The sequence below is a fragment of the Salvelinus namaycush genome, chromosome 10 (genome assembly GCF_016432855.1).
Source record: "Salvelinus namaycush isolate Seneca chromosome 10, SaNama_1.0, whole genome shotgun sequence".
Taxonomy (NCBI): Eukaryota; Metazoa; Chordata; class Actinopteri; order Salmoniformes; family Salmonidae; genus Salvelinus; species Salvelinus namaycush.
The window spans coordinates 10,683,571-10,755,659 of NC_052316.1; the positions used below are offsets into that span (position 1 = coordinate 10,683,571).

The 72,089-nt window shown below is 42.0% G+C and overlaps 3 protein-coding genes across 4 annotated transcripts in view; 1 reads left to right on the plus strand and 2 right to left on the minus strand.

The window, feature by feature from the left end:
* The first annotated feature begins 5,997 nt into the window (after positions 1 to 5,997).
* LOC120054659 (diphthine methyl ester synthase-like) lies at positions 5,998 to 14,376 on the plus strand. Its single transcript, XM_039002184.1, has 7 exons — positions 5,998 to 6,428; positions 6,896 to 7,020; positions 9,045 to 9,153; positions 10,562 to 10,682; positions 12,387 to 12,426; positions 13,635 to 13,738; positions 13,821 to 14,376. The coding sequence occupies exons 1-7, from the start codon at positions 6,294 to 6,296 to the stop codon at positions 14,054 to 14,056; spliced, it is 870 nt and encodes a 289-aa protein (XP_038858112.1). The 5' UTR covers positions 5,998 to 6,293; the 3' UTR covers positions 14,057 to 14,376.
* Positions 14,377 to 15,303: 927 nt separating this feature from the next.
* On the minus strand, positions 15,304 to 47,553 carry LOC120054660 (zinc transporter 7-like). 2 transcript variants are annotated; one of them, XM_039002186.1, is made up of 11 exons: positions 47,390 to 47,553; positions 46,707 to 46,808; positions 46,061 to 46,174; positions 42,142 to 42,229; positions 41,810 to 41,942; positions 37,867 to 38,055; positions 37,068 to 37,115; positions 32,657 to 32,792; positions 18,172 to 18,262; positions 17,908 to 18,057; positions 15,304 to 16,467 (listed from the first exon to the last, which is right to left on the minus strand). In XM_039002186.1, the coding sequence occupies exons 1-11, from the start codon at positions 47,467 to 47,469 to the stop codon at positions 16,420 to 16,422; spliced, it is 1,179 nt and encodes a 392-aa protein (XP_038858114.1). In that variant the 5' UTR covers positions 47,470 to 47,553; the 3' UTR covers positions 15,304 to 16,419. The 2 variants fall into 2 exon arrangements, with proteins under 2 accessions (XP_038858114.1, XP_038858115.1); XM_039002187.1 differs by lacking the exon at positions 46,707 to 46,808.
* Positions 47,554 to 65,097: 17,544 nt separating this feature from the next.
* The window catches only part of LOC120054661 (vascular cell adhesion protein 1-like), a 7,319-nt gene continuing 327 nt past the window's right edge, over positions 65,098 to 72,089 (minus strand). Inside the window, 10 exon segments of the mRNA XM_039002188.1 lie at positions 65,098 to 65,209; positions 65,506 to 65,662; positions 65,665 to 65,766; positions 66,370 to 66,645; positions 67,026 to 67,337; positions 68,298 to 68,567; positions 69,589 to 69,864; positions 70,100 to 70,360; positions 70,963 to 71,253; positions 71,600 to 71,875. Coding sequence (XP_038858116.1) covers positions 65,547 to 65,662; positions 65,665 to 65,766; positions 66,370 to 66,645; positions 67,026 to 67,337; positions 68,298 to 68,567; positions 69,589 to 69,864; positions 70,100 to 70,360; positions 70,963 to 71,253; positions 71,600 to 71,875 — 2,180 coding nt within the window. The 3' untranslated portion in view covers positions 65,098 to 65,209; positions 65,506 to 65,546.

The window sequence follows — 72,089 nt, forward strand, 5'->3', positions numbered from 1 at the left end:
GGAGGTTAGTTAACACAGTGTCCAAAGAAGGGCCAGATGTATTCAGAATGGTGTCGTCTGCGTAGAGGTGGATCAGAGAATCACCAGCAGCAAGAGCGACATCATTGATGTATACAGAGAAAAGAGTCGGCCCGAGAATTTAACCCTGTGGCACCCCAATAGAGACTGCCAGAGGTCCGGACAACAGGCCCTCCGATTTAACACACTGAACTGTATCTGAGAAGTAGTTGGTGAACCAGGCGAGGCAGTCATTTGAGAAACCAAGGCTGTTGAGTCTGCCGATAAGAATGTGGTGATTGACAGTCAAAAGCCTTGGCCAGGTCGATGAATACGGCAGCATCGTATTGTCTTTTATCGATGGTGGCTATGATATCGTTTAGGACCTTGAGCGTGGCTGAGGTGCACCCATGACCAGCTCGGAAACCATATTGCATAGCGGAGAAGGTACAGTGGGATTCTAAATGGTCGGTGATTTGTTTGTTAACTTGGCTTTCGAAGACTTTAGAAAGGCAGGGTAGTATAGATATAGGTCTGTAACAGTTTGGGTCTAGAGTGTCACCCCCTTTGAAGAGGGGGATGACCGCGGCAGCTTTCCAATCTTTAGGGATCTCAGACGATACGAAAGAGAGGTTGAACAGGCTAGTAATAGGGGTTACAACAATTGCAGCGGATAATTTTAGAAAGAGAAGGTCCAGATTGTCTAGCCCAGCTGATTTGTAGGGGTCCAGATTTTGCAGCTCTTTCAGAACATCAGCTATCTGAATTTGGGTGAAGGAGAAATGGGGGAGGCTTGGGAAAGTTGCTGTGGGGGGTGCAGAGCTGTTGACCGGAGTAGGGGTAGCCAGGTGGAAAGCATGGCCAGCCGTAGAAAAATGCTTACTGAAATTCTTGATTATCGTAGATTTATCGGTGGTGACAGTGTTTCCTAGCCTCAGTGCAGTGGGCAGCTGGGAGAAGGTGCTCTTATTCTCCATAGACTTTACAGTGTCCCAGATCTTCTGGGAGTTTGTGCTACAGGATGCAAATTTCTGCTTGAAAAAGCTAGCCTTTGCTTTCCTAACTGCCAGTGTATATTGGTTCCTAACTTCCCTGAAAAGTTGCATATCGCGGGGGCTATTCGATGCTAATGCAGTACGCCACAGGATGTTTTTGTGCTGCTCAAGGGCAGTCAGGTCTAGAGTGAACCAAAGGCTATATCTGTTCTTAGTTCAATTCTTTTTGAATGGGGCATGCTTATTTCAGATGGTGAGGAAAGCACTTTTAAATAATAACCAGGCATCCTCTACTGACGAAATTAGGTCAATATCCTTCCAGGATACCCCGGCCAGGTCGATTAGAAAGGTCTGCTCGCTGAAGTGTTTTAGGGAGCGTTTGACAGTGATGAGGGCTGGTCGTTTGACTGCGGACCCATTACGGACGCTGGCAATGAGGCAATGATCGCTGAGATCCTAGTTGAAGAGAGCAGAGGTGTATTTAAAGGGCAGGTTGGTCAGGATGATATCTATGAGGGTGCCCATGTTTACAGATTTAGGGTTGTTGCTGGTAGGTTCCTTGATAATTTGTGTGAGATTGAGGGCATCTAGCTTAGATTGTAGGACGGCCTTGGTGTTAAGCATATCCCAGTTTAGGTCACCTAACAGTACAAACTCTGAAGATAAATGGGGGGTAATTAATTCACATATGGTGGCTAGGGAACAGCTGGGGACTGAGGGGGGTCTATAAGAAGCGGCAACAGTGAGAGACTTATTTCTGGAAAAGTGGATTTTTAAAAGTAGAAGCGCCAACTGTTTGGGCACAGACCTGGATAGCATGACAGAAATCTGCAGGCTATCTCTGCAGTAGATTGCAACTCCACCCCCTTTGGTAGTTCTATCTTGGTGGAAAATGTTGTAGTTGGGGATGGAAATCCAGAATTTTTGGTGGCCTTCCTAAGCCAGGATTCAGACACGGCTAAGACATCAGGGTTGGCGGAGTGTGCTAAAGCAGTGAATAAAACAAACTTAGGGAGGAGGCTTCCCTAAGTTAACATGCATTACATGCATGTTAACATGCATGAAACCAAGGCTTTTACAGTTACAGAAGTCAACAAATGATAGCGCCTGGGGAATAGGAGTGGAACTAGGGGCTACAGGGCCTGGGTTAACCTCTACATCACCAGAATAACCGAGGAGGAGTTGGATAAGGGTACGGCTAAAGGCTATAAGAACTGATCGTCTAGTGCGTTGGGGACAGAGAAGGAAAGGAGCAGATTTCTGGGCGTGGTAGAATATATTCAAGGCATAATGTACAGACAAGGGTATGGTAGGATGTGAGTACAGTCGAGGTAAACCTAGGCGTTGAATGACGATGAGAGAGGTTTCGTCTCTGGAGGGACAAGTTAAGCCAGGTGAGGTCTCCGCATGTGTGTGGGGTGGGACAAAAGAGCTATCTAAGGCATTTTGAGTGGGACTGAAGGCTCTACAGTGAAATAAAACAGTAAAAACTAGCCAAGACAGCAGTGGACAAGGCATATTGACATTAGAGAGAGGCATAAAGCAATCACAGGTGTTGATCAGGAGAGCTAAGACAACAATGGGTAAATGGCGATGAATGGGCAGAGCGGGTCAGTTAGGAACATACAGGACCTGAGTTCGAGGCTGGGGCCGACAGGTAAACAAAATGAGGTACCGTGTTATTGAAACAGTCCAGGGGGCATCAGCTGTGGAGCTGAGTGATTATAGGATCAAAAGAGCAGCAGAGGTGAGTCAGGGTGCTGTTCGGTAGTCACTACTACGCTAGGCGAGCAGGTGACACAGCGTTCAGAAAAGCTATCGGGCCGGGGCTAGTAACTGGTTCTTCGGAGACATATGTTACCAAATTGGTAACAGAATTTCCAATAAAACGGGCAACAGAATTTCTGCAATTAAATTGGCTACAATGGGAATTCCCAGTAGTCACAAACCACAGTTGGGTCACCTGCTACTGTCCTTCCTCCCTTCCACTGGCATAATTTTATGTTCAGCTCATAACTATTTTCTTTCTTTTTCTGTCGTCTCTCTCCAATTAATGTCACCTCTCCCCGCTCTTTCCATTTACTGAAACAAGCATCCTCACCCACTGAGCAACGACCGACACCGGAAGTCCATGGACGTTGAAAAGAAGTAGAAATTTTGTCCGTCCGCCCTGGCCTTGAATTGAATGCCCACAGGCGTGGTTTTTCGGTCCGTTTCGAACAAGCCTTGTTTCATTGTCCACAGACGTCTGGACCGGCATTAATTTGGCACAAACAAAGACGTTCATGATTGGTTCAGATTTGGTCCGGTCCGAAGTTCTGTTCAGTACAGAACAGTACAGTACAGAGAAGTAGAGCATGGTTCAGTACACAGTAGAGCACACTAGACTCGAGTACACTAATGTACTGGAGTGAACTCTACTGCACTGTACTGAGCTCTACTGTGCTGTACTTTGATGTGTAAACCTGTGAAACATAAACATCTATGATTGGTTCAGATTTAGTCCAGTCTTGGTTGCGGAGCTCATTAAATAATAGCCAGTGTGTAGAAAAATACCCAAAATACCTTTCTGTATGCATTTAGGATACATCACCATGAAAAGAATGACATTCACATCCATAATTATGCAATTCCGTTACCACAACTATGTTACCAGTGTAAATCCTCTTCACTTACTGTAGTTCAATAACCATAAGAGATTTTTTTCTAACTCAAGGCTTCATGTCATAGCTGACACCCACATTTTTTTCTGCAGACATCTTTGAATCTTAATCTCTTAATTAGGAGCAGATATTTAACAAAGTTCTTGGAAAATGTGGTCACATAAAAAACTGGAGGAAGATTTTCCCGAAATTGCAAACTTTGCATTTGCACAGTTCTTCCAGTAAATGTGTTTGTGTGTAAAATTTTCAGTGAATTTCTTTCAAAAGTAGTGCATAAATCAATGGTTTTTGTTTGGCATACATATTAATTCCGCTACTGTGGAATTGCCCTTTATTTAAAGGGAATAAAAGATTGTCAACCATGTTTCAATTAGTAACTTATCAAACCTCATGAAGAAACAGAACATTTGATACGCTATTCAAATAATAACCTTTTGCCAAGTGGTTCAGTGGTGGAGAGTGGACAAGATGGTTAATATGTCTTAGACTTATGTGTTCCAATTCCTTCAACTCTCACTTCAATTGGTGTTGAAGACCACCTTGGTCTTGAAAGATGTACCTTTGGATACGTGTCCTCAGCAAAACAATGCCTGATGATAATTTCCTTTAGGCGGGTGCTCATTTGATTTCCAACACAGAACTCTTCCCCAGACAGTTCTGCTAATACCTTCTATTTGTTTTTGCACACCATGGCAGGCTATCAGCTCTAGACGATCTTTCCAGTCCGTTGTACAGTATGTCTGCGCTCTGTTGCACTTCCTCTTTTACCCACAGCTCCCTCGACAGGTAGGAAGCCATTAGCAATCTCAACAGATTTCATATCTGTCTTGAAATTATTATAAAAGTAGCCTTAATTACCTCTAGCTCCTCTTGGTATCAGTGATATCACACTCTGATCTTGTGTGAGAGAACTTCTGTTTATTTGAATTTTCATCACTTTCATGGATTATGTGTTAGCTGAAACTCTGACAAATGAGTACAAGACTCCGGGTTTCATAGGTGAGAGGAAAAGGCATGTCTTATTTTGTTTTTTCTGTTGGTGGTGGTGGGAGGGAAGAGGAGGAAACACACACACACACACACACACACACACACACACACACACTGCTTCCCCATCTCAGCACAATGGCAGTGCCTCCCTCACTCTGTCCATTCGAAGCAGTTCTTTGAAAGAGCTGTAGAGACAAGCAGAGGCCCACAAAGCCCCTCACTGTTGGCCTCTACCCTCAAACCCTAACTAGAAATCAAGGTTCCCATTGCCCAAGTTCTACATTTGGTGACAAAATGCTGCATATTTCTGAACATTATATTGATATAATGAAACCTGGTCAGATAATGTCAAATACATTATTGAAGGGAAGGAAGTTGCATAACAGATGCTTTACAGGTCTTCTCCACATTCTCTGGGCCACTTTGTGAACACTGTACACTGATGAGGTAATAAACTGCACTCAAAACCAGGCCTTCACATTAATACATTTTGGTGCTAAAACACCTACATTCCTTCCCATTAACATGCAAGTGCTTGGGTATTGCCCAAACCAGCTCCATAAAAAGTGCTGCTCCCTGTGGATTGTTTTACAATACATGTAATGAATCAGCTAGAATCAAAACTCTAAACGCATTCCAGTCAGATTAGAGAAACTGTGGGGTCGAGTTCCGGGGCAATGCCTGTAACCTTGACAACAGTATCCATTCACTAAACAGGACAATCAGCGCAAAACACAACCCCATGATCTCCTCTGCCTAAATAAATACTGATAGGGAGTCTAGTAAATGCTTAGAAAGAGTGACATTAGAAAGTGAAAATGTGTTTTGGTGAACTGTGATGGCATGCCCTCTGCATTCTGAGTATGCTCTTCATGCTTAATTTATTTTAAATGTGTCTTTATTTAACCAGGCAAGTCAATTAGGAACAAATTCTTATTTTACAATGAGGCCTACCACGGCCAAACCCACCCCTAACCCGGACGACGCTGGGCCTATTGTGCGCCGCCCTACGGGACTCCCGATCACGAACGGTTGTGATACAGCCAGGGTCTGCAGTGACGCCTCGAGCACTGAGAGGCAGTGCCTTAGAACGCTGCGCCACTCGGGAACATGCACTTAACTATGCCATCACATTATGATTTTATACCTTTTTAACTTTTACTTTGTAAAAACGTTAAAGTCACAAGGAAATTGAAAAAAAGTCCACGTTTATAAGTAATCCGAAAGTAGCCTACCTGATGCTCCACCGACGAATGCTCTCCCACTGTTCTAATACCGGGCTGGAACGGACCCACATTGCAGGAAGACATGCAACTGTGTCGTAAAATCAAGAGTATTTTGCGTCAAGACGTATGTGAAATCGTATAGTGTTTAAACGTGCGTTTAGTGACAAGTGGATTCAAGTTCCATACTGTAGTTGCGGCTTGTATTCACGAGGGAATCCGATAATAAATGCAAGCGTATTCTGAGTACCAGCTTAGATATGTTATGTCATAACTAACGGAACATTTTAAAACGGCAGCGGTCTGTTTTCTGCTAGGTTTAGCAATTAGCTAGCCTTAGCCTGCTATTAAGACAGTTGTGATGACGTGTGGTGTTAGCCACCAATATAGCTAACTCATAAAAAGTGTGATATTTCTACGTTGCGATGCTGTACTTTATTGGGCTTGGGTTGGGAGATGCAAAGGACATCACCGTAAAGGGGTTAGAAATTGTAAAGCAATGCAGTCGTGTCTACTTGGAAGCCTACACGTCCATATTGACAGTTGGGAAAGATGCATTGGTAGGTTGAATATTATGTAGCACTATGGCATGCATGTGGTGAAATTGTGCATGTCTGTGCTACAACAATCACTCCCATTTCGAAGTCGCCACTGATGCAGTCCAGAGCATGTGATAACTGCATCAGGGTACAATACCTCTTGAAGTGCATGTTGTCTTTGCTTCTAGTTAAAGATATTATACAGACTATTCCATGACATTAAAGTTGCATTAGTTGAAATGACCAATGGCTGGAAATCGTATAGACTGTGTGGCGTTGACACTTCCTACTCATGGTGTTTTCTTAAAATTGAGTAAAAGTCACAAGTTCTCAAGTTTATACACAGTGCACGTTCATTAAACAGAGCTCAAGCTGGCAGGATGGAGATCAAGGTTTTATCGTTGCCATCAGATAAAGTCCATCCACCGTTTTTAAAGCAAATTCAAAAGGCAGTATGTGTCGTGAATAAGTGTGATCTATGACCTTAGGAGGAGTACTATGGGCGGGAGCTGATACTGGCCGACAGAGACATGGTGGAACAGGAGGCTGATGAGATCCTGAAAGGGGCTGACATCAGTGATGTGGCATTTCTTGTGGTGGGAGATCCATTTGGGTAATTGATTACTGTACTTGTTTTTCATGCTTGAAAAGTCGCTCATTATGTTATGAGTATTACTGGCAGGCTAGTTTCAAAAGATGTTGCAGTGAACAATAGAAGTGCAGTCCCTGGCCGTAGATAAACTTGCTAACCACTGCTCCAATAGGATTGAAGAACTTCTGGGAGACCGTAAGGCGCCTAGGAATGTTACACTAGCCCCTCCGTCTCCCAGGCAGTAGGCAATACAAAAATGCGTCGTTCATGACGCATCATAACAATGTCATAATCGACATCGTAAAGTGTCCTAACGCATGACACAACGGGACCTTTATTTTATAAATGCTTATGATAACTGGAATGAGCTATATATTTATTTGCATTATGACAGGTGTGTGTGTGATTTCTCAGACAAGCTAAGGAGAGATCTCCATCTGTTAATTTCATGATTACCTCCACTGACGGGGACGAACACACACACACGTCATATCACTTCCCCTGTTTCCACTGCTCTAATGAAGTTACTCTAATGTATGTACAGTGTGATATAACGAGTGAGGTGTTATATCACACATACTGTACACGCACGCGCACCTTAGTAAAGTATGTCATGAAAATGAAAGTACCAACACGTTTTGAGGGAGTGTATACAATAACATGATTACAAGCGGGATTGACAATAACGTCATTACAAACCGGTTGAAATCTGGTTGATAAAACATCATTACAAACAGGTTGATATCTGGTTGAAATGACAGCGTTGCATCCAGTTTTTCTCTGGGGGAGGCACACATCAAGTAGGAAGGAGTAAATCAGTAAGACATAGCCCTATCTGATAAGGGAGTACCATTGTAAGCAACGCTCATCAACACCACTCACTCCTTCCTTTCGCTATTTGAGTTGTAAACAAAAGGATAGGCTACATTTTTTTGGGACATTTACAAAACATGGTTTTAATAAATCAATAACTAAAGAGAACCCTGAATCTTCAGTGGAGAATGTTGCTTTGGTGATCACACTGTTTTTCTTTGCCATTTGAAAGCCTGCTGGAAGTTTATGCTTGTCATCATTTAAACAACATCCCTCGCTGCAAAAATATTTAAAATCTCATGACCTTGGTATGCTTCAGTCCGCAATGACTATCATCTGCAGTTTCCATTTGCTTTCCATACAAATGGAAACGGAACTAATTGAAATTGCTACAAAAATACTATCTCACAAAATCATTTGGTATGACATCGATGCTCAATGGAGCACCACACAATTAATAAAAGTGTTTTTGCAGCTATTTGCTCTCTGAGCCAGTGGGGAAACGTTCTGGGGAGGGAGTAGTTGAACCAAAATGCTAGGGGGAACACTGCAACATCTCTGGAAAGAGCCACTGATTCATCTCTGGAAAGAGCCACTGATTCATTGTACAGCACTCCCATTTGCTAGAGCTACTTTAATGGTGCTCAACGTCATGGGGGCGGCAGGTAGCCGAGTAGTTAGAGCGTTGGACTAGTAACCCGAAGGGTTGCAAGATCAAATCCCCAAGCTGACAAGGTAAAAAAAACTGCCCCTGAACAAGGCAGTTAACCCACTGTTCCTAGGCCGTCATTGCAAATAAGAATTTGTTCTTAACTGACTTGCCTCGTTAAATAAAGTTTATTTTTATGGTGAAGACCAGCAGAATGTTTGGCTCAGCTCTTTTTCCATCCAAAACCACTGACCAGGAGGAGGGGAGGTTCAGTCAAATTCTCCACTCTCCATCACGGTCACGGTTTGCTCCAAGAAATGTTGGGATTTAATAAAGTTAATGACATCTAAAACCAAGGATTCGGTTTGGGGCCAAGTGTGGCCTTTGAAATAAATAAATCAGGCAGTCGAATAATGAGTCTCACTGACCATAACCATCCTTTACTGTAGCAAATTGCCAGTTGGTTTGGAATGGAAATGGAGCAGCAATGTGACATTTTTGGGCAAAGCTTGGACTTTGTTGTCAGGTTTCGAAAGGCAGCATCATGCCATGCTCTTAACACTTGATGCATCTTTTCTTATAGCGCCACCACCCACAGTGACTTGGTCCTGAGAGCAGTGAATGCTGGGATACAGTACAGGGTCATCCATAACGCCTCTATCATGAACGCAGTTGGATGCTGCGGCCTCCAGGTACGTCCACTTGAAGACCTATTGGAAACTAAAACACACAGATTAGCAGAAACGTTGTCTACTTTGCTTATAACATCCGGTCTTCTATGCCCCATCATCTTAACCATTCTGTAGCAATGTCCTATGAAGGCAATCAAAGAGCATAATTGCCATTGGGAAAGAAAATCCATGCGGAGACTATGGACTGAAATGGCAGAGCTGCACCAATCTCTCTTAATACACAGCTCAGCCCAGGACATCCATAATGTGGCCTTGCATTGACCTGTCAGGGGGAGCATTGTGAGCATGGGGCCCCCCAGCTGTCCCACCCTGCCTCTGATGTGATGGGGGGGCGTCTAGTGTAGTCTCTTCCCAGTACCTCACAGATTAGTGTTGCTAACGTTAGTGTTAGCGCACCAGGGTTGTCATTAGTGGGTAGTGACGCTCCTTGGGCGTGCATCAGACGCACTAATTGGAAGCGATCTGGCAACTCAAAGCCACTGCCAGTGAGCAATGACAGGAGAGAAGGAGGCTTTGCTATTCTAATGAAGGACGTGCCCATCGCAGGGATCAAGGTTTTGTGTGTTCCCTGCCTGTCAACCTAGTGTGTTTCACCATATCCCTCAGGGGAGGGGTGTTCTATTCTATACGTGCCTGTATAATTTACCTTTGAATTGGTTGTGCATTTTAATTGTCTTCCCTGTTATACTACCAATTCTTTTTAAAGAAAATGACCAACTTCAGTTCAGATGACTGAGAATATGTGGGTGGAGAATTAGCATGTTTTGCCAAACGTCAGCATGTCAATTTGACATTGGTTTCAAATGAGATGTAAATAGATGGCTAAAATGAGGTATTACAATTGCTCTCTAACTCAGAATTTTAAATGGTAAGAAATGTTTTAGAAAATACATTGAGACCAGCCATATCAAGTGTTTTGTCTAGCTCAAGTCAACGGTGTATTGGTCTTGCACTGCAGTGCTCTTATTAGCTTATTGGGGGAAGGGTGAGTTAGGTAGGGTCCCAATGGATGTTTATGGGTCGCCGTGCTGTATCAAGCATGCCGCAGCTCAGTGCCATGTGATTTTTCACACATAACAGGAAGCACCTTGGGACACTTAGTGCAATCCAGTCTGCTGCAGCACGGCCTGCTCACGAGACATCATTGTGCTCTACACACACACACACACATCAATCCAGTCTGCTGCATCACGGCCTGCTCACGAGACATCATTGTGCTCTACACACACACACATCAATCGATAAGCTCACAGGAGCACTCAGACATCCACACATTGTCAGACAAGTGAACCAGAACCACAAACTCTTTATTTGAGAAACTGACCATCCACACCCAATGCTGCTGTACTAACATACCCTGAGTAGAAGACAAGTCTTAAATCACGTTGTGTACATTACTTTTGGACAGCTGTACAACTTTGGAGAGACGGTGTCCATTGTGTTCTGGACAGACACCTGGAGACCGGAAAGCTTCTATGATAAAATCAAGAAGAACAGGGACCTGGGGATGCACACACTATGTCTGCTTGGTGAGTCCTACAGTTTCACCTCTTTTAGTAACCAACCAAATCAGTACAAACATCCAGTGATGCGGTGTCCATATTAGGAGTCAAGTGACTGTCCTAATATGGACCGTGAAAAAAATACGAAGTGGAAAATCTGTACAGAATAGTAGGGCTGAGACGATACCAGTATTGCAATATTTTTTTCCCCCATGGCAAAAATTAAAACAAGAAGCAGTAAATACTCTTTGGCCATTTAAAAACCAGCTGTTTGTAAAATATTGTGTGCTGTAGCTTGGAAAAGACATAAATGTGACTCTGGATGACAACATAATGTTTGTTCCCAACATTAGGGCTGTTTTCATCAAGAAGTTAAATCCGCTTTGTTTCCTTTGCCACTATACTAACGAGTATCGCGATACTGGTATCGTCCCTACAGAATAGCATACATACAGTATGCCCGTAACCGTAACACACTGTAAACATTATGGACCGCTCACGCTATGGTAACATTGGGTCTGGTCACACCTGAGCACATGGTGAGGAAACATGGGAGGTCACATCCGTGCACACGTGTGTCTGAGTGATTCTCCAGGCAGTCCCTCAGAGCTCATATTCTTCCAGACCTACTTCCAGTCAAGGTGCTGGATCTGCCTTCCAGGTGGAGGAAAGGAGGGAGGATATAGTGTGTGTGTGTGCCAGCCAGTCAGTTTTACACACTTTCATCTCTGGGAGGCTGGGACCGAACAAAGCCCTCATTATGACTGTTTCTACTCCAAGACCTATTCCCTCCTGTGTGTGTCATCCCCTGGGTGCATATTAAACAGTCCTCAATCACAGCCACAGTAGTAGACTGGGGAGTTGGTTTCTGTAATGGGAAGGCGGCTGTGACTGCAGAGGCAGATGGCCCGAACGCTCATAATTTATGTTTATTTGTGCAAGAGATTTTTGTTTGGACGCAGAGGGTTGCCCCCCCGGTCCCCTATGAACCTCACATTGGAGAGCCCTATAATTCGAGGTAATGGATGCTGGTTGAAGCGGAGACGGTTTTGGGTCACACCCTTATTGTTTCTGTGGGCTAAGTTCCCTATGTGTCCCCAGGTGTGGCCCCAGCTGCAGAAGGGTGTGTGCGCTTGTGAGCTCACCGATATGAACCCCATTATTCACTAGTGGATCGGAAAGCCTGGCATTAGCCAAGTCAACTCCACACCCGTGAAGCAAAGGGCACGATTCTAAAAGGATGAAGAACGAGCGCAGACAACAAAAGCAGACGCACGCACAACTCTGATTGGGTCATCTATCATGACTTCCCAGGACAACATGCACTCCATACATCTACATGACAGAGGGAAACCTCATCACTGTAATGAAACTAGCAGGACCATTGTTCCTGTTTGATTAATACTGATTCATATTTTTTTTAAATAATAATGTTTGGGTAAGATTTTGATGGTCTTTGTGTAAGGATTATTGACCGTTCATATTATTCAACAAAATGATGTATGATTATTATTCTGGTGAGGTTTTGTATTCTCCTGGAGCGTAAAATTTTCCTGAAAATGGAATGGCTTAAGGGTGACCATGGAAGACTTAAAGGGATATTTAGTTCCTCAAGCTGGCCTTGGGTAATTTGTCAAGATGTGTTGTTCATGGCCAGTTTGAGGGGAAAAGGAATTGTCCACATCTGTGAAATGGTTCATTACCTCCACAGCCGTCCTTTTTTGTCCGCAGATATCAAAGTCAAAGAGCAGTCCATGGAGAACCTCATGAGGTAAGTCTCTCCTTTCCCCCTCCTGCGCTGGACTGTCTGGGAGTGGGCTGTCTGATTTATATCTGGTCAGTGGAGTTTCTATCCAGCAGGACTCTGAAACGGAGCAGAGTTGAGGTTTATTGCAGACGTTCACTTAACATACATTTATACTGGCAGCTGGAGACGGGCCAGGCCAGTGAGTCCAAAAAAAATACAGTGGTTTGTTTGACTTGGACACACAATCTGTCGTCAGTGTCGTCTCATTGGGCCAGATTCAGGAAATACATTTAGTATTTTAATCTCCTGCATGTGTTTTCAAAAAAAGATGACATACAACGGGTCCCAAACACATCTTTGTCTCACACTTGAGAATCAACAGACATGTCTGTTTTGGACGCCAGTTCATCTCATGCCACACTAATGCGTTACTGTATCATGTATTGGTTTGCAGGAAGGTTGTCAACTCCTTGTTCACTTTGCGGTGTCCTGCAATTAATTTCCCAACAGGAGCATGCACGGAAGTTGTTTTATATGTGAATCTATAAAAGCTGAAATGGACTTCAGTAATCTGCCATGTAAGGGTTATGTATGGGGGGAAAGTATTCATTTAAGACAGAAAAGAGTCTTAATTTCTCCCAGGTTTACTGGTGCATATATATTATTACTAGGAAATGGAATAAACACATGCCCTATGATTTTGGTCAATATTAAAATGTTTGCGCAGTGAGAGATTCATGCAATACAGTATTAGCCGAAGGAAAAAATACCCCGTCTTTTCCCCCCCGGCCAAGGAATTTAGACACATTTGTGAAGGTTTTCTTTCCAGTAACATAGTTATCAAATAGATCTCTGGCTTGCTTTGTAAGCATTTTATGACTGTAGGAGATTTACACGAGACTCCACTGTTATTTTAGTTCTGATCTAGCACCAGAACAGCCACAGTGAAACATAGCCAGAAAAAAACCTGCTTGATTTCAGAGTGCTGAAAGAGCTGAGAATAGCCCCGTCTGAGCTACTCAGCACAGTACTGAATGCTTGGCATAATAGCATTTCCTTTTGAGTGGCTCTACTGGTAACAAAGGGGCTTGCTTTGTCTACACCTGGTTATTAGATTCAGCTTTTATATTCTGAAGAAGTCTCCTCCACAGCACTTATAGGTCTGGACAGTATGAACCCATTGGCGTTGCGTTACTCCATAAGTAACGTCCTTGTTTCTTTTTCTTGTAAAGGGGCCGTAAGATTTATGAACCGCCCAGGTTTATGACCGTGAGCCAGGCGGCTGAGCAGCTCCTGGAGATAGTACAAAACCGGAGGGAGCGGGGAGATGACCTAGGTGAGTTGCTATCATGTTGAATTGAATGATTAAACAATAGTTTGACGTGAAAGAAAAAACACTAATTTGCCTCTCCATCTAGCCATCAGCGAGGAGACCATATGTGTGGGTCTGGCCAGGGTGGGAGCAGAGGACCAGGTCATCCGCGCGGGGACACTCCGCCAACTGGCGTCATGTGACCTGGGCGGCCCGCTGCATTCCATGATCGTGACGGGTCACCTGCACCCGCTGGAGGTAGACATGTTGCGTTTGTCAGCTGCCACCCCCGACGCACTGCAGGACCTCCGAATGACCGACAGCTCAACGTACACCTCCTAATGCACACATACCGCCTCAAGAATGACTCTCAGGATCTACAAACGACCTAGCACACACAAAGAGTTCCATACATTATGACACATGGTCCTGTGTTATAGGCCTGCTAACTTATTTTGTTGACTTGACACGCGTAGCCGATGACCGATACTAACACACCTGTAGATCTGGATCGACATTAGGGTTATGTATTTAAACGTTCCATCCCGAGAACCCGGTATTTCCCACCGGAACTGTTATTCTAAAGCATATAAATATCTCTGATCAGCATGAAAATTCAAGCCTGATGAGCCATACATTAAAGACATTGTATTTAACATTCAGCAAATAACAGTTTGCATCCTTCTTTGAAAAGTTTTTGTTCTGACATGCACTGTAAACTGTAGGACCTTATGTAGACAGGTGTGCGCCTTTCTAAATCATGTACAAATCAGGTGGACCCCAATCAAGTTGTGGAAACAGGATGTACCTGAGCTCAATTGAGGGTTTGAACATGTAAATAAGGTATTTCGGTTTTTGCTTTGTGGGGTATTGTGTGTAGATTAAGAACAAGGCTGTAATGTGAAAGGGAAGGGTTCCGAATACATTTTGTATGGGTAATCCATTACTTTTGTTTCCCTAAAAATCGGTATCGGACCCAACAATCCCTCATCCCCTGTGTTAACGCTAGCTGGCTCTGGCATCAAAATGTTATTACCATGATTGAAGAGGAAATTAAGAAAAAGGTCACAGAGGAACATAAAATTAAGCTGTCCTGTAATTTGATGTTTTGTATTCTTGGAAAATGAAGTGCAATCTTCTGGTATGCGCAGCACTACTGCCAAAAGGTCAACCTGGGCCTGTGAAACCAGAATTAAAAGTTTTACATATTTCTTACATAGACCAAAGCATATATTTCACTGATTTATTAATACTGATGTGCTTAAATGACACTTAAAATTCATCATCTAGTTCATGTTGTTCTCCTGAGTTGGATAGATTTTTAAAGAATAAGGCAACTCCCTTTCCTCCTCCAGATAAAGGGCTCGATTCATCCGTATTGCTGAAGTTCAGAGCTTTTGAAATGTAAAAAGGTCATTTCCAATTGAGCCGAAATATGCAGCGTTTACCGTGAATGCAGTCTCTGCTAACGCTGAATAGCTGTAGCTCTTCAGTGCTACAGATGGTCGAGCCCTACTTGATGTGCAACAGCTTAATGACATTTGGTCAAAAATAAAATGTACAGATAAGAAATCATGGATGACAGCACAAACTGCGCAAAATACATTTAAAAATGTGCGCCACCTCTTCTCTCAAATATCCAGGTAACAAATAAATGGAAATGTAGAATAAACATTGATGTGCAATCTGTGCCAAACCTTTTCCTCAAGTTAAACTATCAAATTTCAACCTCTGCCACAGTAATGAGAGAAATTAAATTATATGCAGTAAAATCATTTATTACATTTCAAAATAAGAATGGAACTGGCCAACTGCACACTTTGCCCATTACATTAAAGTAAGACCAATGAGGGCAATGAAATCATGGGTTTTAGGCTTACTTCATTTTTACATCGGTTTTAACCATCCTCTTTGACAAGGTCGTGCGCAGCTGTTCAAGGTTAAAATAAAGCCACTGTGTGCCGTCCAGGGAATTATGACAATATTCCCTTAGGAAAATACCATGACAACCCTCAAAGAGATGCTGGATCAAGGATGGAACCAAAGGGTTGGAATAACAAGACCCATGTTGGTCATCTGATTCCTTTTGGGTCTTGAGGGACATGATTCCAGTCTCATAGGGGAACGAATGACTTCCAGATCGTCCATGATTTGGTGAAAAAGGCACTTAAACCCAGAATGACAGTTGAATGGCTCAAGTGTGCAAAGTGCAACTAAATGGCCAAATGGAATATGCCCCTTAATTGTGTGTGACTGATATGGACGTATAAAAATAGACTATCTATGGATCTTACATGGTTGCAGGGCTTAACACGAATGTCCATTGAAGTGTACTTTAAACACAGACAATAGTTACAAATTAATTAAAATCCCATCTTAAAATGGGGAGAAAAAAAAATGATAAAACCAAAATAGGTCTCTGACATTAAGATAAACACTTCCTAAACAGTAAAATGGGTGTGTGCAAAGTTCTCGTTTTCCCCGCAGACGTCACATAATTGGCAAGTTTTGGTTTCCCCCATTTTCTTGTGCCCTCTCAAGAGTCAAAGTGTACTTGTCCTGTAGCTGCTTCCGTCTTAGTCCTTGGTTTATGATGTGGACTTTAAAACCCAGAGAGATGCGGGGTTTCGGGGGTAAAGGGTGGGGGGGAAACCCCACAGCAGCACACAGAGGCTTTGGTCCCAGGGAGATATGAGGAACGAGTCCTACATCGTTGCCACTTCTATCTGGACATACAGTTGCCGTACTCCAGCCTGTGGACAAGTACAATGGAGAAAACCAGTCACGATTTGCATCAACACCTGTCACAACAGTGAAGATGTTTTCCTTTAATGTCTGACATTTCTGTGGCCTGTCATTACCTAGTACAGGTGTAATGTAATTCTAATGATAACGTTAAGGTGGTCTAGTGGTAATGGCAGAGCGCTTAATACTCGGCTGCTACATCTTTGTTTCTCAAACCTTCCACCTGGACTTGAATAGACCGATTGTCTGTCCAATAAACCATTTAGTCTGCTGACCAGTTGGCGGTTATTTAAGTGATAATGCCCTCAAAGCCGGTGTTTGGAGGATGTGCCAATATATCTTCCAAACACCGGCTTCAAGGGCATTATCACCTTTATACAACGGGTTACCAACATTTTCAAATTATGATTGACATATTTTGATTAATTTATTCATCCATCCACAAGATATAGTCCCGACACATCTATGGTTGCTACCCAAGCCGGCTGGTCGTTCGTTCTATTGGTTCGGTTGCCAGAGACGCGACCAAGTCGTTCAGTCTTTTTGTTCTTTATCTATGGATGCGACCCAGTCGTCTGTTCTAAATGTTCCATTGCCATACTGGCTGGCAACGTTCTTATCTCTTGCTTGCTAGCCAACTACGGCTAACTTCCAGTCACGTCAAAAGAATAACGACAGTAGCTGCATTTGCATAAGCTGTTTTCTAGTGACATTGATTTGGATCCATAACAATGGGCTAATGAGGCACGATTTCACCTGGCATAGAAAATGTGCTCACTAGTCAGGACACTGTTTAGAGGAGCTAGCCAACAGCACAGCTAACACAATCACTTCAAACACGGAAGCTGTAAAGACTGCAAACTAGCTGCACTTCGTTTTGTTTTACCTTTTTTCAATTTACATTTCTTTGTATATATCCATAAAAATGATGCCAGCTGATTCATGATTTTGACTGGCTGAGAAACGCTGCCTGCCTGTCTCGCCCCGACTCTGAAACCTACATGTTCATTACTATGGGATAGCTGAAGATCAAATATTGAAACAATGTTGCAAATGTCAGACAACAAGGTTTATACAAAACTCTGCTGTTGAAAACTAAATGTTAGTTTTAGAAATGTGAGAATGTCTAGATGGTTTTTATAGTGGAGATCAAGTTTATAACTTGCCTGGCAGGGCTGATGACAGTGGATTGCGCAGTCAGATGGAACAGAGTAAATAGGCATCATAGATTTAGCCGGTGGTAACTTGTGGAATAGACAACTGGAATGCGCTTTTAACCAATCATTATTCAGGATTAGACCCACCCATTGTATAATAAGTAAATTACACATGTTCCAATGTTACTAGTGATTTTGCGGTTTTCCATCAGCTGCTGGCTAATCGGTGTGTGTATTTGTAGGAGAATGGCCATGTGTGTGACATTACAAAAGGATGAGTTCCTCTCCTACCTGTGTGAAAATGTTGTGCGTTTGGCTTAGAATCCATTTGCTGTCAGCGTCGGGTGCAATTAGCAGCTTGACTGTGCCAATGTAGACATCTGTGCATAGGGTCCAGAAGTGAGGCTCCTGCAGATTGTACACACCCTGCAACTGCTGCACCTGCAAACACACAGTTCACACCTAGATTTATATGACCATTTCCCCTTGTTAAACATTTAACATGTTCAGCATTGACGTGAGGGTATGGTTGAGGCATGGTTGTGCAGCACTTACCCTCTGGTAGCATTCTGGCAGGGAATTGTCCAGAGAGGGCGGAGTCCGCTGCATCAGAATCCCGATGGACTCCCTCAGCAAAGGCACTACACTGTGGCACAGAGGGTAAGGGAGAAAAATATCAGGTCAGCGTGACTTACTTCCCCAACGTTTTCCTGTCAACACTGGCAGGCCCAGGGCCAAGGCATGCCAAATCTGGCCAAAGTGATATTGTGCTTCTGGGGCACAAGTCAAGCTGAACAATATGAACCCTGGACAATGACAGCTTGCTTGGTAAGGCATGTAGGTAATAGCCTAGGTACCAGTCTTTAGCTAATCCACTCCCTGTACTCCCATGTCATGTGCCAAAGAAAATGTCCTTTCTGCCATCTTCAAATATGAACATTAATGAGCTCTAGGAAAGATGAGTTGATCCTGATTCAATCACCCTCACAGCTATCCTCTAATCACAACGATTATGCAAATATTGGAACCATCACTTTTTTCCCACAAGGTTATCCTATCTGAAATTTTCCCGTAAATTGGGCTACTTTGAAAACGAAGTCGCGGGTGAAAATGGATTGGTCGCGGGTTTTTGGGGTACTTCACCGTGACCTGCTGCTGCGGACTATCAGACAGTGAGGAGGCTGTTGCTGAGTGAGTGGCAGCAAGGGCCGGAGGGGTGTGTGTGTGTTGAAATCGCTGCAGCAGGCAGCCGAGGTGACAACTTTTAACCAGTTGTATGCAATGATGTATATATAAATCATTGGTTGTATGTAGGCTATTTAGATTATCATTATGGAGACACTTATTTCCAACCCTTTGTCCATAAAACATTAACGGAATAGAACTGATGTGGGTCAAGAAATAAAGGCGACAAAGCCCTGGAAAATGTATGGCACACTAGATAAATTCGCTCGGAGGTTGTTTAAACTGCATTCTGTGTCGACTTTGCTTATGGAAAACCATATCAAGCGAAGGGTTTTACGCATGCTCAGTTCTTGGGTTTGAGCCCTGCGCGAGTGGAAATTTGAAATGGAAGTTATGGAACTCCCTTGCATGCTTCGGTTATGGGGAAAAGTCCACAATGAAACGTTTGCATGTTGGCCATCAAGTGGCCTATTGATTTATGTCATTATAGGCTTCTGTAGCCTACCATTTGATACAATAAATGTTGAAATTGCAAATCAGTTGGTGCCACTTGTGTAGCCTAACTGGAGCTAGCAAATATTTAGTAAATATCGTATGACTTCAGTTTGTTGTTGTAGCGTTGTGTTATGCAATTATTAATGGCCATGTTTAGTTAATTAAATTGGAAGTTATCAATTGTGATCATGGTCAAAGCTCTATTGCAATTGCCGATCAGCTGTTGGAAAACGTCAGATTAGGCTACAGGTAAAAAAGACAAGCATTGGCCTATTCAGTTCATATCCATATTATTAATATTTGATTCAGCGATTGAAAATGACGACACCATCCTCAGTAGTCTATTCCAGCAGGTTATTGGGCAACACAAGCACTTGTTCAGTTTACATCTAGCCTAGGCTACTGTAGGCCATATTATGTAGGCCTATAAGGAGCTACAGGCTACCTGTATCTAGCTATGCAAAATATAATTACAATCATAAACCCAGATTTAGCCTATTGAAATGACAAGTCAATCTTGCAAATAGGCCATTTATAAAACGGGTTGTAGTCTTAACATCGGGCTCATAATGATGGCACAATTGCCAGAAAATAGCCCAATGTTTGGGATTGAGTGATACAAATTTCACTCAAAACTCTCCTGTCGGATTTATATATAACTATGCGGAAAGGGATTATTTAAAATTTTAGCTGTCAAACGAGTTAAAACGACATCCACTGGTGGAAAATTATCTGCCAAATTTAATAAAGATAAATGATCTCTCGCGGCATATTCAAATTCATTTTACTTGACGTTAGCTCACAATTACACGGAACCCAAACCGGCTGCGCGCGTGCGCTATCGTGCATAAATGTATTTTGCCCCCCCACACCAAACGCGATCACGACACGCAGGTTAAAATATCAAAACAAACTCTGAACCAATGACATTAATTTGGGGACAGGTCGAAAAGCATTAAACATGTATGGCAATTTAGCTAGTTAGCTTGCACTTGCTAGCTAACGTTAATTTGTCCTATTTAGCTAGCTTGCTGTTGCTAGCTAATTTGTCCTGGGATATAAACATCGAGTTGTGCATTTCAGGTAAAATAACAAGGACCTCTACTCCGACAATTAATCCACACATAAAACAGCCAACCGAATCGTTTCTAGTCATCTCTCCTCCTTCCAGGCTTTTTCATAGTTTAATTTATATGGTGATGTATCTAAACTTTCATTGTATTACCACGACTACCGGCAAAACAATTCGTATTTCAATCACCCACGTGGGTATAACCAATGAGGAGATGGCACGTGGGTACCTGCTTCTATAAACCAATGAGGAGATGGGAGAGGCAGGACTTGCAGCGCAATCTGCATCAGAAATAGGAATGAGTTCTATTTTAGCCCTTGGCGTCTTAGACGCTCGTTGGCGCGCGCGAGCAGTGTGGGTGCAATAATTGAATAACATGGATTTCTAAATTTATTTTGCAACGCTCGTGCACGCGACGTGTCCGGTCTGGTCAGCATGTTATGGAAAAAGGGTTTGTATAAATATGACAACTCCTCTCGCAGTGCATCCATTTTTTGTGGCTAGTTTTTCAAACCTTGTGGGCAGATTGAGTGGTGATTGTGCTAGAAATTTGAGCTAGACCTAGCCGGTTGCTAAGAAACCGTGTTTGCCCAGACAAACCTGTGTCAAAAGTTGCTAGCTCAGTATAAATTCTCAAAGTAAATACATACTGCAATTAGAACCACAAAATAACTTATTTTGAGGCTAAAATCTAAACTACAACAACTTGCCTAGCTAACAGCTAAATGTTTGTTTTTGACTTTGTTAGAAATTCTTTATCAATGACAAGGAGTGGCAAGCTTGCCAAAGGGACTGGTACTCAAGACTATGCAGGTAGGGCATTGAGAGAATTCCACCACCTTAACTGAACTAAGGAAGGAGAAACTATAACAGTGGAGTGACAAATGTTTTTAATTAGTGGAAACATTGGTAATATTTCTGCCCAAGTTTTTTTTTCGGTCCAACAAACCTCAATTGCCTGGAATTCCTCCGAAATGGCAGGCCTAGGTCAAAGAGGCAGGTTTTGCCATCAATTCAAAATCACCCAACCATACCCTGCAGAGTTGGAAGTCACAGAAGCTGCTTTCAGAGAGCAGGAGAACTGCACTGCAGACCCTGCTGGCTGCAGCCGAAACTACTAGCATAGTTGAACAATGACTTCATGAGGCTGGACAGTGCCACGCCAGCCACTCTTGATCCTTCTTTTTGTCTCCTCGCAACCATCTCGCGGCCACAGTTCAAAAAATCCCATTGCATGTCCCGCCTAACCCCTATACCAAAGCCACAAGGCCCACCACCAAGGCATATGTGAGCCATCAGAGGGTTTGGCAGCTTTCCCCGTTCCCAAAACCCCACTCACTCCCCTCTTCTCCCCGTCATTATCCCTGAATCCCCTACACCCCACCAGGTCCATGTCAACGTGGGCAAAACTTTCCCTTTGCTCTTCCTCCACATCTACAGTCTTCCTTGCACTACATAGTAGCACACTACACTTGTAGTGCTAGTAGCACACTACACTAACCAGTTCGTCGGCATATAGGCTACTGTACATTCGTCAGCTTTGCCTTTGAGTCTTAAGGGTCCGGTCGAAATGTAGCCAACGTTCCCCTACCCAACATGTTATTATGCAATCAAAGACTTGATTATGGCCGACGGGAAAAGAGAACATTTGAAGAAATTTAAAGTCACACATTGACTCCTTATTTACTTCTACTGCACTAGTCTGCAGCCAAACAGATGGACAAAAATAATTGTGTAATACATGTCATAATAACAGCCATGAACTTATTGTTTTGACTGTCATTTTGCAATAACTTGTATTTTCTCAAAACGGTCTTTGAATGGAAGCTAAATAAACAAAATGGGAAAGAGTTGTTTACGTCGGTCTGTTCTTTAAGATAAGATTTTTGCATGGGCTGCTTCTCAATACACTGATATTGCCCTTCTGTATCTGCAGTGACAGGTGGCAGAGCTAGAGCGGTGTTTGTCAGACCATGAGACATCCCAAAAATCGGTCTTCTCACGAAAATGTCTGTAGTATCCAAACGGTTATGACCACTATTGAAAGGTGTGTCTCTCCATTTTGCTCTAGGATACCCACAAGCCTCGTCTGAAAGTCCCTGATACCAGTTTAAAACATTTTTTTTAAATGAATGGAAGTATATAATGGAGATATTTTAGGCACTTAAAATAAGGGGATAAATACATGTAAAAAAGAAATACATTTCCTGATCTTTCTTATATAAATCACAGACATGTCAGAACAAACTTCCTTTAGATGTTTTTTGGAACCATCTATTGTTCCATGTAGTGAATTTGTTAGCAATTTCCAAACGCCTTTAGGTACCACGTTCATCTGTCCAAACAATAGTATGCAAGTATAAACACCATGGGACCACGCAGCCGTCATACCGCCCAGGAAGGAGACGCGTTCTGTCTCCTAGAGATGAACGTATTTTGGTGTGAAAAGTACAAATCAATCACAGAACAGCAGCAAAGGACCTTGTGAAGATGCTGGAGGAAACGGGTACAAAAGTATCTATATCCACAGCAAAACGAGTCCTATATCGACATAACCTAAAAGGCCGCTCAGCAAGGAAGAAGCCACTGCTCCAAAACAGCCATAAAAAAGCCAGACTACGGTTTGCAACTGCACATGGGGACAAAGATCGTACTTTTTGGAAAAATGTCCTCTGGTCTGATGAAACAAAAATAGAACCGTTTGGCCATAATGACCATCGTTATGTTTGGAGGAAAAAGGGGGAGGCTTGCAAGCTGAAGAGCACCATCCCAACTGAAGAATGGGGGTGGCAGCATCATGTTGTCCCCACAACATGATGCTGCCACCCCCATTCTTCACAGTTGGGATGGTGCTCTTCAGCTTGCAAGCCTGCTTTGCTGCAGGAGGGACTGGTGCACTTCACAAAATAGATGGCATCATGAGGTAGGGAAATTATGTGAATATATTGAAGCAACATCTCAAGACAGACATCAGTCAGGAAGTTAAAGCTTGGTCGCAAATGGGTCTTCCAAATGGACAATGACCCCATACTTCCAAAGTTGTGGCAAAATGGCTTAAGGACAACAAAGTCAAGGTAATCGAGTGGCCATCACAAAGCCCTGACCTCAAACCTATAGAACATTTGTGGGCAGAACTGAAAAAGCGTGTGCGAGCAAGGAAGCCTACAAACCTGACTCAGTTACACCAGCTCTGTCAGGAGGAATGGGCCCAACTTATTGTGGGAAGCTTGTGGAAAGCTATCCGACACATTTGACCCAAGTTAAACAATTTAAAAAGGCAATGCTACCAAATACTAATTGAGTGCACATAAACTTCTGACCCACTGGGAATGTGATGAAAGAAACAAAAGCTGAAATAAATCATTCTCTCAACTATTATTCTGACATTTCACATTCTTAAAATAAAGTGGTGATCCTAACTGAACTAAAACAAGGAATTTTTACTGGGATTAAATGTATTTGGCTAAGGTGTATGTAAACTTCCAACTTCATTTATATATATATTATTTTTTAAATACCTTAAAGGAGTCTTTAAATTCAAAATCAAATAGCTAAATAATCCTTGGTATGACCATCTTAAAACAATTTCATATGTTCGCTTAGAACCACCCCCCCTCAATCTAGAGGGTTAAACAGGGGGATTATGATGTTAAAATTCAATTTCCGCAGGGGCAGGGAAATTTAAGGCCAATGGCTAAAAATATTTGGTAATAAGTGGAAGGAAAGGCATCTTGTGAAACGCCGGTGACTTCCTCTTCCCCAGTTGACTAGTTACGATTATGAAGGTATGGGCAGCAATTAGAGAAGCTTTTATTTGTGCCAGCCTGACATTAACAGTAGCTAAATGAGGAGCCGTTAAGTGATCCATCCATTTCCTGACTGTTCAGCACTCCTGGCCAGTAAACGCTGTGGTAACGCACTTAACAATTCAGCACACAGAAGCATTTTGTGTAATACGTGTGGTGTACTGAACCATGTACTGTATGCTCCTGTGGAAGCAGCCAATAACCAACAGTATAGAATCTGAGTCAGGAGCTTATGTCTTTTCTTGTTTTGCTCTCCGATTTGATTAATGAAAATGTTGAATTCATACTGGTAAGTTATAGAAACATTTTATGATATTTTCCAGAATGCAATACTGTCTTCAATCACAAAGTTGCATTGAATCAAAAACCAACTAGTAGCTGAAGGATGGGACTAAAAACAAACAAAAGATAACTATTGTAAAATGTATATAGTATGTATAATCTGGAAGTAAAAGCCTGTGTTGTCCATAAAAGTTTACTTTTATTTTTTTATTTTTTTTATTATTTAGTTCCATCCTTCAGCTACTAGTTGGTTTTTGATTCAATGCAACTTCGAGATTGAAGACAGTATTGCATTCTGGAAAATATCATAAAATGTTTCTATATCTTACCAGTATGAATTCAACATTTTTATTAGGGATGCACGATATATCGATGAACATATCGGAATTGGTCGATATTAGCTAAAGAAGCCAACATCGGTATCAGCCAATGTCTAGTTTAACGCCGATGTGGAAAACCGATGTCAAATCTGACGTGCATACCTATATAACGTAGGTACATGACGTAATGACACCACGTAAAATGATGTGCTATGCGTGCAATACAGCATTCCTAAACTAGCCCACGTAAGCTGTGTGGATCGAGCAGTCATTTGAAAGTAACAATATTTCAGCCAGACAACTTAAAGGCGAAATCCATTAAAGCCAAGAATGGAATTCATTGCCCTTGACAATCAACCGTTCTGTCGTAGGTGATGTTGTCTTTCGCCGACTGGTTGAGCACCGGTACACACTACCAAGTGCGCTATTTTTCAGATGTTGCCCTACCGGAGTTACACAGTAATAGCGTCACTGCCATTAGCTTCACGACATACATACTATGGAACGCAGTTTGGGTCTTTGTGTGTCAAAAGATACAGTAGCACTGTCAAAGCTGTACAAAAAAAAGTCTGCAAACACTGGCCACGAACGATGCGTTTACAATACAGCATTGGTAATAAAGCATAATTTGTTCAACCGCAACTTCTGGGGTAGCTAGCACCAATACAATCAGCCTGAAAACAGTAGAAACTGCAGTCATTTTCATTATTCTTAGCAATGATTTAGGAATCCTTGTGACTAAGTATGAGCTAGGTAGCCACTTGTTCGCCCATTGAAATTCAGTTAATGAAAATAAGTAGCTAGCCAACTACTTAACCCTGTTGCCCAAAGCTAACGTTACAGCTATTGAGTTAGCTAGCTAACTTAATAGCTGTAACGTTAGCTAACTATAGCTACTGAAACAGATGATGTCGTTTTGCTATGTTTTTGGGGAAGAATATTGTTTGCATCCATGAGCTAGCTAGCTTTTTTATGACCAGCACTGTAGGTGCGCAAGACAACTTTACCAGCATCATAGCATACGTATCGATGAATCGTTGTGACGTGTAATAACTACATTAAAAAAAATGTATGAACGCGTTAAATTAGTCAAACGGAGTTCCATAGAAATCCTGGTTGAGAATGAAACGACTGAACAACGAAACAGCACAGCAAGTAAGTGAAAGAAATTGGTTTTGATTATGTTTTACTGGCAATAGGGACATACGTAAATGCTAACAAAATAACTTTTGTCAGTGTGGGGTGTGTGTGTAACCTTTATTTAACTAGGCAAGTCAGTTAATAACAAATTTACAATGACGACCTACCCCGGACGACGCTGGGCCAATTGTGCTCCGCCCTATGGGACTCCCAATCACGGCCAGATGTGATACAGCCTGGATTCGAACCAGGGACCTCTTGCACTGAGATGCAGTGCCTTAGACCGCTGTGTCCATGTGTGTGTTAACTATTTAACTGTACTAGATTGCTTAAAAGGCCGCTAATTTTTTTAATAAAATCGGTATTGTTTTTTTTGGCAAGGAAAATCAGATATCGGCCAAAAATGTCATATCGGTGCATCACTAATTTTCATTAATCAAATCAGTGAGCAAAACAAGCTACTGACTCCGAGATTCTATACTGTTGGTTCTCACACGCGATTGGAAATGATGCAGACAATGACATTGAAGGAAGCCACAATCCATCTACAATATTGAAGCTTATCTACAACCCTAAAAAAAGTAAACACTTTCAAATTCATAACATTCTGTTAGCCCTCTATGCTTAAAGCTAGAATCCTTAAAATCGCTACATCAATAAATTTTTTGACCCATTGATTCTTGAAGAAAATAACTTAAATGCTTAATGAGCCAAGTTCAACTGGTGTAACCATCAAAATCCAAATTCCAACTAGTTTTACTCCACTGTTTGTAAACAATTGAAATGTAAACAAACTGTCTAGCCTCAAAACATGGTTAAAACTATAATTTTGATATAATGGATGGTCAGTCCTTGTCACCACTCTCAAATGTATAGATAGCTGTGGATGCATTTCTCCAGGCCCCTCCCTCAGCTTTTTACCAAAAGAGGCGGGGTAAGCACTTTGTTATTTCAATTAAGGATTCTAGCTAAGCTTCTGCTAAAATGTTAATGTGAAGTTACATTATTTATGGCTTACTCAGTGACCTCCATGTTTGCCTCTGCTCTGGACAAGTCTAAAAACAGGAAAGCTCCCAGCACGAGGGGAATGCCCTACTCTGAAATCATACTATTGTCCCCAGCCTTCCTGTGTAGATTCAACAGCACTGACTCAGTCACCACATAAACTTAATCATAATATATTAATAATTAATAGAGCACGTGTCAAAATCATTCCATGGAGGGCCGAATGTCTGCGGGTTTTCGCTCCTCCCTTGTACTTACTTGACTGATGAATTAAGGTCACTAATTGGTAAGGAACTCCCCTCACCTGGTTGTCTAGGTCTTAATTGAAAAGAAAAACCAAAAACCCAGAAGATACTAGGCCCTCCATGGAATGAGTTTGACATCCCTGATTTCGAGCTTTGACCCAAGACTCAAAGCGCCAATGTGTAACATCCCTGGTATTGGCATTTTGGAAACCAATTTTTTAAAAAAAATTAAAAAAAAAAATTAGTGGAGGTCTAGCAAGTACAGGATCTTTAGCAAGGCACACAATAATAATCAACCACTAAGTATTATCGATATAAGCAGTCATTCAATAACAGTAGCAAGAGCAGTATAGGCCTAAACCCCTCAGTCAAGGGAGATTTACCACAACAAAAAGTGGGAACATCTCACTCACCAGGCAACCAATACTAACAGTAGGCAACATTTTACATACTGACATTACTGCATGATGAGGTTGAACCAAATCCTGTTTCTTCCCAATGGGGAAAAAAAATGCTCTTCCAATGAGGGGCTGCCAAAGTGTCAACACTGTTCTGGAATTCCCCGAGTTGTAAAGAGAGGGAGTCAGACCCACATTCAAGGCCTTGGAGCGAACAGTCTTGGAGTTGAACAATGAAGCAAAACTAGGGAAGCTCCACCACAACAAGAAGAAAATTAAGCCTACATCCACCCATTCTGAATGAAAGCATATGTTCATCATGAGAACATCTAAAAAAGGACACAGACCTGCCATGGATAACATGGGCTGAGAAGTTAGAAATACAGTTTAAGATGGATACATAAATCTCAGACGCATGGCCTTGAACACGATACTGACCCAAGCCACTGAAAAGAGGAGAGGTGAAATAACATGTAAACCGGTTATTAAATGGAGAGCCAATGGCAATGTAGGACATGTGGGTTAAGCATGACATGCTAGTGAAATCTCCTCCCCACATCTAAAACCATCAGAAGTCCCTGATTCAAAGGAGCATGAAAAACCTATCATTACAGTCAGCTACACTAGGATGGTTACCTTAAACAAAATGGTGTGGTTTTAGTAGACAGGGGAGGCCAAAACTACTCTACATTGTCATTAAATTTAAAAAAATGTAATAAAATGATTCAAACTGACCAGTAGCTAGGTTTCTATCCAATTCGCGACAGATTTTCATGTGAATATTCAAAAATATGCATAAAAACAATGAGGGGTGTTTCCATCAAAGTAAATTGTGGTGGATAAAAGGCTGTGCATGTTGTAGTGCACATAAAATACATTTGTTTTAAGAGTTTCAACTCTACCAATGGTTTTATCACAAACTTTTACGATAATATAGCAAATTTGCCCAGTCTGGTTTTGACGCATGCTCTCGACAAGTTCGGTGATAAAGTGGACAGGTTATATGATGAGATATGGATAAGAGCAATAATTGTATTTGCTAATTGGCAGCCAAGCACCGATCATCATGTCACCAGCAATCAAATACCCTCGATATTTAGCCGATTGGGAAATTGCATGATCACCGTGCACTTAACCACAATGTGAAGTTTATCATAAATAACTTCATCTGCCTATACATTTTTCATGCTTATCCATATTGTGGTGGTACAAGGCCTACAATGTGACATATAGAAGGAAACTTGGAGTCACACAATGTTAGATTTTCCACCACCATTTCTTGCATAATTAATTTTACCGACAAGATCCCATCACGAACGAACAAATGGTGTCGAAATGTATGAAATTGTACAGACATGTCCTGTTTCCATCAGCCCTGTCGTGACATGTTTTTATGCGTCAGGTAATTCAGCCGCATTAAATAGTTGGATGGAAACCTGGTTATTGTCAAGAATTGACGAAAGTAGTGTCTCAACTTTCTGCCTTTCAACTCTTTATGTCTTCTCAACTCAAGGAAACGTGACAGCATTAAAGAGGGAACAATGAAAACACAAGGCCCTATGTGACCATCAGAAAGGGGAGGGCTTTCACAGTGGTTATGTGGCGGAAGGGTTCATTACCTAACCTCAAGCCCTGGCCTGAAACATCACCTTCATTACCAGCCAACACAATGGCTCTTCTGCCAAGTCTAGTTCATTAAAGGGAAAACCTCAAGGGAATGATGTAACAGAGGTCAAAAGGTAAGAGTACACTTAGACTAATTATGTACGAGGTTGGAAGTGAAAAAAATAAAATAAAAAAAGAGACTTCAAGAATTGGGTCAAAATAAACAGCATTCAAGTTAACGTATAGCACTCACCCGTTATATGTAATCAATTTACTTTTGTATGGCACCTGGGTATGTACTGTTCAAACATCTGTAACAAGGAGTTGCCACACTAGCAACTCAAAGCCAATTCGTCTTAGCACACTGTCGTCTCTAACATCATTCCAATAGTTATCCTCATTTCAAATGAGCCAAATCACTGTCCCAAAAGGCCTTGATTAGTACTCGTATTTACATAGTGTGTCCTAATTTATTCACGCCTACCTTATCTGGTTTCCAGGCTTTCACCTGGGAGTCATTACCCAGCCTTTGGCTCCTTTTCCTCCAGCAGGGAGGGAGGAGCCTCAGCCGGGCTCTTGGTCCCAGCAGCAGAGTCCCACATGAGGCCCCAGCTAACCCACAGCCCCACAGAGAGAGCCAAGGGGCCCGCAGGGGCCTCTAACCACCTCTCTCCACTCACTAATCACAGGCTGCACAGACTGTTCCATCTGTCCACAGCCAACCCAGATATTCCCCCTTTGGTGCGAGGCCAGCAGCCACCAGGCCTTGACCGAGGCACACAAAGAAATACACTGGGACGGCCCAAGGCAAACACACACGTGCAAGGGGTCTGTGCTTGGTTCTGTACAGTTTTTGCAGCTGCAAAGGGTTCTTCCAAGTATGGCCGTTCAGGGAGGATGGGAAAGATGCGCCCCTCCCCTTAATAGTCCTCCAGCCTCCAAATGTGGTCAATGTCAGCAAAAGAAAATACAACATGGTCATCAACCAGCTGAGGTTCAGGGAGCACACACTGACTTCCATTTCTCCAAACAACCCACTGTCCTTCTGCCGGTCCAATAACAGAGAGAGAACTACGGTCCATTTCACTAGGTAATCAAATAGTAAAATGATATCTGTAGGCCAATATTGTTTGAATCTTGAATCCCACAAATGGATGATGGCCATTCCAGAACGGTGGGGAATATACTTCAAGTAATTACACAAATCTTTCATTTTGAGTTCTTCTGGAATGAATCCAGTACTCTTTGCAGTGCTAAAGGGTTTTATCAAGATATCACAATACGAGGTCCCAAAATAACTTCACACAGAACTTAAACTAACAGGAAGGCGATTACACTCAAAACAAAAACAAATATTCATGACAAAACACAACACGCGTCAAGGCCCGTGGAAATTAATCTCCGATCCCGCACAACCATCTGGGTGGGGTCCAACAAAATGTCCACAAAGGGGAAATGTTTTCAAATCCCTGTTTGACTACTCTCTCACTCTCCATTTTTCCCGTCCAGCCGCTTAACAAAAACAAGAAGTACAAACATTCTGAAAATAATAGCCAAATACCAGCTGCAGATTAGGTGGTTTTACAACGTTGGAGGTTAGTTGTATGTTTTTCGCTGCTTATTTTGGGGCTCACATCTGCTTCATTATTTTATTTGCTATTTAATTGCTCCTCTCCCTCTTCCCTCACTTGTCCCATATCGCACCTGTATTGAAATGGCTTTTTTTACGAGCCTCGCTCGGTTCCAAGATGGAATGCAACATGCTGTAGAATAAGCCTAGATGGGTTCGTTTGTTCTCATTGTCCAACATGTGAACTGTTAATTTCTTTGCCTTTCACAGATGGCTATCGAGAAAAACTTCAGGAAAAATGCTTCGGCTTAAGTCTCAATGACAAAACCCCACTCAGGCAGATCAAGAAAAGGGGAGAAATCCACACTAAAAGGATGGCTTTGTTCACACATATTTAAATGGAACAGTCACAGATCACAACCACATTCCAGATAGGAGGAAAGAAAAGGCTCAAAGAGATGGCGAACAAGTTTACCAGAGAGGCTTTACTCACTGAGTTTACATTTGCATAATGGGGCCCTCTCCCCAACCACTTTGTCCCTACTGTACGACTAACAGAGGACAGTGAAGAATTGAGAAAAACATGAGCAGGCGAGCCACTGAGAACTAATGCCTCTTTTCTGGGTCTCAAGACTCATTCAAGTCCATTCCTCACCAAATATATTTTTTCGAATCCCTCTGGATTTCAGCAGTTTTGCAGGTCCATCTACCACTGTGGAACAAAATCTGAAAAGCTAAATCTATTATTTAGATGCCAAAATGTCACACACACACTCGCTTCTCGTAGGGTCACACGTTGTGTAAAAGTTGGGCTACACCACCTATCTGCTGGGAATGGCCAGGTGGTCAAGGAACAATTCTTGGCCCTCCCATTCTGTCTGTTGGACTGACTGGTTCTCTATTGCAAGTGTGACTAGTTCTGTCTGCTGAGGTTGGCTCGGTCGGTCTTCACCCCTAATGAAGAAACCAGTTTAAATTTACTGGTTGCTGAAACTTCCTGAAGCTTGACATAAATCATGAGTCATATTGGCTAAAGCTGCCTAAGTCAGATGTAGGCTACACAGAACATTCAAATCAATTCTGGGCATTATTTAGTGTAGAGAGAGCATGACTCTTACACTGCATAAAAAGTCTACTTGGCAACATCTTGGCAGTAAACGTTTGAAGAATGCTACAAAGCAGGACAGAGCATGATTTCTGGGATGCCATATGTTCTGGGAGCCACAAAGACTCCACCCCACTGTACGAGTCCTGTAATTCTGCACTTTACAGTGGTGTTGGCAGCGTTTGAGAAAGATTAACAGTGGCCAGTTTGAAGTGGTGAGACAACATGCCCGAATGCATGCTTGCCTTCTGTCGTTTCATCTTGTTCTGCAGCACCAGGAGAAGTGGGTCTACGGTGGAGACTGACCCACCATTAAAGACATTTAGCTGAATAGCAGAATACCAATACTCATCATCATGGGAGAAGCCAGTGTGCAATATTCCCTGGGTTCAGCCCTACATGTGGAGCGCTCAATGGATGGGGATTCTTGTGAAATGGCTCTGGTGTTCAGTTGTTACGATGGCAAGGCGAAAACAATCAAAGTGACCGACACGAGGTAAAAAATAACAACTATTGTGGTGTTTAAGGAAGTGTTTGCACCAGTGCAGAAATCAAACAAAGGCAATATTGCCTAAAAAGATAAGTACATTACTGTTTTGAGCTTACTTTGAATGCATTTTAATCCATCCTGAAGACAACAGTTCCAAATTGTACTGGTGAAAACGACACAGTAAATCTAGCCCTGAGTGTGTGTGTGTGGTACTTTCCTGCAGCAGTGTGACGATGGCCTTCAAGTTTCCCTCTTACGTGAATATTTGTAAAATGAGCGTGTGGCCTGTTGGGAATTGTACTACTGTGTGAGGTCAACTGACCTGACTCCGATGAGAATGGAGATGCACATGGAGCAGATGGGGTCAGCGATCATCAGATCATACTTCTGCATCAGGATGGCTGAGATGATCACTCCCACACTGCCCAGTGTGTCAGCTACGATATGTAAAAACACCCCTGTAAAACATGGGTTGTCTTAAGTATTTCATATCATCCATAACTACAAATAATTTGTCCCGCAGCAAACACAATATATAGATATATATAGTACCAGTCAAAAGTTTAACACCTACTCATTCAAGGGTTTTTCCTTTAAATTTTACTATTTTCTACATTGTAGAATAATAGTGAAGACAGCAAAACTATGAAATAACACACATATGGAATCATGTAGTAACCAAAACAAGTTTTGAACAAATCAAAATATGTTTTATTTGAAATTCTTCAAAGTAGCCACCCTTTGCCTTGACAGCTTTGCACACTCTTGGCATTCGCTCAACCAGCTTCATGACCTAGTCACCTGGAATGCATTTCAATTAACAGGTGTGCCTTGTTAAAGTACATTGTGGAATTTCTTTAGTTCTTAATGTGTTTGAGCCAATCAGTTGTGCTGTAACAATGTACACAGAAGATGGTATTTTACCAAATAGGGCTAAATCCATATTAATGGCAAGGATAGCTCAAATAAGCAAAGATAAAGTCATGATGGACTGTCATTTTTAAGGTCAGTCAATCCGGAAAATTTCAAGTGCAGTCGCAAAAACTATCAAGCGCTATGATGAAACTGGCTCTCATGAGGACCGCCACAGGAAAAGAAGACCCAGAGTTACCTCTGCTGCAGAGGATAAGTTCATGAGAGTTACCAGCCTGAGAAATTGTAGCCCAAATAAATGCTTCAGAGTTCAAGTAACAAGACACATCAACAGTTCAGAGGAGACTGTGTGAATCAGGCCTTCATAGTCAAATTGCTGCAAAGAAACCACTACTAAAAAGGACACCAATAAGAAGAAGAGAATTGCTTGTGCCAAGAAACATGAGCAATGGACATTAGACCGGTGGAAATCGGTCCTTTGGTCTGATGAGTCCAAATTTGAGATTTTTGGTTCCAACCACCGTGTCTTTGTGAGACGCAGAGTAGGTGAACGGACGATCTTCCCATATGTGGTTCTCACGGTGAAGCATGGAGGGAGTGTGATGGTGTGTGGGTGCTTTGCTGGTGACACTGTCAGTGATTTATTTACAATTCAAGGCACACTTAATCAGCATGGCTACCACAGCATTCTGCAGCGATACGCCTTCCCATTTGGTTTGCGCTTAGTGGGACTATCATGTTTTTCAACAGGACAATGACCTAACATACCTCCAGGCTGTGTAAGGGCTATTTGACCAAGAAGGAGAGTGATGGAGTGCTGTATCAGATGACCTGGCCTCCACAATCACCCGACCTTAAACCAATTGAGATGGTTTGGGATGAGCTGGACCGCAGAGTGAAGGAAAAGCAGCCAACAAGTACTCAGCATATGTGGGAACTCCTTCAAGACTGTTGGAAAAGCATTCCAGGTGAAGCCGGTTGAGAGAATGCCAAGAGTGTGCAAAGCTGTCATCAAGGCAAAGGGTGATTACTTTGAAGAATATCAAATATATATTTAGATTTTTTGTGTTATTTCATATAGTTTGTCTTCACTATTATTCTACAATGCAGAAAACAGTAAAAAAAGAAATGATTTAAATGACTAGATACAGTATCAGAACATTTAAATAAAAAGTGGTCAGTGACCGTTTTTTATAACTCCATTTTATCCACTTTTGTTTAGTCCTTCAATTGAAATGCAACATGAATGGAATTCCATTTTGGAGTTTGGCTGGGGTTAGCCTTCGGAAGTTGAGAGTGTTACACTTTCATTGCAGCACAAAAAAAGGAAAAAAAAGAAAAGCATTTACCAGGTATTTAAAGGAGCACGTCAATGAAAAATTATAATTTGTTACTGTGCCTATGACCTATAATTTTGATTTGGGCAATTCTCTTAAATCCAATCTAGTGCTACAATCTGGCAGGGTGTATAACATTACAGTGACATATGACCTTGGATGTGGTAGGGTTTAAAAAAAATGTTTCGGGGAAAACTGTGGAGTTGAAAAGGAATGTTGACGAGGACGTCATTCCACGCCAAAAGTACCCTGCACTTTGTGAACGGAAAACCGAGCCCGACAGAAATAATCAACCAACCTCCTGGGTTCTAGCTTCATAACAACGCCACCCAAAGAGGAAAGGTCTTCAATGGCCAAAAGGGAACAGTGGTTAAGTCACCTTTTGCACTGTCAGCTCCCCCTTCCCCTCTTTCTCTCTCCTATCCCCCTCCTCCTCTGTTCTCCAGAGCCCCCTACGCCACCCCAACTTCTGTGTGGGCCCAGTGTTTCCCCAAAGCAGGCCTCCCAAAGGGCCCATTCGCTCTCCCTCTTCATTGCTCTCTATGTGCCGGGTGAAAGGGACAAACTACTTTCTCCTTTCAGCCCTTTCCCACAGAAGCCTGGACAAAGAAGTTTAGTGACAGTGCTCCTGGACTCTTTCTCAGATGTAATGGTGCCTTGACATTTCCCCACCAAATTCAAGTTACCAGACCCATTAAATCTCACACCATTTCAACGTTTTTGTTTTTCAGAGATGTTGGAAATACCATCAAACAGATAGTCCTACATGATGTCTACTATGTCAAGGCAACCGTACCCTATCGATGCATTAAAAAACACAGTATTCTTCCCTTGAACTGGATGAAAATGTATAACTACAATCTCACATACAACATTATAGCCCATTAAGGTGGTGTTGGATGGTGGTTTACCAAGTCTAACATGAGTAAATATCTTTGGTATTTTTAAGAAGATCAAAATAGTTTGTGCACAGTCCACATACAGTGCATTCGGAAAGTATTCAGACCCCTTGACTTTTTACACATTGTTAAATTACAGCCTTATTCTAAAATTGATTAAAAATATATATTTTCCCTCATCAATTTGCACACACTACCCCATAATGACAAAGTAAAAACTGTTTATTTTTTATTTGTGTTAATAAAAAATTTAAAAAGATTTACCAGACATTTACATAAGTCTTCAGACTCTTTACTCAGCACTTTGTTGAAGCACCTTTGGCTGGGTTTACAGCCTCGAGTCTTATTGGGTATTACGCTACAAGCTTGGCACACCTGTATTTGGGGAGTTTGTACCATTCTTCTCTGCAGATCCTCTAAAGCTCTATCAGGTTGCACATGGAGCGTTGCTGCACAGCTATTTTCAGGTCTCTCCAGAGAGGTTCGATCGGGTTCAAGTCTGGGCTCTGGCTGGGCCACTCAAGAACATTCAGAGACTTGTCCTGAAGCCACTCCTGTGTTTTGGCTGTGTGCTTAGTGTCACTGTCCTGTTGGAAGGTGAATCTTCACCCCAGTCTGAGGTCCTGAGCTCTCTGGAGGAGGTTTTCATCTAAGAACTCTGTACTTTGCTCCGTTCATCTTTACCTCGATCCTGACTAGTCTCTCAGTCCCTGCCGCTGAAAAACACCCCCACAGCATGACGCTGTGCCACCACCATGCTTCACCGTAGGGATGGTGCCAGGTTTACTCCAGATGTCACGCTTGGCATTCAGGCCAAATAGGTGCCTTTTGCCAAACTCCAAGCGGGCTGTCTTACTGAGGAGTGGCTTCCGGCTGGCCATTCTACCTTAAAGGCCTGATTGGTGGAGTGCTGCAGAGATGGTTGTCCTTCTGGAAAGTTCTCCCATCTCCACAGAGGAACTCTAGAGCTCTGTCAGAGTGACCATCGAGTTCTTGGTCACCTCCCTTACCAAGCCCTTCTCCCCCGCCCTGTTGCTCAGTTTGGCCGGGCGGCCAGCTCTAGGAAGAGTCTTGGTGGTTCCAAACTTCTTCCATTTAAGAATTATGGAGGCCACTATGTTCTTGCGGACCTTCAATGCTGCAGAAATGTTTTGGTACCTATCCCCAGATCTATGCCATGACACAATTCTGTCTCAGAGCTCTACGGACAATTCCTTCAACCTCATGGCTTGGTTTATGCACTGACAATCACTGTCAACTCTGGGACCTCATATAGACAGGTGTGTGCCTTTCCAAATTATGATCAATCAATTGAATTTACCACAGGTGGACTCCAATCAAATGGAAGCAGGATGCACTTGAGCTCAATGTCTTTTTTTTTTTTTTTTTTTTTTTTTTTTACACATTGGTAAATTCTAAACCTGTTTTTCCCTTTGTCATTATGGGGTATTGTGTGTAGACTTCTGAGAATACATGTATATGTAATCCTTTTTAGAATAAGGCTGTAATGTAACAAAATGTGGGAAATGTCAAGGGGTCTGAAAACTTTCCGAAGGCACTGTACAATAGGTGAACAAAGACGAGTAAAAAGCTGCATCGAATTAGTCATTTCAATGTTCAGTACCTTGCAAAATCTGTTTGCTGGAGCCCTTCCCTGGCGTGTGCAGTTCATCTGAAATAAATAAATTCATGCATTAATTAAATACAGCAATTAGTATTGATTATAGAAAACAGGGCTAACCACAAATGAGATTTACAACAGCCTTTCAACTACCTGGATAGGTTCATCGAGACTTCTGCTGGGACACAATGAAAGGGGAGTGAAGTGCTGCCACATATGCTTAAAGCTCCAGCTCACATAAAGTTCTAGCAAATACTAAATTGTGTGAATAGCAATAGACAACAGTAGAGCGAACAGTCAAGAATTGCATAGCGAACATTCAGGCCTAATAAACTAATCCCCCTGCCCCGACAATTTAGTCCACTTGAGCAGACAGCATCAGCAATGTGGCAATAGCACCACCTAGTGTTTTAGGCAAGGTGGAATTTTGCACATTTGGGCCACTTATCCAGTGTGTGCAGAGCTTTAAAAAAAAAAAAGAAAGGAGGCATCAACACAGACCCAGGAATTGATTTGGATTGGACTTCTAAAGCAAACACACAGATGCAGAAGACTAATTTAAAATGGGCTTCAATAAAACCACCAACAATTGTGCCAAAAACCCAATTTTTAGGAAATTGTTGCCGGTTATCATACACTGCATATTCACGCTCCTCAAAATGGTTTTGCGTATTTACCTAAATTAAGATTTAAAAACACTGGATGCCACTGAAATAACTACCAATTCTAGAACAAAATAATTATTCTCATACTGCATTACAGGCATTTGGTTTTTCTATGCCAGGAAGTGTTGTTGCCTTACCATGGCAGTGAGGGTCCTCGTGGGAGTGGCCGTGCTCTCCGTGGCTGTGCCCATGTCCGTGGCTGTGCCCGTGTCCATCTTCATGCCTGTGCTCGTGCCCATCTCCATGTTTGGACTCGTGCCCATGCCCCCCATGGCTGTGTCCGTGACCTGCATTGCCATTGAACAGAGAGTGGCTGTGGCCGTGACCTGCAAATGACCGTAAAACACAGATTACACCTACAAATACATTTGTGTTGTCAGTTCTATTGAACATAAAAGGCGAATGACAAATCATTTGGTCTTGGTGTTTAGGGTCTAGTAGGGGTGCTCCCTACTTGAGGAATGTGTTCTGTAAAAAGCACTCAATGTTTGTAGAGGTGCCGACTAAGGGAAAGTACAGCGCATTGGGAAAGTATTCCGACCCCTTGACTTTTCCCAGTTACGTTACAGCCTTGTTCTAAAATGATGAACGTTTTTTTCCTCATCAAACTACACACAATACCCCATAAAGACAAAGCAAAAAAAATGTGTTTTGGAAATCTTTTCAAAATACTAAACTGAAATATCACATAAGTATCCAGACCCTTTTACTCAGTACTTTGAAGCATCTTCGGCAGCGATTACAGCCTTAAGTATGACGCTAGACGCTTGGCACACCTGTATTTGGGGAGTTTCTCCCATTCTTCTCCACAGATCCTCTCAAGCTCTGTCAGGTTGGATGAGGAGCATTGCAGCACAGCTATTTTCAGGTCTCTCCAGAGATGTTTGATCGGGCTCTGGCTGGGCCACTCAAGGACATTGAGACTTGTCCTGAAGCCACTCCTGTGTTGTCTTGGCTGTGTGCGTCGCACCAGTCTGAGGTCCTGAGCACTCTGGAGCAGGTTTTCATCAAAGATCTCAATACTTTGCTCCGTTTATCTTTCCCTCGATCCTGACTAGCCTCACAGTCCCTGCTGCTGAAAAACATGCCCACAACGTGATGCTTGGTATTCCAGCCAAAGAGTTCAATCTTGGTTTCATCAGACCAGTGAAAAAATTCTCTCATGGTCAAAGTCCTTTATTAGGTGACTTTTGGTAAACGCCAAGTGGGCTGTCATGTGCCTATTACTGAGGAGTGGCTTCCGTCTGGACACTCTACCATAAAGGCCTGATTGGTGGAATGCTGCAGAGATGGGAGAACCTTCCAGAAGGACAACCATCTCCACAGAGGAACCCTGGAGCTCTGTCAGAGTGACCATTGGGTTCTTAGTCACCTCCCTGACCAAGGCCCTTCTCCCACAATTGCTCAGTTTGGCCAGGCAGCCAGCTCTAAGGAAGAGTCTTTGTGGTTCCAAACTTCTTCCATTTAACAATTATGGAAGCCACTTTGTTCTTGGGGACCTTCAATTGTGCAAAAAAATGTTGGTACCCTTCCCCAGATCTGTGCCTCGACACAATCCTGTCTCAGAGCTCTATGGACAATTTCTTTGGCCTCATGGCTTGGTTTTTGCACTGACATTAACTGTCAACTGTGGAACCTTATAGACCGGTGTATGCCTTTCCAAATCATGTTCAATCAATTGAATTACCACATGTACTCCAATCAAGTTGTAGAAACATCTCAACAATGATCAACAGAAACAGGATGAGCTCAATTTCGAGTTTCATAGCAAAGGGTATGAATACTTATGTAAATAAGGTATCATTTAAAAGAAATGTAAAAAAATATATATATTTTAAACCTGTTTTCTTGTGGTATTGTGTGTAGATTGATGAGAAACCTTTTTTATTGAATCCATTTTAGATTAAGGCTGTAACGTAAGAACATGTGGAAAAAGGGAAGGGGTCTGAATACTTTCCAAATGCACTGTATACTTTCTAAAAAATAAAAGTTGCACAACATTTTCCCAACAATTTAATTGGTAAACCTTAACCGTTAGGTTTATCCATTCAACTGTTGAGAGCATATATAGCTAATTAAACTGACCAAAGCCACACTATAAGCAGAGCCGAGTTAAATCTCCCCTGACAGACAGAAGAGCAGAACCACAAAAGGTGGAGCGGAGGTGAGCACAAGCAGCAGCAATGACGTTTGCAGAATGGTGAACTAAATTAACAGCCATTGCAGAGGAGTGTTTGTCATCTTTGACTGGATGCGAAGCTCTGCTGACTGAGCTGCAGATCATGTGCTGCAGCTTTAAGTCATGTGCATATAGTGCGACTCAATTTCCTGCCACAACAAGACCCTGTCTTTCAAAGATAATTCGTAAAATTCCAAATAACTTCACAGATCTCCGTTGTAAAGGGTTTAAACACTGTTTCCCATGCTTGTTCAATGAACCAAACAATTAATGAACATGCACCTGTGGAACGGTCGTTAAGACACTAACAGTTTACAGTCGGTAGGCAATTAAGGTCACAGTTATGAAAACTTAGGACACTAGAGGCCTTTCTACTGACTCTGAAAAAACACCAAAAGAAAGATACCCAGGGTCCCTGCTCATCTGCGTGAACGTGCCCTAGGCATGCTGCAAGGAGGCATGAGGACTGCAGATGTGGCCAGGGCAATAAATTGCAATGTCTGTACTGTGAGACGCTTAAAACAGTGCTACAGGGAGACAGGAGGGACAGCTGATCATCCTCGCAGTGGCAGACCATGTGTAACACCTGCACAGGATCGGTACATCACACCTGCGGGACAGGTACAGCATGGCAACAACAACTGCCTGAGTTATACCAGGAACACACAATCCCTCCATCAGTGCTCAGACTGTCTGCAATTGGCTGAGAGAGGATAGACTGAGCGCTTATAGGCCTGTTGTAAGGCAGGTCCTCAGACATCACCGGCAACAACATCGCCTATGGACACAAACCCATCACTGGACCAGACAGGACTGGCAAAAAGTGCTCTTCACTGACAAGTCGTGGTTTTGTCTCACCAGGGGTGATGGTCAGATTCGTGTTTATTGTTGAAGGAATGAGCGTTACACCGAGGCCTGTACTTTGGAGCGGAATCAATTTGGATGTGGATTGTCCGTCATGGTCTGGGGCGGTGTGTCACAGCATCATCGGACGGAGCTTGTCGTCATTGCAGGCAATCTCAACGCTGTGCGTTACAGGGAAGACATCCTCCTCCCTCATGTGGTACCCTTTCTGCAGGCTCATCCTTACATGACAATGCCACTGTGCGTGATTTCCTGCAAGACAGGAATGTCAGTGTTCTGCCATGGCCAGCGAAGAGCCCGGATCTCATAGGAGGGTGAGGATAGGAGGGTGAGGGCCAGGGCCATTCCCCCCAGAAATGTCCAGGAACTTGCAGGTGCCTTGGTGGAAGAGTGGGGTAACATCTCTCAGCAAGAACTGGCAAATCTGGTGCAGTCCATGAGGAGATGCAGCTGGTGGCCACACCAGATACTGACTGTTACTTTTGATTTTGACCCCCCCTTCCCCTTTGTTCAGGGACACATTATTCCATTTCTGTTAGTCACATGTCTGTGGAACTTGTTCAGTTTATGTCTCAGTTGTTGAATCTTATGTTCATACAAATATTTACACGTTAAATTTGCTGAATATAAATGCAGTTGACAGTGAGAGGACGTTTCTTTTTTTGCAGAGTTTAGTATCACGCCATTATATGAGGCAAGCTATTAGTGTTTGAAAAGGGTACAGGGACTGGTGACTTAAGAGCAGAAAGGGGTTAGGCAGTGAGCCTGATGGAATTTGAGAGAACAACTTGGGGGACCACAAAGTAAAGGAACTTTAGGGGACACAAGTGATGGGTGGATGAGTTGAATCAACTCATGGCTCCACCCCAACACTATATGCTTTTAGACCTAGCATAGAAGCGCAAAGAAGTAGTACAGGGACTATCAGGAAAGCGTGGAGTGACCACTTGCGAGAGAGTGAAGATTAGCAAAACGTGGAGTGATATGGTAGATGTGTAAAGTGACTACGGGGAGAGCGAGAGATGTCCTCATCTTACCTTCATCCCCTCCGTGAGAGTGGCCGTGGCCCCCGTGCTGGAACACAAAGATGCCCACCAGGTTCACCAGCAGCCCAGCGACAGACACAGGGAGCAGACGATCGTGATTCACGTGTGGCGGCTCCAAAGCCCTCTGTCAGATGCAGCAGGAGACAAGACCAGTCAAATCAACATCGTTACTGAGAATTGATCATCTTAAATAAAAGTTGATAGCACTGTGATTCAACAATATTTAGACAATATAGGCCTTGTCTTATCAAAATCATTCAAATCAATGTTGTTTTCAATATGTGAAATACTCCTAATCAAACCCATTGTGTTCTGTGGCATACCTCTACGCCTTCTGAGAAAATGAAGAAGGCAGTGAAGATGAGGAACAGGCCATTCACAAACCCTGCCAACACCTCCGCCCTCACGTATCTGAAAACAGAAAGGGAAGTGCAGTACACACAGGTCAACAATAGAGGCTAATCAATGTGATTTAAAAACAGCTGGAGCTATTTCAGTGCCAACAAATTGTATTTGAATTCCATAATTTTGTATCAGGATATTGAATTTGAACGTAATATTTTTTAAACGTGTAATGCACAAATTAAATCATTTCATTCATAAATTGATATAGTATTTCATTTGAAACTGAAATGAATTAATATTGCATTGAGTTTTAAATGTAATTGAATATTCAAATTCAATATTTATCTATTAAGTTTCAATATGGTAGATATTGAATTAATTGTGTATCAAGTTTACAAACTATAATTTCAAGTTAATCAACATTAATTATTATATTCAGTTCTCTAAATTCAGATTCAAAACCAGAGACAACATCCTGGTACTTTGCCAGACAGGAAAGGTAGAGGAGAACAGAGGATTAAACTCTATGGTAAACAGAAGCTTCTGGTGGATTCTAAAGCCAATGTGGCATGTTGAATACATTTTCTGCCTATGAATTTGGCGCTAACGTTTCAACCATTTTGGCTATTGTGTCACCAATTTTTTTTTTTAAAGTAGATAACCGTTCCACTCCCTATTTAATATTGTGACTGACTGGGTTCGAAATAGGTATCTTGCATGTCACAAGACTGTTAGCCCACTTAGCTAAAGCCTATAGGGATAAGTTCAGGAAATGTATGTAAAGGACAACATGCTGCTTGCTTATCGAGTACCGCTCCCCTCTGATTCAGCTCATAGAGACTCGAACTCAGGTCCTCTGCCTCGCAAAACACACGTGACCGCCCTCCTGAAGAGTTCCAACACACCGCGCTGTTGAAAAAGGCCTTCAATTGGACAAGGGGCGACACTTCAGGCTGATGAGTGAGTTTCAGATCCCATCTGCTACATTCACCCCACAAACTCACTCTACAGCAACTCCAGTGTTTGACTTGCAACTGTAGACCAGAGTCCAGTAGCACCATTGTAAAGGACGTCACGCTGCCTGCTTAGCAAGTACCGCTCCCCCCTGATTCAGCTCATACAAAGCATTCCAACCCATCGTGAGTGTCACAGATCTCCATCTGCTACACAAATACAAGTCTTAAAGAGCCAGCAAGGTTACTCATCAAAAGTGTGGGGTTTGGTTATACACGCTTATGTGATGAGCAACATGAAGACATACACTCCTTGACCAAAAGTATGTGGACATCAAACTGCTCGTCAAACATCTCATTCCAAAATCATGGGCATTAATATGGAGTTGGTCCCCCCTTTGCTGACACAGCAGCCTCCACTTTTCTGGGAAGGCTTTCCACTAGATGTTGGAACATTGGCGTGGGGACTTGCTTCCATTCAGCCACAAGAGCATTAGTGAGGTTGGGTACTGAAGTTGGGGGATTAGGCCTGGCTCGCAGTCGGCGTTCCAATTCATCCCAAAGGTCTTTGATGGGGTTGAGGTCAGGGCTATGTGCAGGCCAGTCAAGTTCTTCCACACCAATCTCGACAAATAATTTCTGTATGGACCTCGCTTTGTGCACGGGGGCATTGTCATGCTGAAACAGGAAAGGGCCTTCCCCAAACTGGTGCCACAAAGTTTGACGCACAAAAATGTCATTGTATGCTGTAGCTCTAAGATTTCCCAATTTCCTAGCCCGAACCATGAAATACAGCCCCAGACCATTATTCCTCCTCCACCAAACTTTACAGTAGGCACTATGCAGTCGGGCAGAGAGCGTTCTCCTGGCATCCGCCAAACACAGATTCGTCCGTCGGACTGCCAGACGGTAAAGCATGATTCATCACTCCAGAGAATGCGTTTCCACTGCTCCAGAGTCCAATGGCGGCGAGCTTTACTCCCCTCCAGCCGACACTTGGCATTGCAAATGGTGATCGTACACTTGTGTGAGCAATGGAAACCCATTTCATGAAGCTCCTGACGAACAGTTCTTGTGCTGACGTTGCTTCCAGAGGCAGTTTGCAACTCGGTAGTGAGCGTTGCAACCGAGGATAGACGATTTTTACGTGCTACGCGCTTCAGTGGTTTTGTTCTGTGAGCTTGTGTGGCCTACCACTTCGCGGCTGAGCAGTTGTTGCTCCTAGACGTTTCCACTTCACAATAACAGCACAGTTGACCGGGGCAGCTCTAGCAGGGCAGAAATTTCACAGACCATTCTACTACCAATGTTTGTCTATGGAGATTGCATGGCGGTGTGATTTTATACACCCGTCAGCCATATGTGTGGCTGAAATAGAAGATTCCACTAATTTGAAGTGGTGTCCACATACTTTCGCATATATCGTGTAGTTTTAAGTCTCCAGCAAGGGTCATCATTATAAGGGTAACATGTGACTGACTGGGTTAAGACTGTTGGCCTGCTGAGCTAAAGCCTAGGTATTAGTCCTGTGACTTGGATGGTCTCTTCAAGGAGGTCAAAGGGGGGTGAAGTGTAACGCAAGTGGTTCGGTGACAACGCTCATGTGATGAGTGACTTGTCTGAGACCTGAAAAGTTGCATTGTCTGGCGCTCAGGATACCTGGGTCAGAACCCCATCAGTAAAACAAGTCTTCAGGTCTCAGGCAAGGTTGCTCATCACATGCATGGATCCCCAAATCACCTCTGTTGCACTCATTAAAATGGAGGGCACAGATCCTTATGCCTCCGTTGGCCACAGAAAACGGTAGGCCTGATTTCGAACCCAGACAGTTTGGTGCCGTGATCTCTGAGTAGGAGTTCAAAGGGCGGTGAAATGTGACCGAGGTGGTCTGATGAACTACTCTCTTTTGAGGAGTAACCTTGCTGCAGACTTGAGTTAGCTTCCTGAGTTCCTCCCCATGGGTTTAGCTAAGTGGATCGGCACAGTCTTGTTACATATAGGAGACCTGGTTCAAACCCAGTCAGTCACAAGTGCAAAATGAAATAGGACGTAGAAAGGCTATGACAGGGCTATTCAAATCTATTCTTATGGAGGTCAAACTTGTGACACTTCCTTCTAACGTGTCCTACATGGCCTGTGATATTCATATTAGGGAACAGAAGGCACGTCCATGTCCAAGAGTGTTAGCTTCAGGAATGGGGTCATAATAGCTTATAGCCAAAACGGTTCAAACAGTAGACAAATTCATCAGAAGAAAATATTCAACATGCCACATTGACAGAAGAGAACAGATAGCCTCTGACTACCTTTCCTGTCTGGAAAAGTACCAGGATTACATCTCTGGTTTTTGAATCTGAATTTAGAGAATTTAATGTCTGAGAAGTTGAATATATTAAATATTGATAAACTTGAAATTATAGTTTGTAAACTTTATACACAGACAATGAATTCACTATCTACCATTTTGAAACTGAAAATAAAAATATTGAACTTGAATGTTCAATACAATTTAAAATTGAATGCAATATTCATTCAACTCAGTATCAAATCATGAAATACAAGGTCAATTATGAATTCAATGATTCCATTTGTGCATTACAAATTCAAAATCCAAATTCAGAATTATAGAACTTAAATACAATCAGTTTGAACTGAAATCACTCCATTCAGCTGCAACACCTTTGTTACATTAGTAGCAATACACACATCCAAATATGTACTAAAGGTGCAGATTTAGCGATCACCAGCAGGATTGGCAACCCTGGATATCAATAATGGCATAAGATCAAAAATTATACAGGTAACCATATACGCTTGGTAAGACGTCACAAACTTCAAAATGTAAACATTAGCAGAGACTCCTTATCAGTTTTGGAGGCAGCGTTACCTTTGCTAGCGAAGGCGCAAAAAGTGAAGCTACAGTCTACATTGCTTGCATACGTACCCATATGAGAATGAGTCATTCGACCTCCACCTGGAAATCACGGAGGCTGCAAGTCCGGCTAAAAGTGCAGTGCAGTCAAAGAACATGTGAAAGGAATCTGATATCAAACCTAAACTGAGAGCATACACACACACACACAAAAAACAACTTGTTAGACTAGACAGTCTCCCACACCAGATATCTATCCTCCCCAAGCTTTGCAATTGCCGGGGGTCAAAGTTACACTAATTTAAAAAAATGTTTTATGAATGACTAAGTTATGGCTGATAATACATTACTGCACATATTAGTTCTAATTAGCTAGTTACTTGTCTATGGGAACACATGGATTTTATGACAGTGACATTTTAACCCTAGCAGCTGGTTCCAGGCAACAATTTGAACACATGTTGCAGATAGGATGTCCTGGCAGAAATTCATGCATAAAATACTGCCATCAAGATGGATAGCCATTTTAAAACACATAACTAGGGAATAACATGTGTCTAACTAGATGTTATAATGTAGTTTGTGGTACATTCCCACTGATGGAGCCAGTGCATGCAACGGGCATTGTTGGTACAACGCTTGCTTAGACATACGTGGCACATCCTGAAATAAGAGTTGCGTTTGTTAGGCTTTTCCCATTGAATGATACGGAACTTACCTGTTACTCCATATGCCGTACGATAATTCAACAAAAGCAAAGGACAGATTCAGACAGAGAAAGAAAAACAAATTGCGTGATGTTTTATCAGATAGGATAGATCTGGGGAAAAAGAAATTTCACTGAATTAGAATCGCAGCTAGCGCGAGTTATCAACCAAGCTAACGTTACCTAACTAACGTTTGCTAGCTTGCGCTCATCAAAACAGTAGAGCCAGTTAAGAATGAGAAGTAGCTACCTATGTCAAATGTGCAAAATTGCATCAATTTCCTGAACAAGCATGTTGTTGACCGCACACAAATATGTAATACTATACAAACCCCCCCTACGCTAGCTAAGTAAGTCGGAAGTAACTAACTTCCAGCTGTGTTGGTGTCCAGCTGACATTCGTGCATCTGAAGCTAACTGGCTATCAAGACAGTTAACCTAGCCTTATTTTTGTCTATGGAGCTAACTAACAAATATCTATTTGGTCAGCAACCAAGGTGGATGGTCCCCTACCCCTAGCAAGCTGTTTTGGTAGTTAACGTTAGCTAGGTAACTACAGCATAATATTTGGCATCATATTTTACACATCTGAATTAAGCTAGCAGTGCAGTGAGCATAGAATCAAAATAGCTAGCTAACAAGCTAATTAAGACCTACAAAATACAGCAAGAACACAAACAAATAAGACAATTTACCTGAACCATCCTGAAATCTTGGCTAGGAGGTTGAATTTGGGTGGCTTGTACTCGTCGTCTTTTATAGATAATGGTAACATTTTAGCAGTCCCTCCCAGGTTGTGCCAAGCTAGCTAGCTAAATACTGCTGGTTTGAGCTGAAACCACCAACTCAGCTCTCAGCCAATACATCCAATCAATAGAGGGCGCTTGCGCTACCAAAACATGTAATACATGTTATAGGGACTGTAATGCCTGCCTACAGTTATGGTACAAGTGGTTTTCAGGCAGATTCTCAAATAAAGCCAATGCATGGTATGTTGGTGTATGGATACAGTAGGCAATCCTATATTCTGGGGTTCCCATATGGAGGTCCAAGGACCCCCAGGGTTCTCATCAATGTGCTGAGAACCCCCTATCAGATATGGTATTTGGTATTTTATTAGGATCCCCACCGGCCTGTCTCAATCCTGTGTATTTTATCTAAGGTCATGGAAAAGATTATGTTCAAGCAGATTGATATTAGCAGTTATTTCCTTACATAACCTACTATATGAGCTCCAATCTGGCTTTAGGAAATCCCATTCCACCAATAGTTGCCTACTATATCTAACTGACTACATCAGGAAGGAAGTAGATGGAGGGAACTGTTGTGGTATGGTTATGTTAGATCTCCAAAAGGTGTTTGATACAGTGGATCATGAGATTCTGTTTAATCAAACTAAGAGCCATGGGCTTGAATAACTTAGCTGTAAAATGGGTTAGCTCTTATCTGCAAGGAAGAAAACAGAATGTGGATGAGACCCTGTCTAAACCCCAAGGGAGTGCAGGCTCCACTTTTCTTTTTGTTGTATATAAATGATCTGAAATCTGCCTGTACATGTGACCTTTTCCTCTATGCAGATGATTCTGCACTGTTGGTTTCCCACAAAGACAAACATGTGGTTGAGAAAGCCCTCAGTGCTGAACTTTGGAATGTCAGTAAATGGCTATAAGCTGTCACTTCACCTTGGAAAGTCCATCTTGTTCTGCTCCAAAGTGAAGCTGAGGAAATCCCCTGATTTTAAGGTGGTAGTAGATGACTTAGTAGTCACAGTAAAGCACTGTTAATTACTAGATAACCATCTGACAGAAGAGAGCATGGCACAAAAAGTTATCTCCAAAGTGAACCATCAAATTTGGTTTCTGGCAAGAACCTTCAAATATCTGGATAAGAATGCAATGGTGGCATTGACAGGGGCTCTTGTTCAGTGCCACTTCGACTATGCGTGCTCTTCCTGGTACAATAGTGCCCCACAGATAATACAAAATCAGTTCCAGACATCTCAGAACAAATTAGTCAGGATAACTCTTAAACTTCCAGCACATATTAATCTTGACCATTCCCACTTTGAAAGCCTTAGATTGCTCAAAGTGGAACGAGAGAGTCTCTCAGATTAAATTGTGTCTTGTCCATAAGATTGTCCACAGTATGGTCCTCAGGTACCTATGTAACTACTTTAACTTGGTGAAACTGAAAGAGTGAAACTGATATTGTTCATTTTAGATTTAATAGTGGTATGGGGAAATTAACTTTTTTTTACTCAGCTGCCATTCTTTGGAATAGTCTTCCAAATCATTTGAAACTTATACCTTCAATGGGTAGTTTCAAGTTCTCACTGAAAGAATTGCTAAACAGTAGCAAGTCTCAAAAGTGTGTAGTAAGATTATAGTGCGTGGCTGAGAAGGAAATGCCCGGGATAGCATATGGTCTGCCTATTGTGTGTCATATTGTGATTGTCTTGTATATATTAAGGGTATGTTGTTTATTAGGAGTGGAACTGTACTAATTAGCTCATTTTATGAAACAAACAACAATTCTGTCTGTCATTGTCTGTTGCAACTACAGCTGCCGCCTAAACTTGCTGCATCCCCCGTTCCCCTTCCAAAAGGACCACAATGGAAATAAGCTTTTAAGCTTTGTGTTATCCTTGATGATTTTCTTAAATTGAATGTGGAGGCGTCACTGGCTGGAGCACCCTTATGTACAGTATGTATTTAAAAAATGGACCAATAAATTAAATCAATCAGTCAAAACTGTTGCAAAAGCAGCAGCTACTCTTCCTGGGGTCCACACAAAACATGACATAATACAGCACATTAATAGACAAGAACAGCTCAAGGACAGAACTACATACATTACATAAAAAATGGCACAAATAGCCTACATATAAATACATACACACAGCATATCCCAGGGACCCCCATCAGATTCTGTTCCCCAGAGTGTTTCATTGTAATATAAGGCTTTGTGCTCCATCATATAGATATGGTTCCACCATCACATCAAATCAAATTGTATTGGTCACATACACATGGTTAGCAGATGTTATTGCGAGTGTATCGAAATGCTAGTGCTTCTAGTTCTGACAGTGCAGCAATAGCTAACAAATAATATATAACAATTCCACAACAAATACCTAATACACACAAATCTAAGTAAAGGAATGGAATGATAATTTATAAATATATGGATAAGCAATGTCAGAGCGCATAGGCTAAGATGCAATAGATAGTATCGAATACAGTATATACATATGAGATGAGTAATGCAAGATATGTAAACATTATTAAAGGGGCATTATTAAAGTGACTAGTGTTTCATTTATTAAAGTGGCCAATGATTTCAAGTCTGTATGTCGGCAGCAGCTTCTCTGTGCTAGTGATGGCTGTTAAACAGTCTGATGGCCTTGAGATAGAAGCTGTTTTTCAGTCTCTTGGTCCCAGCATTGATGCACCTGCACTGACCCCATCAGATCAGCCTACAGTCCATTACCCTGAGTAGGTTACGTTGCCCTGATTGCACAATAGTGCTTACAAATGCAATGTCATTACAAAAAGTTTTTTTTAAGCCTGTCACACACACATTTCTGATTTATTCAACAAAATAATGTATTTGTTGTAATATGAATGAAACACAAAAACTTGCTAATGGAAGCCTATCAGCATAATGCAAATCTTTCGAAATAAGGTTTTCTTGGTTCCTCATTTTAAAATCTAGTATGAAAAGTTGACAAAATTGCAATTTAGCTCACAGTTTGCCTTTATAGGAAAAGCGTATAGGCTACCCCATGTCATTTTTTTCATATGCAATAGAAGGCTTTGCATATGAATGAAACACAAAAACATGCTCATGGAATCTTATTGGCATAATTACACATTTTTCAAAATACAATTTTAAATGTAACAACGTTTTCTTGGTTCCTCGTTTAAAAATATAGTAAGAAAAGTTGACATAATTGCAATTTAGCTCACAGTTTGCCTTTATTGGAAAAACATATAGGCTACCCCATGTCATTGTTTTCATATTCTAGTCGAAAACTGAAAAGAATTGCAATTTTATAAACTTTTGTTATGATCAGAAATGTATTCAAATGAACCCCTCAATAATGTCATGCAATTTTGATAAACTTTAGACTGAGTTTGGTAAAAGGAAGGTACAACCGGCAACATGAAGAATCTGCCAATGTATTCCTCTTTTTGACCACTAGATACCCCCCAAGCTCTGGATAAGCAAGCTGGACCTCAATGCTGATGTTATGAAATCTACATTTCTGTGTAGGCTGTTGAATAACATATATAAAAGCCAGTACGTAGTTTTAGAAAACATAATTAAGATTTGCTATACATAATTGGACTGCTGTCACGACTTCTTCCGAAGTCGATGCCTCTCCTTGTTCGGGCGGTGCTCGGCGGTCGATGTCACCGGTCTTCTAGCCATCATTGATCCATTTTTCATTTTTCATTGGTTTTGTCTTGTCTTCCTACACACCTGATTTCAATCCCATTCATTACCTGTTGTGTATTTAACCCTCTGTTTCCGCTCATGTCTTTGTCAGAGATTGTTTGTTGTTCAGTATTTCGTGTTGTTTGTATTGGTGTGTGACGGGTCCTCGTACCACTTTGTTTTATTGTATTCATGGTTTTGGAGTTATTAAACAACTCCATTCCACTAAGTTTGATTCTCCTGCGCTTGACTTCCCTGCCACCTATACACACGACTCTGACAACTGCAAACACTACAAAACATTGATTCTTCCACTGTGAGAATAGTGATGCAAGTGCTGGCCCACTGGGCACAGATGTCAATTCAACATCTATTCCAAGTTGGTTCAACGTAATATCATTGAAATGGAAACAACGTTGATTCAGCCAGTATGAACTGAGTGGGGGTGAGCATGTGGGGGTCTATAACTGAACCATAGGCACTCTGAGCCATTTCCTGCTCTTCTGGATATTATTACAGAAGAATACTGCATGAATCCCAGTGAGGATACCACAGTATGGCAATAAGGGCATCCTGGGAAATAACCATCTCAAGTTTGATAACTTCCTGTGCTTAAAGAAAGATTGAATGAAGTTCCTCTCCATGTTTCACACCAACACTATTTCCCTCCTTTGCCAAAAGAAGGATTATGTCTGTGCTATATATGTTATATGTTATTCAATGTAGGTGTCATGGACAATGCATTCATTGTGTCTGTCTGCTGAAATACATGAGAAGAAATGGGGAAAAGTGGACCAGTAGGTGACAAAGAGACACTTCACAAACATAAGAGCTGTTGGATTCTGATATAATGAACCAACAAGCGTAGGTAATGATGAGAAACTGGGCGTAAGGACTGAATATCAAACAGTTGAAAAAAGCGATGTTTGTGAACATAAAAACTGTACTTCCAGAGGGGACATGTTTCCATGGTAACTGTGTCTGTTGATCTAAATAGGCACAATTATCTTGTTGCCTGAGTTACTAAGAACCAGACAGGCACAATAAGTGTCAGCGCTGATAAAAATCCAAGTACTGATTGGTACAAAAAACAGGGGGGTGCCTAAAAAGCTAAACACCCATGGCCATCTCGTAAATTGCCACTAGGACAATGTTGGCTGTTTTAACAGGATTGATTTAGTTAAGCAATTGTTTTTCTGTGTGATTTTTGTACATATTTTGTTTAAGTATGGGAACTGGCATCCAAACTGGTTGTGACGTTGCAATGCCATGAGTTTGTTACCCATGCCCCCCAAAAAATCACTTAATGCCTACCCTTCATTTAGCCTCTGAAATTGTAATCCTTATTCAACTGTTGGTACACTTAAGCCCGAGCAGGAAATAAGTGACAATATCTTCAAATACATATTCATGAATATGTATTACGACAATTTGATAACAAGTGCTTTGTTTGGAAAAATAACACATAATTCGTGACTGGCAATGAATGGCTAACCCATGTTCTTCTGGTCTCATTAACATGAAGTGGTCTGCAAAACAACAGGAACAAATTCCCGTTTGATGTCTACAGAATAACAGATGCTCCTCAGATGTACAAATGTACATGAGGTTATTTTGTAAAAGATCCTGTCACACTGATTTTGTATGTCATCTGACATGAATGCATATTATCTAAGGGAGACTGGCATGGCTCTTGTGCTGCCTAATAGGTACTAGCCTGTTTCCGCATAAGCCAATTCTATTGTCACTGTGTTGCCTATGTTCTAGAATCTGAAAATAAATGTGCCTTTTTCAAAACAACCATACAAGGCTGTTTTGATATCATACTACTGTGTGGGATGTAACATCACGTGGCTTACCCAACCTTGCCAAGATTCCTTTTCGGGCCCTTGTGTCCATGGTACGAGCTATGTGTTTAACATCTTGCATTATTGCAAAATCCGTAGTAAATTTAGTGTATAGCACAGTATAGAGTTGGATAGAGAACTGGAGTGTCCTCCTGTTGAGAAATGGCCCAGATCTGATGTTTTCATTATCAGACCACCATCACATAGTTCATCTTTCCAAAGGCAAGTCTGACTAGCACAACTGTGTTGACCTTGGCACTTCTCCAGCAACCAGACACTGGGTCAGAGTGTAAGTCAGCCTGGTTTTAGTTTGCACACATCCATTTCTAATAGGTCCTGAGGAATGTGAGTCTCTTCCTTTACAAGATGGTGAAAATCACAATCTAAACCATCAGTTACAGAAACCACCTCTTCTGTGCTGAAATCATTTGTTGTGCTCATGATAAATTGGCATTCAAATGCATGCATGTCAAATTTGTATTAGTGCATTAATGAGATCTAGTTGCCTGTCCTATAGTGATCTTAAAAGGCATGCATTGATGTCCATTTGACCAAATGTTTAGTTCCCTTGTTTACAGGGAGAAGCATACACAAGGACTTCTAGGTCATCACGAATTATGCAGCATGTTGTTCTCCAAGAGCAGAGAACACAAAGTACGGTACAGATTTCTGCTTAAGTAAGCATGCAAGTCTTGGCCAAGCATTTCATTCATCATTGCTTCAACTACTTTAACCAAGGCAGGAACATGGCAAAGCAAAGTTTCCATTCAATGGGTCAAGCTGGTACTTCCGCCTAAAAGGCTTAGTTCCACCGGAGATAGCTCTTTAATCAACCCATCTGCAGCAGGCAACAGGAAAGCAAGCATAACTTTGGTGCCACTTTGAATACTCATGTGACCTCTGTTTCCTGGCCATGTTGTTATTTAGAGACACAAGTGCTTGCTTTCCTCATTGATTTTCATGAGGAACTTACTTGGAACTTCCAACATGAGGTTCCTGCATGGGTCAGCAAGCTTTGGTTAGGCCTCAGAGATCTGGGGGAGGGCAGGGGGAACATGCAAGAGGGAAGATGAGCACACGGGTAAATGGAACAAATAAACACTCTACCTCCCTTTTACTCCCTTACATTTGTCTCCCTTGACACATTTTCAGACATTTACTGACTAATAATAATGGTTGTTTTAGAAGTGCACTCACACAAAGAGAAAACTGGCGAGCATTGTCATGAAATACTACAAGTCACTTGTAAGGCAGTGCCGGCTCAGTCAATAAGCGACATAAGCCGTTATTATTCTTTTTGGGAACTCAGTCTCAACTTACTGTAGAGGAATTAGAATAATAGAATCCGCAAGATGCAATTTTGAAATATGGTAGAGCATCAGTAGTTCTCCTCTTGTTATGTCAGTCACTGACAGTCAGTCAAATATCCCATGTCAGCCAAAATGTTTTGATTGCTAGGTAAATTAGTCGAACCAGCTATTTAAAGTTTGTAGTAATCATGGCCAATTAACTGACTGGGCACAAAGGGCACCTGCCCAATGGCCCTGACCTCCATGGGGCCACCATTGATTTTGTTAGTCACTCAGAGATCATATGAACATGGAATAAGTCATGGGAAAATGTGTAGAATTGCAGGAAATTAGCTTTAAAACTGCAACATTTTCTCTGCACCCCATGGCAAAGTTTCGGGACAGTTGTTGCTAACGTGCGCTAATGTGACTAGAATGATGTTGTATACAACAGCCAACTTTCCGGGACATAGACATGTCTATATGGGCAGAAAGCTTACATTCCTGTTAATCTAACTGCAGTGTCCAATTAACAGTAGCTATTACAGTGAAAAAAGACCATGCTATTGTTAGAGGAGAGTGCACAACAACAAAAAACTTTTAGCACAGCAACTGGTTTGATACATTCACCTCTGAAGGTAAATAATGTATTTACATTAAATAATGTTGCTCTGATTTGTCATGCTGAGGGTCCCGGAGATAAAATGTAGCATAGTTTTGTTTCATAAAATCAATTTTTATGTTCAAATGTAGGAACTGGGGTCTACAGAAAGTTAGTGTATAAGCTAATGATCCATCATGTATGACATTCCTGGGAGTGTGTAAACTTACATTTTTCATTACCATAGCATTTTTGTATGTTCTCTATAGTTATTGTACTTGAAAATGTATCAATTGACCAATTCGGCACATTTGGGCAAAATCCTGGCAGACTTGATACAAAATATTGTGCAGTAATGTAATTCTTCACTGGATCAGTCTGAAACTTTGCACACACACTGCTGCCATCTGGTGGCCAAAATCTAAATACACCTAGACTCCTATGTGAAAGTATGGCCTTTCTCTTGCATTTCAAAGATGATGGAACAAAAAATAAAAGAAAACGCATCATTTTTTTGTTTGTATTATCTTTTACCAGATCTAATGTGTTATATTCTCCTACATTAATTTCACATTTCCACAAACTCTAAAGTATTTCCTTTCAAATGGTATCAAGAATATGCATATCCTTGCTTCAGGTCCTGAGCTACAGGCAGTTAGATTTGGGTATGTCATTTTAGGCAAAAACTGGAAAAAAAGAGTACAATCCTTAAGAGGTTTTAAACGGCAGCATTTCTCTGCACCCCTTGGCAAAATCTGTAGAATTGCAGCAAATTAGCTTTAAAACTTATTTTCCTTTCATTTTTAGATGTGTGTGTATTGTATTGTATTGTTAGACACTACTGCACTGTTGGAGCTAGGAACAAAAGCATTTCGCTACACCCGCAATAATATCTGCTAAATATGTGTATGTGACCAATAAAATTTGATTTGATTTGAACTATAAGATCTTCTCTCTGTCCCGATGGTAGAATGTGTTGAATCGCAGTTGATTAACTTTAAAGCTGCACATTTTTCTCTCCACTGCCAAATCTCGCTTAGAGCCCCCAAAAGGCTGCTTGCTCTGTTGTAATGTATGCTGTAAGTAAGTATAAACTATGAGGAATTCTCATCCAGTCTTGTGGGTGCAAACAACACAAACAATAATCAAAATCAGGTGTGCTGGAGTGGAGAGCGACAACCCAAACCCAGACGACATGCCCCCCTGGCAACAGGGATTCAAGCTCTGTCTCGGCCATTCTATCTGTTTCCCAATTCACTCCTTTCTACTTTTCCGACGTCCTTTCTGACAAAATGAATAAAAATATGAAAGGAGGTCAGAAAACCAGCTCCCCTTTACAAAGAAGGGGGGAGAAGATAGTCAAAAGCAGGTGTTTTGTTTTAATCAACAGAACATAATACACGGGGGAAAATGTGCTGGCACTACAGATATGTTGTTCAGATAATCATTGTGTTGGAGCCCAACAGCTAAATTAGCCCTCCACATGAAACATAGCCTGGTCCCAGATATTGTTGTGTTATCTTGCCAACTCCTATAGTCATTGGCAAGACAGCAAAATAAGATCTGGGATCAGGCTGTATGAAACGACCCTGGGTCAACCAACATCTGCTGAATCATGGGGGTCCCCCCCCATGAAATTATTGAAGTGGTAATAAAAAAAAAACAACTCTAGACAGCAGCTTCAGTTCGTCTAAGCAAAACAGCAAAGACTTGTGCCTCCCGTTCCAGAGGCCAGGAAATACCCCAGCACAAATCATTGTCCCCAAGTCAAAGATGGGCGAACATCTGCAGAACATCCTTCTTTGGTCTTACATAATTTACACAATTTCTTCACGACAAGGTTAACGGTCATTGGGATCCAGTATGAGACTTCAACACAACTCAAGGGTCCCCACAGGAAAGCTCTTTAAAACGGAAAAGCACTTCAAGTGTTAGCCGCAAGAGATTTATCTCCTTTAATTGTCTCGGTAGATGAATAGTCTGAAGCAGCATAAGTTGTCCAGTTCATTCCCCTTTAATACCACTATCCACCATGTCACAGGACAGTGAAGCAAGAGGAGCAGCTCATATGCTTCACCATGTACAGAAGTGTAATGTACTCCCATTAAGGTTTTGAGTGTGAGTCACAAGTGACATTGACTCTTATTCAACTAGAATCTGCCATTGTTTTTATATTACTTATCAGCAGGTCTTATTATTTTATATCATGCCTATTTATGAGTGCCTTTTAATCACATGTGCTGTGTGTTGGTTTTACTTGGCTTTAACTTAATTCATGACATTCTCACCTGTGAAATTGAATTGCATGAACTATTTGTTTGATTGCATGGTGTGCTGTGATCCCCCAGATTGGCATAGACTACGTTGACTTGAGACAGTTGTTGCCAATTCCTTATCACCTCCTCCCCAAACTAATTGCTAAACATTCCTCAGAACTAGAGTCAAAAGGAACATACCGTCAGGACGCCATTCAGACCGGGGGAACCTCTTGACCGACAGACGTCCACCTCGTTGCTGCTGCATGCCTACTCTGGTAAAAATATACAAATCTACCGGTCGCTATAGCACTACTAAAGAAAAGCACTTGTTTCAAACGTGTGAGTGTGACTCCAATTGTTGGCCAGTACATGCTTTAATTGTATGTTTTGTGTCCCCCACGACTACAGACATGGGGGATAGGCCTTGACGCACCTGCGAGAGAAAACACCCAACACTACAACCCAGCAGGCCTGGCGTAGAGCGAGAGACTGCCCAGCAAGCAGCCACCGACAACCGAACCTGCCATTGATGACCGAACCAGCCATCGACTAGTCATCAACTAACGACCCCTGCTTGGGAGGAGCAGCCGAATCCTGCTCAGGTAGTGCCAAACGAACAAATCCTGCTTGGGTAGGGCCGAACAAATGAACCCTGCTCGGAAAGAGTAGGCCAAACATTGGCCACCACTCCATGAGTGAATCAAATGCTGTGTTAGTTTCCCCGGTACTCATAGCCCTAAATCCCAGCCTTTTTACATGTTTTTAATCGGGCTGTAGTGATACTCTGTATGTTCATTGGTGTACTTTGGCCTGTCTGTGGTTGTTTGCTGTGGGATTTGAGAACTCTGCTTGTGACACGTGTGTTATTAAAGTACATGTTCTGTTCGCTAAACTCCATTGATTTTATCATAGCTAATTGGTGAAAATGCTTTGTAAATCTGATTATCTACTTTGAAAAAGTCATTTCTGGAACTCTTAGAGTAAGGCTGACCCTAGACTGGCCAAGTGCATTCTTGAACAACACCACTATCAATGCCCGCCCCACATGCCCAACCTTTTCGTGGCTGTTTATTTACCACCACAGACAGATGCTGGCACTAAGACCGCACTCAGTCAGCTGTATAAGGAAATAAGCAAACAGGAAACCATTCACCCAGAGGCGGCGCTCCTAGTGGTTGGAGACTTTAATGCAGGGAAATTTAAATCAGTTCTACCTAATTTCTATCAACATGTTAAATGTGCAACCAGAGGGGGAAAAAATTCTAGATCACCTGTACTTCATGAACCGAGATGCGTACAAAGCTCTCCCTCGCCCTCTATTTGGTAAATCCGACCACAACTCTATCCTCCTGATTCCTGCTTACAAGCAAAAATTAAAGCAGGAAGCACCAGTGACTCGTCTATAAAAAAAGTGGTCAGATGAAGCAGATGCTAAACTACAGGACTGTTTTGCTATCACAGACTGGAACATGTTCCGGGATACTGCCGATGGCATTGAGGAGAACACCACATCAGTCACTTGTTTTATCAATAAGTGCATCGAGGACGTCGTCCCCACAGTGACTGTACGTACATACCCCAACCAGAAGGCATGGATTACAGGCAACATTCGCACTGAGCTAAAGGGTAGAGCTGCCGCTTTCAAGGTGCGGGACTCTAACCCGGAAGCTTATAAGAAATCCTGCTATGCCCTGCGACGAACCATCAAACAGGCAAAGCGTCAATACAGGGTTAAGATTGAATCATACTACACCAGCTCCGGCGCTCGTCTTATGTGGCAGGGCTTGCAAACTATTACAGACTACAAAGGGAAGCACATCCGCGAGCTGCCCAGTGACACGAGCCTACCAGACGAGCTAAATCCCTTCTATGCTTGCTTCGAGGCAAGCAACACTGAGGCATGCATGAGAGCATCAGCTGTTCCGGACGACTGTGTGATCACGCTCTCTGTAGCTGACGTGAGTAAGACCTTTAAACAGGTCAGCATTCACAAGGCTGCAGGGCCAGATGGATTACCAGGAACGTGTGCTGACCAACTGGCAGGTGTCTTCACTGACATTTTCAACATGTCCCTGATTGAGTCTGTAATACCAACATGTTTCAATCAGACCACCATAGTCCCTGTGCCCAAGAACATGAAGGCAACCTGCCTAAATGACTACAGACCCGTAGCACTCACGTCCGTAGCCATGAAGTGCTTTGAAAGGCTGGTAATGGCTCACATCAACACCATTATCCCAGAAACCCTAGATCCACTCCAATTTGCATACCGCCCAAACAAATCCACAGATGATGCAATCTCTATTGCATTCCACACTGCCCTTTCCCACCTGGACAAAAGGTGGGAGGAAAGGAAATCAGTTAATTGAAATAAATGTATTAATCGCTAATCTATGGGCATAGGCCCACCCACTTGGGAGCCAGGCCCAGCCAATCAGAATGTGTTTTTCCCCAGACAGAAATACTCCTCAGTTTCATCAACTGTCCAGGTGGCTGGTCTCAGACGATCCCGCAGATGAAGAAGCTGGATGTGGAGGTCCTGGGCTGGCATGGTTGCACGTGGTCTGCGGTTGTGAGGCTGGCTGGAAGTACTGCCAAATTCTCTAAAATGACGTTGGATGCGGTTTATGGTAAATAAATAATGAACATTCAGTTCTCTGGCAACAGCTCTGATGGAGCATTCCTGCAGTCAGCATGCCAATTGCACTCTTCGTCAAGACATGAGACATCCGTGGCATTGTGTTGTGTGACAAAACTGCACATTTTAGAGTGGCCTTTTATTGTCCCCAGCACAAGGTGCACCTGTGTTTTATTTTTATTTTTTATCCGTTATTTTACCAGGTAAGTTGACTGAGAACACGTTCTCATTTACAGCAACGACCTGGGGAATAGTTACAGGGGAGAGGAGGGGGATGAATGAGCCAATTGTAAACTGGGGATTATTAGGTGACCATGATGATTTTCAGGGCCAGATTGGGAATTTAGTGTAATGACCATGCTGTTTAATCAGCTTCTTGATATGCCCCACCTGTCAGGTGGATGGATTATCTTGGCAAAGGAAATGCTCACTAACAGGGATGCAAACAAATGTATGCACAACATTTGAGAGAAATAAGCTTTTTGTGCGTATGGAACATTTTTGGGATCTTTTATTTCAGCTCATGAAACATGGGACCAACACTTTACATGTATATTTTTGTTCAGTATAAATCAAGAGCAGTATTTTCTACCCCATGAATGTCAACAGTTAATGTATCTCAATGGAACCACTTGCAAACACTAACTCATTCCACAGAAGGACTTTGCTGGTTATTTTCACATTCAGCAACAGCACTGCATTACTAACCCATACTCTTTGGATCCCAAAATAGGCCTACAGCCAAGGAGCTCCTCTTCACACCTAAAATGGTGCTCTGCTCCAATGGGTCTCTCTACATTTGGAAGACCGCAGTGGCCTGGAGAAACCTTGTCTCTTACTTTGCCACCTCTCTAAGACAGACCTCAATGTTCCATTTGCACCTCCCCTACTCTCTCACACATCTTTGTCCTCTGGGTATTAACAACCCTGACACCCCTCTTTCCTTCTGGAGCCAGGCTTTGGGACTGTTTCCATGGTGACTAGCCATTATGGAGGAAAGGGAAAAGAGAACCAATAGACAATGTGCTGAAGAAAGGAGCTGGGAACATGATACAGGCTTGTTAAAGCAGTAACGCTTGGCCCCCATTTATCCGCCCTAGTTTGTTTGCCCTATTAAGCACTTTGAGAATGACTATCAGTGTCTATTGGGGGCTCAATATGCGCTTGATTCAAGACGTCAATGGCCATCTTTAAGGACAGAACATGGAAGCCCATGAACACTAACGATGTTGAAACTCAATGATTCACCAGTTTAGTTTGGTGTGACACATCCCCAGCCTACTGGGGGCTCTATTCAATCTGTATCACTGAAGTGTTACAGATTGCGTGATAGAAATGTAAATGTCATTTCCAATTCAGCCAACATTTGCAGCATTTACCCTGAATGCAGTCTCCGCTAACGCGGGAACATTGCCTTTACGTTTTCAGCAGATTTCAATCATGCTGTAAAGCTGAACTGCCGTGATACGGATTGAATAGAGCCCTAGGTATGAGGTCAATTTCAGGAAAATAGAGCTCTTTGGCCACACACGCCAGTGGTGGGTGTAGAGTCTAAATGAGAATGCATTAACAGCAACCCCATACCTACTGTAAAATATGGTGGTTGATCTTTGATGTTATGGGGCTATTTTGCTTCCACTAGTCCTGGGGCCCTTGTAGAGGTCAACGGAATCATTAACTTTACCAAATACAAGAACATTTCAGCCAAAAACCTGGTTGCCTCTGCCAGGAGGCTGAAACTTGGCCGCAAGTGGATCTTCCAGCAACACAATAACCCCAAGCACAAATCAAAATAAATGGTTAATTGGCCGCAAAATCAACATTTTACAATGGCCATCTCAGTCTCCGGACTTGAACCCCATTGAAAACCTGTGGTTTGAATTAGAGGGCCGTCCATAAGCACAGACTAAGGACATCAAGGATCTGGAAGGATTCTGTATGGAGGAATGGTCTAAGATCCCACCAACTCATAAACGTCTCAGTGCTGTTATCCTCACAAGGTGAGATATTAAAAGATATTGAAAACAGGGGTGTCAATCATTTTGACCCCTGACTTCTTTAGAAAACAAAATATTATTTGTTAAACTAAATCTCTATCTCTGAGTAATTGTATTAGTATATAATAATATAATTTCAAATTCTTTTGGAACATACAATATAGCTAAGGTTTTTATTATTTATTTAATACAGTCATTAATGCTTAGCTTTATCAAGGGTGTCAATAATTTCAGACTGTACACTTCTAATATCCGTTCATTATTGACCCGTAAGTACATTATCTTGTTGTCTGACTAGCTAGCCAAATAGAATGAATCACAAGGCTGCAAGCCTGTAGCTAGCCACTGCCAGCCGTAGCTAACGGTTTGTCCACATGTTTTTAGTAAACCAAGTGCTTGTCACGCCCAAATAAGCCATTGTGATTTTAGTCCCATGACGAATGTTTCCAGTTAGCTACATCATTGTATTTAAACCAGGGACTCGTGTATCCACCATGATGACACAATGACACTCTTACACGAGTCCTCTGGATTACATTTGTAACTTTTCTTAATTTAAACTCTTAACATATTGTACTAGTAACCTAACCAAAGGTAGGAACTGCAGGCCAGAGCGTAGCCAAAATGGATTCAATAGGGTTGGTTGTTGGCAAAGTTGAACAAAAAAAAAAATGTTCCATTCGTTTTCAAATCAGTTTTTCTCTCGCTTTAAAATAATTGTTTGCTTTTGATATCATTGTTTTTGTTTAAAATTCTATATATTTTTCTTTCATTTTTTTTCTATAGATTTATTTCACTTTTCCTCAAATAGATATATCTTTTCAATACTTAAAGATGCACTCCTGGATCTTAAGAAAAAGAAAAGTGTAACATATAGTTCAAATTGGATTCTTAACATATTATACGAATTGCAAAAAAAAACACATTTATAATAATTTGAAGGACGTAACATATCAGACTAAATGGATGACATAGTACACAATTTGATGACATAATACACAACAAACGGGGACGACTTTTGGCTCGTGAGCACCACTTTCAAAACTACTAGCTGAAATTATACAAACGTTCAAGAGTGCATCTTTAAGGTGTGAAATTTAACCCATACCTAGGACTCTCTGAACTTGCAATCAGATTGCGTAAGCCAAGTGAGTCTCTTTTCATTAGCTTTTCACTGTGTAATTGAGAAACTCAATGTTCCCTGTAATTAAGAATCGATACTATAATTAAAATAGGTTGAGTTTTTCCTGAAAGCTGTGGTCTATTCAATACATTGGTTAAGACATCGATTTGAGTTCATAGTCAATTTTTTTTTTTTACAACCAGCATGCTCAAGGCATATAACCTTGATCAATCTGTTACTGACTTGAATTTCAATGTTTCATATCCATTTGCCCTTCTCCATCCTCACCTTGGATTGCAAGTGGGGAGACAATCACAAAAGTGAGGAAGGAGTGTTTCGCTTTAACTAGTCACAGCACTCAAAGTACTACTTCCAGGAACTGAAAGTGAAATTCATGCTGAACATGCTGACTCACACAAAAGCCCCCATTAATTGTCTTCACTCCCCCTGGCTTTCTCCACTGCAACGGGAGATCCCAGAACCCTAAGCTACTATTTCAATTAACAGCTTTTAGTTATGGAAATAAATATTTATTAATAATGAAACAAACTTACAATTCAAACACAATTCACAGAAAATAGGGAAAAACTTTTCACCGCTTCAATAGTGATTACGAACAGTCATAAACAAAACAAATAAAGTTATATACATGCTTTGATATTTAAAAAAAACAGCTTTTTAAACACGTACCAAACCAGCTCTCATATCCCACAAAAATTAAGTAAATGGTGGGGAACAAAAATACCCCACACACATTGCAACCTCTCCACACATACAAACACTTCTAATAAGGGTAGCCCACATTAGTGACCTAAATAACAGTCCAAACAACGAGGCAAATACGTGTTGCTTTCATATTGTATTACATTACCACAACACTGTCTATTGCTTTCCTTGGGAAACCATTGTGTCGTTTCTGACACACATCATACTGATATAGTTCAAAGTTCATATATACAATTTCAATACATTGTATTCACTTTTTTTAAGTTCAAGTTCTTATCACTGCTAATTTCATTGTATGATTTAGTTTGAAGAAACGTAACATATTGCATTCATCCTACTGTTGTGACACTTAGACATCAATGGGTTTAAATGAAAGCTGCCAAGAAATTATAAAGGAGCAAATTACAATGAGATGCAGTTCGATTATTACACCTATTACAGATTTTTTGCGTAGGTTTCTATAGAAATGGGAACCTAAGGCCCAACGGATATACACCGTAAAACACAAACATACACACTAAGTCAATGGTTGACACATACACACATATCCAGAAGACCCCACATCCAACCACAAAGGTGCGTCTCTATTTCTTACCCTGTTCTAGTAACTTCCAAAGGTCATAAGGCCTTGTCCCCTGTCCTTTGACTGAGGCCGTGTCTACACTTGACACTTACATGCGACTTCTGCTATCAGAATACGAAGATCGCATTGAAAAGACGGGTCGAGACGCACAAAAGTTGCTTTGTGGTCTGATTGTGTTCAGATCGAGAGGCACCTTTTCATTATAACGTTGTAGGAAATACATTCCTGGCGTGTGAGGAACGTGTTTGCTGGCCTCAAAAATGCTAGCCAACTACCTAATATTTAGAAGAATTATTATTTTTTTGACTAGAGATATGGTAACCCATTTGCAATCCCTTTAGCATTACTTGTTAGCTTGCTGTCTAGCTACAGAGGTTAGCTGGCTAGTTAGCTAGAGTACTTAGCTACTGCCATCACTTATTCTGTTATTACCATATTTAGCCTATTCCACCGTTTGTAGAATGCATATTTGCATTTGAATATAGCGCGGGAAAAGGGTATCTGTGGACACAATGGGGACACAGTAGACACATTTAAATGTAGGTGCAGACGCATGACACGTTCGGAATTCCATGATCAGAACTCTATGATCAGAATACCAAAGCTGCATGAACTGTCAAGACTAGACACGGCCAAAGGCCTGGACACGGGACAATGGGCAAGCCTCTCGTCTGTACCCTCTCAGGCAAGGGGTTCACTCCAGGTGAGTCTGTCCCTTGGTATGTCTTTACACCAGGAGTGTCAAAGTCATTTTGCCTGAAGAACCATTTTTAGACAGTACATGTTCATGTTGGTAGCACAAGTGGTGGCCGCAATCTGGCTCCCGGGCCACAGGTTTTAGACTCCTCTAGTCTATGCAGTGCCGGGCTTACACTTGGCCAGCTCATAGGAGCCCTTCCTCCTGGCTCTCCTAAGATTGTCCAGGACTAGGACTGTGGTGGTCACCATCATTCCCACGCAGACAGCAGGAATGACTATCTGGTTCCAGTCGGGTGAAGGACTGGAATGCTTCTCTGCAGGCAAAGGGAAGATGGGAAGAACAGGGAGATAGTGAGGACGAGGCATATTGGCCAAAAATAGCATTTTATGTTTTTACAGCTTTTGAGTCCTCTCAAATGACACCGGTGTTTGTTATGGGTGGATGGAATTTTCTTGACTTTTGAAAGCTTCACTGTTCTCAAATTCCACTGTTGTTTGTTTTGGGATAGCGATATCTCCGTTCTCCCTGTTTCCAATTTCTCAGTTGAACGTGGGGTTCAAAGCGGTGAAGGGAAATAAAGAGCTCTCTACACTGAACCATTTCACTCACCCATGACGTTAATGCTGAAGATCTTAGTCTCGTAGCCCAGGTCATTGGTCACATTCACCTGGTATAGGCCTGTATCGTTGGGCGTAAGGTTCACCAGCAGGAAGTTCCCATCCAGGGAGTAGAGCTCTGTGCCATTGTTCAGTTTTCTCAAAACCACAACAGGTGGGGGGAAACTAACAGAGCGACAGCATACGGTGACATTTTGGCCTTCCTGAACCTCAGTGGACGGATAGACCAGAACTGTTGTATTCCTAGGAGGTGCTGGACAAAAGTTAAATAGAACACACTTGAATACTGAGGGAAGACACTGCCTTGAGAAAACAAATTAAAAACAAATATGAATATGGTGAGTGCAAAATACTGTAAGACATTCCGTTTTTTGGCAGTTTGCAATACAACATAACATTACCGTCCGCTAAAAAGTAGATTGCTGAGCAAAATGTGTGAAATTACTGACAGCAATGTGTGAAATGTCAATGAGACAAGCTCTATAGAACCATTGTCTAGAATTACGTTATATCATTTCATGTTGTTGAGTTCCTGTGCAGTGTTAAGTGTCATATAAGTGTCTTTTGGAAAGGTGTGACAACACTACAGCCAATGGCTAACTTAAACATCACGTTCTTAGATACCGACAGCTGTGACATGACAAGGAAAAGGCCACGCTCCAACCCACGAGAGCAAACAATACTAAACAGGAAGTGAAAACAAAAAAGTCTGTCGGTGTAGAGAACAGTACCTTAATTAAAGAACCAAAAAAACGAACTGGGGTTTGGGAAAGTTTCCTGTTGTTGCCAGTACGAATGCATGGTAGTGAAATAAAAGAAGAATGTGGTGTGTGCGTGCCGGAAGCCTGGCACCCACCTTTGACTGTAACGTGTGTGCTGGCTCTCTGGCTGCCGTGCTCATTGAAGGCCTCACACTGGTAGAGAGCAGAGTCTGCTAGCAGGGCAGAGGAGAGGGTGAAGGAGGTGGAGGAGCCGTTGTGGGACTGGAGCTTTACATCCTGGTCCTCAGAGAGTCTCCTTAGCACCATCCATCCCACTGGAGCGCCGTCCGACAGGCAGGACACCGTCACGTTCTCCCCTTCCTTCACCTCACTGGCTGGACTCACTGTGATGGTGGTTCCCCTGGGGGCATCTGCACAGCAAACATCAGACTCAGTTTAGGTTTATAAAAACACATATAGGTTATAAGGCTTCCGAAACCCGCACTACACAACCGCCATTAACACCTCAAGGACTGACGTTTGGCATGACAGATTCCCTAAATTTAAAGCTCCAAGGGCAGTGTGTGGACACCCCAGGGTAAATACAAGTGATTTAAGCAATCAACTGTTCATGGTCCTCCATTCAGAACACAATGAGTGGATCAGGTGTGTTATGATGCTGGGGTGGAACAAAGGCCTGCACCACCCTGCGGCTTTCTAAGGACCATCAATAAACTTATCCACCCAATGGCCAAGGGCATCAACAATACATGATTTGAGCTAGACGTCAATAATCTGTACAACCACTTACAGTGGAGCTCCAGTACAGTCACCGCCTGCCTCTCTCTCCGACTTTGATGGACTACGTCCATCTGAAGACCGACTCTGCAGGTGATCCGTCTCCCCTGATCCTCTGGTTCCACCGAAAAAGAGAACGTTGACGTCACATTCTGGAGCTCACTGGAGTACTGACCCACACTGGAGTGTAGCTCAGTTTCCCCATCGAGCCATTGAATCTGCATGTGACTGGCTGGGTAGACATCGGCTACAGAACAATATAAGGTGGCCTTCCCGTCTTCCAGAAAGGGTCCAGGGTTCTCGATGATAGGGTCCGAGGGGAAAGCTGGGGGGGAGAGAGAAATGGGCAGATGAAAATATCAATATGTGGCTTAAAGTACATGAGACCAGATAGAGCTGTGAGCGAGTTAGTCAGTCATGTTAAAGGGTAGACTCTTCACTTTGGAGGTTTAAAGATGGGGTGTTTCAGATTGTGACGTGCCGATATGGGGAACTGACACATTTCCGTAAGATAGCAGATTTTTAAAAAGACTGCGAGTAAGGGAGGCATTAATCAGCACAACTTGTGGAACAGCCCTTTCCATAGAATCATGTGAGTCAATGGCTTAGAATGCACTAACGCTTATACCCACTTTAATACAATGACAACGCTTCTGCGAAACTCTACATTTTACCGACGGGAAATATGAGAAGTCTTCAGTGACCCTGGAGTACTTTTTATCATTCTTCACTTTATGTTAATCTCTCTCCCACATTGAACTAGACTACTGATACCAGTGCATTCCGGCAAAAAACAAACTGGACTTCTGCCCATGTTGTGTGGGAGAGCAGCATGGTTTTCGAGTGATCATTCAGGCTTTAAGTCTTACGTTTGGTTTCATAAGAGGATGCTTATTCTTCCAACCTCCTACAAAGGGTCACTGTACTCTTTCCAAGTTAGTGAAGTGAACCTAAGCATTACCCCACACTGAGCAAAACAGTTGCTATATCAACATAAACCTTTAGAATGTATTGTGCCACGCCTTGGTACCACTGAACAAGTGTAAGGCAAATTACAAACAACCCCAATTAACTTTATTTTCATCTGGACATTTCCAAACAAAATGTAATAAATTATATCAAACTGGCATTGGACTTCTGTAAAAAGTGGCCAATGACAAGCACATTTATTTTATTTATTTCTAAGCACATTTCTTTCTTCCTTCTCATAACATACAAACTCAAAGTAAATACATTGAACTACACAAAGCCAAGTCATCTTTCTGAGGATGTATAGTATACCCACAGAAGACTTTGACCTCTGTTTGCTTGGCCTTGATGACAGAGCCACACTTGGCCTCACAGGTGTAGGCTTGCTCATGGGCCAGCCCAAGTGGGCCCAGGTGGAGCTGGGAGAGGGAGTCCTGGTTGCGTGCGCGGCTGTGGACGGGCCTGTCCAGCATGCTCCTCCAGGAGAAGGCTGGCTGGGGACAGCCCGAAGCCAGGCAGGAGAGCACCAGTTTGGATCCCATCTCAGCCATCACCCCCGATACCATCTCCACCTCCAGGGGATACGCTGAGAGAAAAGAACCACAGGAGAAAGGATAGATGATGACTCTGCTCAATTCAGTTGAATAGAAATCAAGTTCAATTGGATTCTGCTCCATTTCAGTTAAATTCAGTTCAGTTAATTCAATTCAATTAAAACCAATTCACTATCCCGCAAGAAAATCTCTTAGCGAAATCAAACCTAGCCACAACTAAATCCACAACAGAAAAAACGAAGCAAACATAAGAGTATATTAAAAAGAGTCAAGCTACATCACAAAGGCAGGTAACATTATAGAAATCAGCTGATCGGTAAATAAATGAACATTTAGCCATAGCCCTCTACTCCACATTATTATAATTATTATAATCTTTATCATCTACTACTTCATCCCAGTAATGGTTTTAATTATTACTCTGAGTAGCTCCTGTATTCAAACCCACTCATGTCATCGCACCCGGAGGTGGGAAACACATACACGGAGTAAAAATAACAGCAATCCACATTGGAGTCCCTCAAACGTCTGTATGCATGTGAACAGAACATTGACTATTTCTGTTATCTGGGGTGTCACTTTTCTAGGGCTCTTGTACACAGACGAGGCTTGGTGACTCAATGGCTTGGTGACTCAACACTCAGTTTGCTCCCCAGGGAAATTGGGTTTCAGTGCGTTTACTAAGACAAATTTCCCCTTTTCTTCAGGACATGTCTCTTACATGACTTATCTGTACGGTGTTATAGTTCAACTGAAGGAGTATTTTTGCAGCACAACAGTACAGCTTTAGGTTACACTTTACATTTAAATATATTATGCAGTTACATGGGTGTAATTAGGCCTACATGTAATAAACTCTAACTATACTGGCAACTATTTTGAAACATCATTTTCCCAGTTTCCATTATTAGAATCCAGCCATTGTTTCATGTACAACGCTACAATTGTGTAATTCTAATTTGGTTACCAAAGTAGTTACAATAACTACTGCACAAAGCCTAAGGTCAACTTACAATGTTATGTTATCCAAATATAAAAATATAAAAATCTCACCTTCAACGGAGAGCAAGGTGCTGACTTTCTGGCTGCCGTGCTCATTGAAGGCCTCGCACTGGTAGAGAGCAGAGTCTGCTAGCAGGGCAGAGTAGAGGGTGAAGGAGGTGGAGGAGCCGTTGTTGGACTGAAGAGCTACATCCTGGTCCTCAGAGAATCTCCTTAGCACCATCCGTCCCACCGGAGCTCCGTCTGACAGGCAGGAAACCGTCACGTTCTCCCCTTCTTTCACCTTACTGGCTGGGCTTACTTTGATGGAGGTGTTTGTTGGGGGAGCTACCAGAGGGGAAGGTCATCAAGGATAGATAACATAAGACAGAAGTTTAGCTCGCTATTTAAGAGGTTGTTTTATTGAGATTGCTCCCCCAAACAGACTTTTTAGACAAAGCTATAAAGATAACTCCTTACTATGACACTATCATAGAGTGACACCAAACAGAACTTATCCAAAATACAAGACCAAGGAGAAATTCATTTTCATTTTTAGAAATTCAGGTAGTTATTATCCTACCTTCAACAATGACGTTCACGCTGGCTGTGATGTTTCCAATGGTGTTGCTCGCCACACACTCATATTGACCAGAATCCACCAGTGTCATCTCTGTAAGGACAAGCTCCTCGCTCTGCCCTACTATGACAGCCTGTCCGTGCGAACCAATGGCCTTCCACTGTATCTCTGGTCTGGGGTTCCCTTCAGCATGGCACAACAATGTGGGACTGGAGCCAACTCTCACAACAGTCAGCTCAGATATTGACGTAATCTGTGGTGCATCTGAAAACAATATATATATAAATGATGTTGTTGTTGTTGTTGTAGGCCTCAATTGTGAACTATGGATGACATTTGGTCGTTGCAGAATAACTGCCTAAACAACACTGATGTCACGCCCTGACCATAGTTTGCTTTGTATGTTTCTATGTTTTGTTTGGTCAGGGTGTGATCTGAGTGGGCATTCTATGTTGTTTGTCTAGTTTGTCTATTTCTATGTGTTTGGCCTGATATGGTTCTCAATCAGAGGCAGGTGTTTGTCGTTGTCTCTGATTGGGAGCCATATTTAGGTAGCCTGTTTTGTATTGTGGGTTGTGGGTGATTGTTCCTGTTCCTGTGTTTGTGTATGTTCACCGTTCAGGACTGTTTCGTTTCGTTCTCGTGTTTTGTTGTTTTTTGTTAGATTATTCGTGTTCATTAAAATGGATAATCATCACGCTGCATTTTGGTCCTCCTCTCTTTCTCCTAACGACGAGCGTGACAACTGACTTTAAGATCAGTGCTTATATGGGTCATTTGATATTAATCTTATAACGTCAATCATTCTTCAATCTATCACTAGCAGCTTCCCTTTGCCTAACAGTTACGCTGCAGTAATAACTTACAAAGCACTGTGAGAGAAACAGAGGTTTCCTTGGTCTTCTCATCATCAGGCACACCCTCCTGATCGTGAGTGGCTCTGCAGGTGATGCTCGCCTCTTTGTCCTCGGGGGTGGGCGTGAACGTGTAGGTGGACACCACAGACTCTGCATCTGTCTGGAGCATGCTGTCTCCTCGCAGCCACTCAAGCCTCAGGTGCTCTGCAGGATAAGCGTCTGTCACCTCACATGTCAGAGTGTTGGTCTGGCCCAAGAGAAGTCGGTCATGGCCTGATATGACAGGGGCCTCTGGAAATGCTGGAATATCAAATTGCGATCTTATTGCATGCAGCCACACGTGTTTGAAATTCAAATTCAAAGGCCTACTTTAAACATGTACATTTAAAACTGATTCAATTGGACTGATTTAATTCAGTAATTACTTTACAATACATTGCATGATTATTAAAGCATTAATAAACAATTTATTAATAAATTAGAATGTCATGTATAATAATTTAAGCATGATAAGCATTACAATTCATAAGCATTCAGAATATTTATAACAATGAATAAAGAACTTATAAGCATGTATTATACATTTCTATTGGCTTATAACAATGGCTGATGATGGCTTATTCTGAATGAAGTTGATTGGACGTACAGTATACTTTGACAACCGCACGGTGTTGTTTGGTCGATTCTCCGCAACTGCCTTTGCAGAGAAGTGTGTCATCATGTGCTTTCTCCACAGGGTCAAAGACCGCCACTGATTCCGACCCGGAGGTGTGTATTTTCGCAAACATTGGCTTATCCTCCAGCAAAGCCCAGGAGATGGTAACCTTTTCATTGCAATCCTTCACCGAGCATTGCAGCTCATGCCTATCACCAACTTTCAAAAGTCCACTCTTTGGTTTTAGCTCCATATGAAATGCAAATGCTGAAATGAAAAATAACAATGAATTAGAATTCCCATTCATAATTAATAACATATTTCAAAACTATAAAGTAGGTTAAGGAAACTTCATGATCGTTTATGTTTTTTAATTCAATTTGAATTCTAGGTTATAAGCCTATTAGTAAACTATCATATTTCGCCTACTACGGCTGCATTTAAATATGTACATATCGTTAAGTACAATACTGACATTTTC

Coding starts and splice junctions, on each gene's coding strand:
- LOC120054659 (XM_039002184.1), top strand. CDS start 6,294: ATGCTGTACTTTATTGGGCTTGGGTTGGGAGATGCAAAGGACATCACC. Junction 6,429..6,895: donor CAGTTGGGAAAGATGCATTG/GTAGGTTGAATA, acceptor CTATGACCTTAG/GAGGAGTACTATGGGCGGGA. Junction 12,427..13,634: donor TCCATGGAGAACCTCATGAG/GTAAGTCTCTCC, acceptor TTTCTTGTAAAG/GGGCCGTAAGATTTATGAAC.
- LOC120054660 (XM_039002186.1), bottom strand. CDS start 47,469: ATGTTACCATTATCTATAAAAGACGACGAGTACAAGCCACCCAAATTC. Junction 38,056..41,809: donor CTCTCACGGAGGGGATGAAG/GTAAGATGAGGA, acceptor GGTCATTTGCAG/GTCACGGCCACAGCCACTCT. Junction 18,058..18,171: donor TGCCAGAATGCTACCAGAGG/GTAAGTGCTGCA, acceptor GTGTGTTTGCAG/GTGCAGCAGTTGCAGGGTGT.